At 39.9% G+C, this 72,089-nt stretch overlaps 2 protein-coding genes across 4 annotated transcripts; both read left to right on the forward strand.

The window, feature by feature from the left end:
• The first annotated feature begins 7,126 nt into the window (after positions 1 to 7,126).
• Positions 7,127 to 12,846, forward strand: LOC104115785 (endoglucanase 8-like). 2 transcript variants are annotated; one of them, XM_070179784.1, is made up of 7 exons: positions 7,127 to 7,388; positions 7,560 to 7,967; positions 8,777 to 8,869; positions 8,989 to 9,150; positions 10,506 to 10,617; positions 10,734 to 10,897; positions 12,705 to 12,846. In XM_070179784.1, exons 1-7 carry the CDS (start codon positions 7,149 to 7,151, stop codon positions 12,729 to 12,731), a joined length of 1,206 nt encoding a protein of 401 aa, XP_070035885.1. In that variant the 5' UTR covers positions 7,127 to 7,148; the 3' UTR covers positions 12,732 to 12,846. The 2 variants fall into 2 exon arrangements, with proteins under 2 accessions (XP_070035885.1, XP_009624784.1); XM_009626489.4 differs by lacking the exon at positions 12,705 to 12,846 and adding an exon at positions 11,789 to 12,338.
• Positions 12,847 to 26,749: 13,903 nt separating this feature from the next.
• Positions 26,750 to 33,419, forward strand: LOC104115784 (uncharacterized). 2 transcript variants are annotated; one of them, XM_009626488.4, is made up of 10 exons: positions 26,750 to 27,269; positions 27,590 to 27,779; positions 27,895 to 28,028; positions 29,677 to 29,789; positions 30,654 to 30,777; positions 31,793 to 31,948; positions 32,194 to 32,349; positions 32,436 to 32,515; positions 32,942 to 32,991; positions 33,094 to 33,419. In XM_009626488.4, exons 1-10 carry the CDS (start codon positions 26,883 to 26,885, stop codon positions 33,228 to 33,230), a joined length of 1,527 nt encoding a protein of 508 aa, XP_009624783.1. In that variant the 5' UTR covers positions 26,750 to 26,882; the 3' UTR covers positions 33,231 to 33,419. The 2 variants fall into 2 exon arrangements, with proteins under 2 accessions (XP_009624783.1, XP_070035886.1); XM_070179785.1 differs by lacking the exon at positions 32,942 to 32,991.
• The last annotated feature ends 38,670 nt before the right edge of the window (positions 33,420 to 72,089 follow it).

Consider the following 72,089-nt stretch of genomic DNA (forward strand, 5'->3'; position numbering starts at 1 on the left):
CAACATTTTGTACTATCCGGGGAAGGCCAAAGTGGTGGTCGATGCTTTGAGTCACCGGGCAGAGAGTTTGGGGAGTTTAGCATATCTACCAGCAGCATAGAGGCCATTGGCATTGGATGTCCAGGCCTTATCCAGCCAGTTTGTGAGATTGGATATTTCTGAGTCGAGTCGAGTATTGGCTTGTGTGGTCTCTCGGTCTTCTCTTAATGATCGTATCAGGGAACGTTAGTATGATGACCTATATCTACTTGTCCTTAAGGACACGGTCCATCACGGTGATGCTAAGGAGGTCACTATTTGGGATGATGGTGCATTGAGGAAGCATAACAGGCTATGTGTGCCCAATGTAGATGGGTTACGTGATTTGATTCTCCAGGAGGTGAGATCGCATTGCTCCATTTATCAGGGTGCTGCGAAGATGTACCAGGCCTTGAGGCAACAATACTGGTGGATAAGGATGAAGAAGGACATAGTGGAGTATGTAGCTCGGTGTCTAAATTTCCAGCAGGTGAAGTATGAGCATCAACGGCCAGGTGGGTTACTTCAGAAGTTAGAAATTCCAGAGTGGAAATGGGAGCGGATCACTATAGATTTCATTGTTGAACTCCCACGGACTCAGCGGAGGTTTGATGCAATTTGGGTGATTATGGATAGGCTGACCAAGTCAGCTCGTTTCCTTCCTGTGATGACTACCTATTCTTCTGAGCATCTGGCTCGAATTTATGTCCGCAAGATCATCAAGCTTCATGGCATACCGGTATCTATCATCTCTGACCGGGGTACAGAGTTTATATCACGGATCTGGAGGGTCGAACAACATGAGTTGGGTAATCGAGTGGAGCTGAGCACAACATTTAACCCTCAGACGGACGGACAATCCGAGCGCACTATTTAGATATTAGAGGATATGCTCCATGTGTGTGTGTGATAGATTTTGGATGTTCTTGGGATCAGTTCTCGCCACTTGCAGAGTTTTCCAACAACAACAGTTATCAGTCGAGCATCCAGATGGAACCGTATGAGGCTCTATATGTTAGGCGGTGTCGGTCTCCAGTGGTTTGGTTTGAGCCGGGCGAGGCTAGATTATTGGGTACAGACTTGGTTTAGGATGATTTGGAATAGGTTAAGCTGATTCAGGATCGACTTCGCACAGCCCAGTCCAGACAGAAGAGTTATGCAGATCAGAAGGTTCGCAATGTTGCATTCATGGTTGGGGAGCGAGTCTTGCTCCGGGTTCTCTCCTATGAAGGGCTTTATGAGGTTTGGGAAAAAGGCAAGTTGATCTGAAGGTTCATTAGCCCCTTTGAGGTGTTACTGCGTGTTGGGGAGGTTGATTATGAGCTTGCCTTACCTCCCAGTCTAGCAGGAGTTCATCCGGTATTCCATGTGTTTATGCTTCGGAAGTATCACGGTGATATGTCTCATGTGCTGGATTGCAGCTCAGTCAAGTTGGACAAGGATCTATCTTATGTTGAGGAGCCAGTGGCTATTTTTGACAAGCAGGTTCGAAAGATGAGGTCAAAGAACATTGCTTCCGTGAAGGTTCAGTGGAGGGGTCAGTCGGTCGAGGAGGCGACTTGGGAGACCGAGCAGGATATGCGTAGCCGTTATCCTCATCTTTTCACCACTTCATGCATATCTTTATACTCATTCGAGGATGAACGATTGTTTTGAGAGGGGGAGGATGTAACGACTCGGCCGGTCATTTCATCGAGTTATAACCCTGATCCCATGTTTACTTCATTCCCCGTATCTCTTTCTCCTCATGTGACTTGCCGGGAGGCTTTGGTTGTGTTTTCGGAGTGAATTGGGAAACTTATTCCCAAAATGGTAGCTTAAGTCTTAGGATTTTGATCGTAGTCGGAACTATAGGAAGACGATTCCAGAATGGAGTTTCGCCAGTTCCGTTATCTCCGTTGGGTGATTTTGGACTTGGGAGCGTGTCCGAAATGTGAATTGGAGGTCTGTAGCTGATTTAGGCTTGAAATAGCGAAAGTCAATTTCTTGGGGAAGTTTGTTCGGAAGTAAACTTTTTGATATCGGGGTCGGATTCCGATTCCGGAAGTTGGAGTAGGTCCACAGTGTCAAACATGACTTGTGTGAAAAATTTAGGTCAATCGGACGAGATTTGATAGGTTTTGGCATCGGTTGTAGAAATTTAAAGTTTCAAGTTCATTAAGTTTGAATCGGAGGGTGATTCGTGTTTTTAGTGTTGTTTGATGTGATTTGAGGGCTCTACTAAGTTCGTATGGTGTTTTAGGACTTGTTGGTATGTTTAGTTGAGGTCCAGGGGGCCTCGGGTGTGTTTCAGATTCTTAACGGATTGAATTTAGACTTATGCAAATTACTAAAGTTTTCTGGTTAGGAGCTCGCAGATGCGGACCTGGTTTAGGTAACCATTGGTCCCAAGTGCGACAAAAGGTGCGCAGAAGCGGAGCCGCTCCTCAGAGGGAGTGCTCGCAGAAGCGGGAGATGAGTGGGTGAGGACTTCGCAGAAGCGGACCATTGTCCACAGGTGCGGCCACCTCATCGGAGAAGTGGTCCCAAGCCTCTTAAGTAATTTCCGCACCTACGATAGAAATTCCACAGGTGCGGCGTCACAGGTGCGACTTGTAGTCCACAGATGCGGAATCGCTGGGCAGAAAAGTTCAATTTAGAGGGTTTCATCTCATTTTTATTTTGGGTCTTTGAGAGCTCGGATTGAGGCGATAATTCAAGGATTTTTTAGAGAGAACTTTGGGGTAATGATTCTTAACTCGTTTATGGTTATATTCCACTAATCTATAGTTGATTTCATCATTTAATTAAGGAATTTGGTTGAGAAATTTGGGGAAAATAGGAGAAGTTTTCCAACAATATTTTTGAGTTTTGATTGGGATTTTGATATTGGATTTGTATAATTTTGGTACGAATGAGCTCGTGAGTGAATGAGTGTTCATATTTTGTAAACTTTGCCCGATTTCGAGACGTGGGCCCGGGGAGGCTTTTTGGGGCGATTTTTTAATTTCTTGCTTTAGCTTTGATTTCATTAATTAGATTAGTTTCTTATAGTTGTATTTATAGTATGTAATTTATTTTGGCTAGATTTGGGCCATTCAGAGTTGGATATTCGTGGAAAAGGCATTGTTACCGATTGATTGAGCTTAGTTTGAAGTAAGTGGCTTGCCTAACCTTGTGTGAGAGAAATCTACTTAGGATCTGGTATTGTTGTGAAATGTGAGCGACGTGTATGTGAGGTGACGAGTACGTACACGGGCTATTTGTTGTAAAACCCGATTTATTTTTATGAGTAGCAACCTGCTTTTCCTTTAATTTGAGTTATACCGTTTAAATGAGTATTAGTCTATTTTAATTCTTAATTGAGCTATCCCAATATGTGTAGTTATCATGTTTAGTCTAATATCGCATGTCTACGTGCTTTAACTGCTTATTTGAACTATGTGAAGCATGCCTAGTTGAGTTCCTACTTTTCCTTTATCTTTATCAATATAACTGTAGAAATCTTGCTGTTAACTGTTGTATTTGTTGGTTTGAGCTGTGTGTTTACTTTTGAGACTATGAGGCGGTTCCTCAGGAGTTCTCCCTATATATTTACTTTTGATACTACGAGGCAGTTCCTCGGGAGTTCTCCCTGCACATTTACTTTTGAAACTACGAGGTGGTTCTTCGGGAGTTCTCCCTGCACATTTACTTTTGAGACTACGAGGTAGTACCTCGGGAGTTCTCCCTGCATATTTACTTTTGAGACTACGAGGCGGTACCTCGGGAGTTCTCCCTGTATATTTACTTTTGAGACTATGAGGCGGTATCTCGGGAGTTCTCCCTGTATATTTATTTTGGGACTGCGAGACGGTATATCGGGAGATCCCCTGATGTTTACCCCTATGTATTGTAGTGTTGCCTTGCTGTGTTTCCTTTTTGTTAAATTCTAGTCTCTTATTATACTGTATATTCTCCCACCTTATTTATTATTTACCTGTGGGCCTGACCTGACCTCGTCACTACTCGACCGAGGTTAGGCTTGGTACTTATTGGGTACCATTGTGGTGTACTCATGCTACTCTTCTGCACATATTTTTGTGTGCAGATCCAGGGACTTCTAATCAGCCCCGCTATTAGCTGAGAGTGCTTGTTGCTGTACGGAGACTTCAAGGTATATCTGTCGCGTCCGCAGGCCTAGGAGTCCCCTTCTATCCTCTCCCATGTCAATTACCTTCTGTACTTCTTTTATTAGACTATGGTGTATAGAGATACTTTGATAAAAATAATTTTGAAAAAAATACTTGTCAAAATAAACTGATTTTTGTAGTTTAAGAAAAGAAAAAACTTACGGCGTAGCATTTCACACTTACGTTACCTTTTTTCCTTCAAGGTTTTCTACGTTGATAACTCCCAAAAGTTTAGCGGCTCGACACCCTTCTTTTTATGTTTCTTGGTCCTAATCATTTGTGTGGAAAACTTACATTGTGCACGCGAATTTCTTTAGAAATAGTTAAATTGGGACGTGTTCTTTTGAAACAAGGCAGAAATTTGATAAATATGTTGGTGAAAATCAATACAAACTTTCTACTTCTCCGAAAATTTTGGTGTCAATATATTCCGTTCTATGCGCCTCTATTGTTGCTCGTCTTTAGTCTCACTTTCCAAGTCTTCATTTTTCACTGTTGGTATCATTGTCATTTGTGTTCTTGTTCTACATGACATTAGAAAGATACTAGTGACGCTAATACAATATTTTGAACACTTGCCGCATCTTCAACTTACACTAATTTCTTTTCTATAAATAGGGTTTCAAGTTTTTAAAATTTTGTCCAAATTCATGAAGCTAGCAGCTAAACACGACTGATTAACATTCAACATAGAGATTATTATTATTATTTAAAAAAAAAAAGGTTTTTCTGTTACACTAGGGGATTAGGGAGGACAACCAATATTGAAGCGACATCGATTGTGTGAGAGATTTTCAATGGTATCATCAGATTATAGTTTATTTCTTTTTGTCCTAACTTTCCTCTTTAAAAGTAGATAAACTTGGACCAATTTAAATTAAATTTCTTCAACTATTTCCATTATATTTCCCTTTATCTTTTCTTCACTTTTCTCCTTTTGAAGGCTACAATAAAGGAAGAAAGAAAGCAGTAGAGTAACCAATGAACCGGCTTTAGAAAGATCATAATCATAACTTTATATCTTCCCACCGCCACATCAATGAAATACGAAGAAACCAAGCCTCACGCAAAGGATAACGAAAGGAGAACAACCAAGAAAAAAAGGAAACAATTTTCCACTGAATTAACGGCGGAAATTATTTCGGTCAAAACGGGCCAACTAAGCAACCCATATCATAGTTCGTGAATCTGACTGGATATAATGGGACCCATTTCATCACTTTTCAGAACTTCCACGTGTTCCCCATCAACTGACGGTGAGCCACCCCAATACCCCACCCATTCATTTGTGTCTTTACACACCGTCTCAATTTTTCAGCTGCCTGCCACCGTCTCCATTTTTAACTTTGCATCACAATTCTTGCTATGTAATAAGGATCATTAGCAGTATTTTAGAAAATACAACGACGGAAAGAACGTTCTTTAATTGAGTTAAGCAGAGTTGAATTAATATATTATATAAACAGATTTTACTTAAACTATAGAGCTTGTGATTTCAAAACCTCTGCACCTCTTTGTAGACATTATATATGGATCTTGTAGGCCCCGATTTTTCCTAATAGATTTATACATAAGTTTTGTAGTGTTATAATTTAAATGTACTTTGTGATATAGTTAATTCTTGTACAAAGTTAAAATATAATTTTGGGATGGTAATTCGTATATATTCACGATTTTTCCTCTTTTTCTAACAAGCGATACAAGGTTTTAAAAGATAGTGTACCCAAACATCCAACCTAACTCTTAAACTATTGTCACAAAAACATTAAGAAACTCGTATCAAAAGTATTAAAGCATAAGATTTTAAGTTTCACAAATAATAGATGATTTATTGACATTAGTAGAAGTTTGTGAGGATCCAAAAAATTAAAAATGAAGCTACTTGTTTAGCAAAATATGAGCTTGAAAATTTTCAGTTTTTATTGGGTATGACTATTAAATATAATATGTTAATTATTTTTAATTCAACTAGCAATAGTATAAAATCAAAAGATATGCATATTGATGTTATCATATATAGCTAAGAGGTCTTATTTCTTTTCTGTCTTCAAAATTATAGAGAAAAAGAGTTTGCAACCTTGAATATACAAATTAAGATCACCAAATGATGAGAGTCTTAATATTGAATATTTTTTAAAACACAATGGTCATTGATAGCTTAAACATATTTTTCGAACTAAAAATATTAAGAAAAATAGTATAAGTAGAAGATACTACTTTAAATAATATATTCAATCAAATAAAAAAAATGATTCTTTTTCAAATGCGTATATTACTTACAAAATAATTTTAATAATTCTTGTAACAGTTCCCTTAATGGAAATAAGTTTTCAAAATTAAAATTGATAAAATCTTACCTTAGATTAATAATGGTTCAAAAGAGATTAATTAATGAATTAGTGGTAACAGATTGAAGAAGCATTTTTAATGACTCTATCTATAAAAGCTAAAATAATAGATTTCAAATAAAAAATATGATAAATAAATTAATTCCTTTCATTAAAATTTGACTTTAAACCTCTAATTTTGCAAGCCGCCCAGAAGAACCACGTCATTTAGGTGATTAAACTAGAGGCAATAGCTAATTGGGTAATACTATGATTTTCTAGCTCAATCCTAGAAATTGTGATTAAATCTTGTTTCACCAAAAAAAGCAAACAAAAGAATCTTGTTAGTTGTTTCACCTCCACAGCATTAATCTTGTGGTGCTAGCTGGAAAGCAAAAAGGATAAAGGAAAATTCCAGCCATATTTTACCCGGTCCAGCCATAAAAAGAACCGGTCAAACCGTTGGTAGAAAACGGTCAAAACTCTCCTCATCGGTTTCTCAACCCCATCCACTGACATTCCACCACGTGTAATGACCCTACAGGTGTAGCCCCAGGAATCCAATGACTACTACTTTCTAACTTTCCCCCCTATATAAAACGGTCTAATATCGTAGTCCTCTTTACTTGTGAGTAGTCTCGAGCAACTAAATATGGCGCGAAAAAATTGCGGCTTTCCGGCAGGTTTCCCGTCATTTCCCCTTAGTCTAGCTCTCATTTTCTTCCTCTCCGTCAATCCCCTCCGGCATTGCTCTGCCGGTGGCCATGACTACCGCGACGCCCTCCGAAAAAGCATCCTCTTCTTCGAAGGCCAACGCTCCGGCAAACTTCCACCCGACCAACGTATAAAGTGGCGTAAAGACTCCGCCATGCACGATGGAGCCTCCGCCGGAGTAAGTAACAATTATAATTTCTCAATCCCAAGCTAGCTGGAATGTAAATCTTTAAAATTAATTTATGTATAACTAGCTTTTTACTTTTCAACCCGCAATTAATATGAGAAAGTTTCCACATGATAGAAATGGTTAGTAATTGAGCTAAGTTACGCGTGACGTTTTGTAAAGGTGGACTTGACAGGAGGTTACTATGATGCCGGGGACAACGTCAAATTCGTCTTTCCAATGGCGTTCACTACCACATTGTTGTCGTGGAGCATAATAGACTTCAAAAGGAACATCGGAAGTGAGCTTGGAAACGCCGTGAAGGCAGTGAAGTGGGCGACGGATTTCTTGTTAAAAGCGACGGCTAAGGAAGGCGTCATATATGTGCAAGTGGGTGATGCATTTTCTGACCATAGCTGTTGGGAGAGGCCAGAAGATATGGACACTTTGAGAACTGTTTACAAGATTGACCAGAATCATCCTGGATCAGACGTCGCCGGTGAAATCGCCGCCTCTTTGGCCGCCGCGTCCATTGTTTTCCGGTCACTCGACTCTTCTTACTCTGGTCTCCTACTTGATCGTGCCGTTAAAGTAAGTCTATACTGTTTCTCTTTGGCCTTTTCTCTACTGTTTTAGCTTTTTTCTTTTCGCTTTATTCTTCCGGAATAACAATTGTTTGCGATGTATATAGAATGTACGTACTACTATACACTTTTAAGCAACTTAGGTTAATGCTGACATTTTATTTTAAAAAAGTGTCTTAATTAAGAGATAAGGAGTAATATGTGTTGTTGCATGAAACTATCCCACATTATCGGGTGTAATTAGTAAGCATGGACATAAAGTTTAAGAGTGAAATAATGTATAATTTAGCAAATCCAGGATAGGTCCATAAAGTGTGGATTCATTCTCTAAAGTCTCAAAAGCGAAATGCTTTGGGAAGTGTTGTCTTAGTGTCCTTTTCTGGATATTGGTCTGGTAGCATTAAATAAGTTTGTTGGCTCCTCCCAAGAATTTCCCCATATTGCTAATTGGCCTTTTAGTTGTAACCAATCCTCCTTTGGGAACTAGAATTTCTTCAAAACTAGAAGGGATATTACTAGCATTTTTCTTTAGTTTTTTTCCCCATTTTGTCAAGCTAAAGCTAAGTTACTAGTGTGGACATATAGTTATTTCGTGTAACCATAGTCATTTTGCATGTGAATAGATGGTGTGAACAAAGATGGGGGGAATCATTATATCAGTTGTGTTTTAAACAAGACCTTGCTTTTGGAAATAATAAGATTACATTCAGTATACCTTAGATAAAAACACTCACCATATTCCAAATATCACTATCAACCCCAGAAAAAGGAAAAGATAATATGACCGTTGTATTAAAACGGTCTCGTGTTTTGTAGGTTTTCGAGTTTGCCAACAGGCACAGAGGTGCATACAGCTCCAGTTTGCACTCTGCGGTTTGCCCTTTTTACTGTGATTTTGATGGATACCAGGTAACTTTAATTTTATTAAGAAAATTATCTTGTTCGCTGATCAAGTTAATCAGAATTAATTTTTATATTATCAGCATATATTAACTTAAATCTTTTTGGGTATCGTTGATATTAAACAGGACGAATTGCTTTGGGGTGCGGCGTGGCTACACAAAGCAACAAGGAGGCGTCAATACAGAGAGTACATAGTGAAAAACGAGGTTGTTTTAAGAGCTGGAGACACCATTAATGAATTCGGTTGGGATAATAAACACGCTGGGATTAATGTCCTCATTTCCAAGGTTAGTCTGTTCGAGACTTAATTTATAACCTGGATAAGGAGATATTACTTACATCACTTATTAACTAATCCACTAGTAGTATATACTACTCATTTCATATTCGTCTTATTCTTGGTTCCCCATAATACATTGATATTGGTTTCTTTCTTGTGTCTGTACAGTACTTATCAAATCCTTGTCTCATTTAGGACTTAGATTTATTCTTCTGGTACTGTGATTATCTATTCTTGACTTGTTCAGAAAAAATGACTGCCAATCACATGGTGTAGATATAGTTATCTGTATCAGTGTTTAGTGGATATCCATTGGTGGGGTCCTCTTGGCTACTGCTCTTTGAAAATTAGAGCAAGTGATTATTTCACATGATAGTTTACGTTATGGGCTCCATGTGTGTTTTACTTGAGAATATTGTAGTTTTTTTTAAGGTAGCGTCCTTGCGTGAAGTAACTAATTCACCGGATATTTCTAACTAATATTTAGACAAATAAAAACAATTACCTAGCATTTACTTGACAATTATCCTTACCCTTCAATTATCCTATTCTCGCCTCAATAAAAAATATCATACTAAAACATATATAAGCTCAAGAAAAAATGGTTTAAATTATTCAACCTTTTACAATGTCATGTGATTCATGGAATGGAATGAGCTATCAAAAGTATTAGTCAAATAGTGTACAATTTTATGTAAAATTGAACAGGGAACTGAATTAAGCAGTAAAAACTGTGAATTCAAGAGGAAAACAGGAAAGCCAAAAATGTTAAAATGAAAGTAGGAAAAAAGAAGACTTGAAAGGTGAAGCCTACAGAAGTGCTCCATGTGAAGTGTATATGCAAAATATAGATAAAATAAAAAATGACCCAAAAAAAGAGAGCTTGGGAGTAGTCTTTGAAGTAATGTGTATGTGGTAAGAGAGGGGTCCAACTTGGATCAGTGACTTTACTGGTGTAAGCATGTGCTAAAAGTTGTGGGAGGTCAGTTGCTTATCTTACCTATACAGTATACATACACAGATATATGATACAAGTGGCAACTATCTGCTTTATATTTTCGAAAACAGTGTGATTATGACTTACCATTATAAGGGGAAGGGGTTTCCTCCTTCAGTTTTGACAGTACTCATTTTGGCATAATATTTTATTCTCCTATTGGTCCCTTTTTAACTAAAATTTTGCCCACAGAATATATATCTGACAAGTTGGCTTGTAAACTGTGCTTAGATTCTTCGTAGCTATTCTTTCAACCAACAACTAGCTAGATTTAGGATTTATTTTACTAATCTTATTATTAGCTTTTATTTAGCACTCCAATATTACTTAGCACCTTAATTTTAATTTGGTTAACATTTCAACAGGAGGTGTTGATGGGAAGAGCACCAGATCTAAAATCCTTTCAAGTAAATGCAGATGCCTTCATCTGCTCAGTATTACCTGGAATTTCTCATCCCCAAGTGCAATATTCTCCAGGTAACAAAAGGCATTATCTGACTACTACTTTCGAAATAATATGAAAGAACTGCGAGTGAATTACAATATAGTATAATACTAATAATGTTTGTCATTTTGTTGTTGTGGGTGAGAAGGTGGACTCATTGTCAAACCTGGCGTTTGTAACATGCAGCATGTGACATCCTTGTCCTTCCTACTGCTCGCTTACTCTAATTATCTAAGCCACGCCAATCATGCCGTGCCATGTGGCTCCATCTCAGCCACCCCTGCTCTCCTCAAACATATTGCCAAACGTCAGGTAATTTTGCACCCACCCAATGTAATATTTCTTCAAAAATTGAGTATAATTTTTATATCAAATTTTGTTTTACACTATCAATAACATAAATGATAACAATAAATAATAATTCATAAGAAATGAGATTCGAAACCTAAAACATTTGACATATTACATGTTGCAATAAGTAAGTATGCTTATAGTGTAAAGTATTTTTAAGCATATAAGTTAATTCCTTAAAAAATTAGGATAAAAATTGGAACCAATGAAATCAGAACCCCTACTACTACGTTTAATATCTTGGAATGAAACAGGTTTAGATTTCCGTCGACTATATTCTAGATTAGAGTCGCACTTCAATAGTGATCATTTCGTCTGCACCTAATATTGTTTTGAAGTAAAAATTACGATACAAGCTCTTTCAGTCACTTCACTCTCCCTATACAACCAAAATTAAAAGGACCCCGTGTTCTTTAAATTTCCTCAAATTGCGGTGAATGAACTTGAAAAAACTTGTGGGCCCATCTGCCCATTTCAAAGTCTTAAATCTTAATTACCTTTTGTTGCAAGAAATCAATAATATTGATATGAGATCTCACGGATCATTGTTCCACATATCCATCCTTCCAAGTCGTTGTGTTGTTACTATTTCTTGCTCATTATTGTATTTCTTTTTAAGAATGTTTTCACTATGCTTTTACCGAGTCTGTTGTCTATCGGAACAACCTTTTTACTTTTACAAGGTAGGGATAAAGTGTGCGTATCCTTATCCGACTTCACTTATAAGATTATACTAAATTTGTTGTTGTTAATGCATCCATCCTTCAATGTCATTATTTATGCCTTTTGAAATTAATTTTTATGTATATAATATCATAAATCTTCAATAAAACTATACATTGGGCCTTACAGGTGGATTACATTCTTGGAGATAATCCGCAAAGAATGTCATACATGGTGGGGTATGGTCCACGTTACCCATTAAGGATTCACCACAGAGGCAGCTCTTTACCATCTGTGGCGGCCCACCCAGCCCGTATTGGGTGCAAAGGAGGGTCCAATTATTTCTTCTCACCAAATCCAAATCCAAATCGCTTGATTGGTGCTGTTGTTGGTGGGCCCAATATAACTGATTCCTTCCCAGACGCAAGGCCATTCTTTCAGGAGTCGGAGCCCACTACTTACGTTAATGCGCCATTGGTGGGCCTTTTGGCTTACTTTTCAGCCCATACTTGATCTCTTCCAATGTAAAGAGAGAATAGAGTGGTGTGCAAAGGCCACCCTCTCTATACCATATATTATTATTGTTCAACATCCTAATTGTTCCTTATTCAATCAATGAAGAAACTACTACGACTAGTCTTTTTATTTCACTGTACCATATGCCAACTATTAATACAACAATGTCTTGTTCCCTATTCAATCGATGAACAAAGTACTACAAGTAATCATTTTTTCACTATATATGCCAACTATTAAAACAGCAATGTCTTCTTTGACTTCTCCATGTGCCTTCAAATTAAAAATATAGATAGGTTAGTGAGGAAAATAAATTTTGCCCATAAAGAGAAGTATTATCATGAAAAACGACTTTTTAATACGAAAGATGCTTACCTTGTAATTATGATCAAAATGAGGAGTACTTTTTGTAGATGTTGAGTTGAGTAAGAGAGGTAGGCCTAGGGGAGGAAATTTCATACTATCGGTCATATTGCCCTGCTTTTCTTTGACATTCTGTATATGGATACTGTTCTCATCTTTTTCTCCTGTCTCAAGAGTTCTGCAATGAATATTAACTCTAATTTAATCAGTAAGTTGTTGATAGTAGGAGCAATTGATGTATGCTGGAACATAATGTGGATTTCTTTTACTAGTCCTATCAATGGGCAAAAATAACACCACAAGTTCAAAAGAAGGGATCAGCAGCCTTGTATTTTAATAAATAAGGTGGCAACATTTTCTATGCACAACCCAAACCACATTTTCATTTTGTGGGACTAGTAGCAGCAGCGCTAAATTCACCAAGTCTCATTCTCAATTTTGGCTTAGTAGATGACATATAGCTGAATATGCTTATTCTAAATGCTAATAAAAAAAGCCAGGAGTTGTCTATAAAAAATGGTACGTACCATCATCGTTACCCCGTCGTTTCTTGTGTCTATTCTCAAGGGTAAGAACTCTAATAGTTCTTAAAAGATTTGTAAAATTTACATTTTCGAAAGCATCATGGACGTACTACTATCTCTATACACGTTATTTAAACTCAAGTAATTGGGTCCTAAAGATCTGTATGTAGATGCAGTTGTAGGCTACTATTATGTATGCATTCTGCCAGAGAGTAGTTCATATGCTCTGTTTGTCTATCCTTTAGCAAAAAGAGGCAACAACAACAATAACAACAACATACCCAGTAATATCCTACACCGTGGGGTCTGGAGAGGATAGTGTGTACGCAGACCTTACTCCTACCTTGTGAGGATAGAGATGTTTCCAATAGATCCTCGGCATCCTTCCCTCCAAGAACTCCCCACCTTGCTCTTGGGGTGACTCGAACTCACAACCTCTTGGTTGGAAGTGGAGGGTACTTACCATCAGAGCAACAATAAAGTGTTGCTTAGGGGTACCCAGTAAAGTGATCAACAATGAAAGAAAATAATGGTTAGTTATAAAATTCTACTACCAACAGAAAGCGAGAGTATCTGCCATTAAGCAAAAAGAGGGAGAAAAAAAATACTAATTTCCTTGTAATAAAATTTTAAAGCTAACTGGAAAGTGTTGCTCAGGGGAACTCGGTCCCATTCAAAAAAATAAGGGGAGTGTTGTTTCCCAAACACTAAGTTTAAGGGGTCTAGTGAATTTACTCTAAATAAAATGATATAAATTATAGGCATATCATTATATATCTATTTGTCTCAATTTATCTGACACTTTTATTTTTCTTTTATCCATAAAAAAGATGTTTATATATTTAAAATAATATAACTTTTAAAATTTTCATTTGAGATTATTTATAGACGGTCCGAAGAGATTCTCTATCATATATCGATAAAAAGAGTTGATAATTCATTTATTTCTTTTTTCATGTAAAGTTGATAATTTTGATGTAGAATATCCTTAACAAGGCAACAAGAAAACTTGATTTTACATATGAGACTCATAAACAGGCACACCGTATGTGGAAAAAAAGGATCAAGAGCCGCAGATTAATTTTCTTCTCTTCTCCTCTATTTTTTTTTGTTATGTTTTTCTGTTCTCTCTTTTGCCAAAATCGTACCAAGATTCCCATCTTCTTCTTCTTCCTATATATATTCGACAGGAAGATCAGTACTACACGCCTTAACCTCTAAAAGCAAAAAGCTTAATTACGAGACAAAGTACTTCATTCACATTCTTGACCATTTCTAACTTGTATACGGTCAAAATCGAGCTTGCCCTTCGTATGATTAATCCAAACTGGAAAATGATAAATCAAGGTTTAACCTCGTGTAATATCGAGTCATGATGCGAAGTTAGGATGTCGAGCTCGTGACCCAGAGACCGATCAAGATCGAGATCGAGCAAAATAGAGATTGGCCAAGATCGAGACCAATCAAGATCGAGATTTGCCAAAATCGAGACCTAACAAAATAGAGATCGAGCGAGACTGAGGAAATCTTATCGAGCCAAAAAATAAAAAAGCCAGAATATCCGCAATTGGGCGAGAATCTCGGCGAAAATTCTAGCGCATATCAAGGAGATGCCAATTAATTAATCTATCATGTGATTCTTTACTGTATTTAGGATTATATTGAGAGTAGAACTTCCCTACTATATAAAGGGGATCTGATTATTTGTAGGGGACACATCATTTTATGCAAAAAAAAAAAGCAATACAATGCCTTCTTTCAACATCATTATTTTGTTATAAGGGTGACAAGTGGGCCGGTCTAGGCCCGGGACCGGCCCGGGACTGCGGGCCAAACAGGCTAAACGGGCCAGGACCGTTTGGCCCGATTTTAGTGGGCCTGGGCCGATCTCGTGGACCGGTCCTATGATTTGGGCCCGCCATGTCCGAGACCATTTAGCCCGCCAGCGACCTGGACCGGCCCGGGACCGGATCAGTCCCTTAGCGGGCCAAACGGTCCCAACGACTATTTTTTTTAAAAAAATAGAGCCGTTGGGCTGTCAAAAATAGCCGTTGGCTATTTATAAAATAGTCATTTAACCCCCCAAGCTTTGTTTTAATCTCAAACTTTTTATAATTACACTTTTTTCCTATTTTCAACTATAAATACCCCATTATTCTTTCATTTTTTCTTACAAAATCATCAATCTATCACAATCTCTCTCTAATTTTCTTCTATAATTGCTACTATTGTTTACTTTATTGTTACTAAGTGTATAATATATAAGCTATATTCGATATATATATATATATATATATATATATATATATAGTATAGTATATATACTAAATGAGATGTATATATAGTATATATATAAGCTATATTCGATAAGCTATATATATATATATATATATATCTTATATACTATATATAAGATGTATAAATAGTATAGTATAGTATATATACTAAATGAGATGTATGTATAGTATAGTATAGTATAGTATAGTATAGTATAGTATAGTATAGTATAGTGATATCACGTATCCTTAGAGCCGCGTATAGATTCAATTATTTTCCGTTTTTCGGGTAAATAGTTTGGCGCCCACCGTGGAGCTAAGAATAATAGTGGTTATTTTATACAAATCTCTATAAAACACACAATGTTACACTTGCTCTTTGAAGTGTCTTTGATTTCAGGCTAAATATGACGAACTTTCAATTACTGCCCCCGCATATCGACAACGGATCTGGCCATCAAGGTGAGAATAATAACGTGATGCCCAGTGATGTAAGGTCACCCGCTAACCCCGTTGGGACTCGAGCGATGGATCCGATTGACGTTAATTCACATGTGGCCATCGACGCGAACCAGCATACTGGTACCGAAAACTGAGTCCATGGTGGAACCCGATCTGCAGCTCGAAATACCCAAAATATCGGAGAAGACGGGATCAGCCTACGAATGATCTTCGAAATATTGCAAGCTCAACAGGTGGCGATAGCCTCAGTTGCAGAGCCAAACCCAGGCACCAAGCATGACTAAGCCTAGTCTAGCCCAAGAAGTTACCCACAGAACGGGGTCAGCCGTGGTAAGGTCAAATGAACAAGAATCGGGGACTAACCCCGAAATTATAAAAATGCTCGAGGAACTTACAAAGCGGATAGAGTCATGGAAAAAGAAGATCGAAGCAAACGACAAGAAGGTAGAAACCTATAACTCCAGGGTTGATCAGATCCTAGGGGCACCACCAATATTGAAGGGTTTGGATTCCAAAAAGTTCGAACAAAAGCCCTTCCCCCCGATCGCAGCTCCCAAACTGATCCCCAAGAAGTTCCGCATGCCCGAGATTCTTAAGTATACTAGAACGATCGACCCCAACGAGCATGTCAGCTCTTAAACGTGTTCCATTAAAGAGAATGATTTAGAGGACGACAAGATCGAATCCGTATTACTAAAGAAATTCGGGGAAACCCTATCAAAGGGGGAAATGATATGGTACCATAATTTACCACCTAACTCTATCGATTCTTTTGCCATGCTTACAGATTATTTTGTAAAAGCACACGCCGGAGCCATAAAGGCCAATATTAGAAAGTCGTACCTTTTTAAGGTAAAGCTGAAAGACAACGAGATGCTTAGAGAGTTTGTGTCTCGGTTCCAAATGGAACAAATGGATCTACCACCGGTCGCCGATGATTGGGCCTTTCAAGCTTTCACTCAAGGACTAAATGAACGAAGCTCAGTGGCTTCACAACAGTTGAAGCAGAACTTGATTGAGTACCTGGATGTTACCTGGGTCGATGTACATAATCGATATCAATCGAAGATTAGAGTCGAAGACGACTAGATGGGGCTCCTTCCGGGTCTGTTACCAAAAGGTATGCTGATCGAGAACCAAGATCGAATAAGGATCGATACCATCCGTATAATAGAGATCGTATGGGCAACGGTCCAGGGAACAACTCTGCATGAGGTGTGAGGAGAAATGATCAAGGTCAGAGATCTCGAGGGCTCATTAGCAAGAATGGTTCGATAGGCATACCGGACCTAAGAGAGCACTGCGATTATCAGAATATAACTTCAATGTTGATGCATCTGCCATCATATCGACTATCGGACGCATCAAAGATACTAAATGTCCCTGACCTCTATAGACCGATCCAGCCCAGAGGAATCCCAATCAAGTATGCAAGTATCATGGCACCCATGGCCACAGAACGGAAGATTGAAGACAATTGAGAGAAGAAGTGGCCCAACTATTCAATGAAGGGAACCTTTAGGAGTTTCTAAGTGATCGGGCCAAGAATCATTTCAAAAACAGGAAGTTCAATAGAAAAAATGAGCAAGAAGAACCTCAACACGTTATTCATATGATTGTCGGAGGGATCGATGCTCCCCAAGGGCCAGTGTTAAAAAGAAACAAGGTGTCGATCACAAGGGAGAAGCAATCTCGGGCTCAGAATTACATACCAAAAGGAACCTTGTCCTTCAACGACGAAGATGCAGAAGGAATCATACAGCCCCATAATGATGTACTGGTAATATCTGTACTCATGGATACGACTCAAGTTAAACGTTTGTTGATTGATCCAGGTAGTTCGGCCAACATCATTCGATCGAGGGTTGTAGAACAACTCGGTCTACAAGACCAAGTCGTGTACGCGGATCGAATACTAAGCAGATTCAACATGGCATGTGAAACCACTAAGGACGAGATAACTTTGCTAGCAAACATGGTCGGGACCGTCCAAGAGACGAAGTTCCATGTGATCAAGGGCGACATGATGTATAACGTCCTGTTCAGGAGACCATGTATCCACAACATGAGAGCAGTGCCCTCGACCCTTCACCAGGTTCTAAAATTCCCAAAACCAGAGGGAATCAAAACAGTCTACGGGGAGCAACCCGCTGCAAAGGAAATGTTTGTCGTTGATGAAGTAATTCCGATATCAACACTCTCATCGATGAAGGGGTCATATTCGAAGGGAAAATAAGAGGCCAAATAGCAATCACAAATGCCTGCCTCGACCCAACTAGAGAAGCAGGGGACTAACGAAGATGAGGATTATAGAATCCCTCTATCCTTCGTAGTCCCCAATGACTCCGACGCTACCAAATCAACGGTTGAAGAGCTGGAGCAAATCATACTAATCGAACATCTGCCTGAACGAAAGGTATACCTGGGCACGAGTTTAAATCCTGAGCTCAGGACAAAGCTTATTGAATTTCTTATAGCTAACATGGACTATTTCGCTTGGTCCCATCTCGACATGACATGTATCCCACTAGAAATCACCACCAATACACTAACCTTGGACCCGAAATTCCGTCCGGTGAAGAAAAAAAGAAGACCCCAGTGCGAGGTCAAACATGCTTTCATCAAAGACGAGGTAACCAAGCTTCTTAAAATAGGGTCCATCCGTGAAGTAAAATACCCCAAATGGTTAGCAAACGTAGTAATAGTCCCTAAGAAAGGAAACAAACTTAGAATGTGTGCAAATTACAAATATTTAAATAAAGCATGCCCAAAGGATTCTTTCACTTTGCCTAATATCGATCGCATGATCGACGCCACGGCCGGCCACGAGATCCTCAGTTTTCTCGATGCCTTTTACGGGTACAACCAAATACGGATGAACCCGAGTGATCAGGAAAAGGCTTCGTTCATCACTAAATATAGTACCTACTGCTATAATGTAATGCCATTTGGATTAAAAAATACTGGTGCCACTTATCAATGCCTAGTAAACCGGATGGTCGAAGAACAAATAGGAAAATCTATGAAAGTTTACATTGACGACATGCTAGTTAAGTCCCTATGAGCAGAGGGCCATTTGAAGCATATGCAGGAAATTCTCAGTATATTGAAGAAATACAACATGAAACTGAACCCGGCAAAATGCGCATTCGGGGTTGGGTTAGGAAAATTTCTCGGATTCATGGTATCTAACCGAGGAATTGAGATTAATCCCGACAAGATCGAAGTTATTGATGACATCATGGTAGTAGACAACGTAAAGGCCGTACAGAGGTTAACCGGGCACATGGCGGCCCTAGGGCGATTCATCTCGAGGTCCTCCGATAAGGGCCACTAATGTTTCTCGTTGCTAAAGAAGAAAAATAACTTCATATAGACCTCGGAATGCCAGCAGGCCTTGGAAGAGCTTAAACAGTACTTATCCCCACCTAGAAATATTGGCGCTCGCTTTGATAAGCGCCACTAGGAAACTAAGACTATACTTTCAATATCACACCCATATGTGTTGTAACAACTTATCCACTTCAAAATATTTTGCATAAACTTGAGCTTTCGGGACGGTTGGCCAAATGGGACGTAGAAATCAGCGAGTATGATACTGAATACCGACCCCAGACAACAATTAAGTCTCAAATTTTGGCAGACTTCATAACTAACTTCACGTCGGCACTAATACCCGAGGTCTAAAGAGAGTTGTTGATAAACTCGGGTACATCTTCGGGAATCTGGACCCTCTTCACGGACGGTGCCTCGAATGTAAAAGGGTCAAGACTCGACATCGTACTAAAACCGCCCACATGCAACGTGGTTAGACAATCTATTAGAATTGTGAAATTGACTAACAATAAGGCCGAGTATGAGGCCATGATTGTAGGTCTCAAACTAGCCAAAGGCTTGGGAGCAGAGGAGATCGAAGCCAAATGCGACTCCCTCCTTATGGTGAATCAGGTTAACAGAATCTTCGAAGTTAGGGAAGAACGAATGCAAATTTGCACCGATTTAAGGAGTGGACTTTGCAACATGTGCCTCGAGATCATAATAGTGAGGTCGATGCCCTCGCAAACTTAGGTTCATCGGTAGAGGACAACGAGCTCAATTCGGGGGCTGTCGTGCAACTCATGAGGTTAGTAGTCGAAGAAGGCCACACCGAGATAAATTCCACAAGCTTGACCTGGGATAAGAGAAATAAATACATATAGTATTTGAAAACTGGAAACTTCCTTCAGATCCGAAAGAATCAAGGGCCCTGCGCACGAAGGTAGCACGATTCACCTTGTCCGAAGATGGAACCTTGTTCAGAAGGATGTTCGACGGTCCATTAGCAATATGTCTGGGACCAGGAGACACCAAGTATGTTCTGAGGGAAGTTCATGAGGGCATTTGCGGAAATCACTCCGGTGCCAAATCATTGGTTCAAAAGGTAATCAGAGCCGGTTATTACTGGATCGACAAGGAAAAATATGCAAAAGAGTTTGTTCGAAAATGTGACAAATGCCAAAGGCATGCACCAATGATTCGCCAACCCCGGGGAACCGCTCCATTCAGTCTTGTCACTATGGCCATTCATGAAGTGGATAATGGACATCGTTGGCCCTCTTCCATGGGCACTAGGTAAAGCCCAATTTATTTTATTTATGACTGATTATTTTTATAAGTGGGTTTAAGAATAGGTATTTGAGAAAATTAGGGAGAAGGAAGTCGTCAACTTCATTTGGGATCTCATCTTATGTCGATTCAGGATGCCATCCGAAATTGTGTGTGATAACGGAAAACAGTTCGTCGGCAACAAATTAACCAAATTTCTCGAGGATCACAAGATCAAAAGAATACTATTAGCACCTTATCATCCCAACGGGAACGGGCAAGCCGAATCGACCAACAAAACCATCATCCAAAATCTTAAGAAGATGCTAACCGATGCTAAAGGAAAGTGGAAGGAAATTCTACTCGAAGTTATTTGGGAATACCACACTACTTCGAAGTCTAGTACCGGGGCTACCCTATTCTCATTAGTTTATGGCTCCAAAACTCTAATACCGGTCGAAGTCGGAGAGCCAAGTATCCGGTCCCGATATATAACAAAGGAATCAAATGACGAGGCCATGAATACGAGCCTAAAACTATTGGATGAAAGGCGCAAAACAATCCTCATCCGACTGGCCGCCCAAAAGCAACAGATCGAGAGATACTACAATCGAAGAGCCAATCTTTGATATTTTAACGTCGGGGACTTAGTGCTAAGAAAAGTCACCCTCAATACCCGAATTCCCAATCAAGGGAAATTAAGCCTGAATTGGGTAGGACCGTACAAATTCGAGGTCACCGGAAAAGGGTCCTACAAGCTCGGAACGATGAATGGGGACTACCGAGCAATTAGAACATATCTTACCTAAAACGGTACTACTGCTAAGGTACGCCCCTTTTCCATTCCTTTTCCATTTCAAATTAACACTTGCAGGTGGTTGACAAGAAACGACGATGGAGTTTTCAGCAAAAGGCACGAAGTCTTTAGGTCTGAAAGCACGTGTTGCACTCTTTTTTTCTCAGACCGATTTTGTCCCAAATGGTTTTTTTCGGAGAGGTTTTTGAAGAATCGGCATCGAAGACCCATTCAACAATATCCGAGGTTCCTTTGCAATCAACCTTGAATACTGGGGGGTTGCCCTCGGATATGTGTTATCTTCGAATATTAACTCTAGCGAGGAAACTACTTCATAAATGAGGGTCTCGATAGATAGGATTTATTGTAAGGGTCGAACGGTCAAAACGAACCATGCCCACGTAGATTGCTTGAGCCCTGTTTTGATCGAGAATACAGAGAAGTATCTTCCTTACAAACATCTTATGCTTTAAATTTTTTTATCTTCTCTCTTTACATCCCTTAAAGAGCTTCGTACTTCCGAAAATAACGAGCCCTAGGGCAATACTTAACCGGAATACGAACGATCTCTCCTTCACTCGGGGACTGCTGTCCCACTCAAACACCCCAAGTCATCGAGTTTCGGGAGCGAAAGACCTAATAGGCAACACCCGATTTCTAAAGGTCACAGTCACCCTACTCAGGAACTATTATCTCAGAAAAGCCTAGATAAAACGTGAAAACAAGCCCAATGGGTAGCTCCCGAACTAAAAGGCTACGACCAGTTTAACACAGCTCGGAGAAGTCCGAGATTCGTGGCAAAAATAGGCCTTCAAAAAAGAGAAATCTTTCACAACCGGTTCTAAAGGCTACCCTCGGCAAAGTCTCAAAATATTTTCGAAGAAAAACTTTGGTAACATCGAACCCCAATAACGCCTTAATCCAGAAAAGGCAGTAAAGGAAAGGTTTATTCGAACCCTCGAACACAACCTTATTGCTTCATTTTAAGGCATTTCAATCTTTGTAAATACAAATAACAAAGCAAAGGAAAAATATGAGAGCCGAAAGGGAAAGAAAAGCCTTATATTCATATACAATAGTTTGTTACAAATACCAAATCGGCCGAACACAAAAATGTACAACTGCCAAAAACGGCCTCAGAAAAAATGCAAAAGATAAACAAAAATTTCTAAGTGGCTTGGCATTCATCAGAGGTTGCATCTCCATCCTCGGGATTTTCTCCATCTTCGGATTCACTCGAGCTGGCTTCCTCTTCTTTGGAATTTTCGATCTCAGCCATAATATCGAAACCCTGGGCATAAACTCCCTCGAGGGCTTCCCTTCGAGCTTGCCATTTTGCATGATCCACCATGCCCTTGGCCCTGGCCTAGATGGCCTCATCGTCGACCCTAAACTGGACCACTTTAGTATCAGCTTTTGTATTGGCCACGGTCACCTCAGATCTGGCCATGACCACCTCACATCTGGCCACGACCACCTCACATCTGGCCACTTTGAGTTCGTTGGCCAAGCTTGCTTTATCAGAAAACGGCCAAATCCAAGTGAGACTGAAGCTCCTTGACCTTCTCGACCAGTGCCGAGGCCTTCTCTTTTGCAGCTTGGATCTAGGTCTCAGCCGACTCCAATTGCACTTGAACGGTTTCCTTTTTCGAGGCTAGGATGTCCATGTTCTTTTTGAATTCTTCCGCCTCGGCCTGTATCGCATCTACCTGCGTCTGGAGCTGTCCGATTTGTTCGAGCCTCTGTCGGACCTGTAGAATCAGATCATTAGTAGTTATCTCCAATTTATCTTCACTATCGTGAATAACTCGGAATACTTTCTCGGCCATCTCGGTATGCTCATCTCAAGCCGTCACTAAATCGGCCAGAAGATTCTCACTAAGAAGCTTGTAAGTATCATTTTTCTCTGTGAGGTCCTGAACCTCATCCTTTTGCTTTTCCTGGATTCGAAGGAAAACCTCATGATGCAACACCGAAGCCTGCAAACAAGGAAAATAATGTTAGAATTATCTACAACTCCGAGTTTAAAAATAATAGAGAGACCCTCGAAGTTACCCGATTCAGAGCATGTTGGGTCTCATTAAAAAGGCAAGCGCCCCCACCACGTTCATCACGGCTTAGTCTTCCTCGGTCTCCAAGGATCTAAGGTAGCTAACAATCCCCACGGGGGGGGGGGGAGAGAAAATTCGGGCATCCTCCGGGATAGAAAGCACTATATTCCGCCTGCGGTCGGGGTTAACACTTGGGGACGGTAATCGGTCCACCAGTTTTGGGCTCAATGAAGAACCGATGGCACCCGATGAAGGTACATTTTTCGGTACCGATAAACCACCAAACCCGGTGTAATCCTCTGAGGCAGTGGACTCAAACCCATCCAAGAAGCCATGTATATCGGTCACTCCCTAAATACCTTCGTAAGAGCGACCTTCCAACGTATTGGCCTCGCGGATCATAGCGTCCGAAATCTGAGGGAATCCAGAAATATCGATCAGCCCGAGATCGTCCCTCAGGATATCTTCCACTGCCCGGGAAGCCTCGACCCCGGTCTCTCTCTCGACCATCTCAGCTTGGGACAGAGTGGCCTTAAATCTTTCTTCTTCAGGAACTATGGACAATGCTCCCTCATCAACCTCCGCCAATTCAGAGGACTTTTGTATCGAAACACCAGCCCGCACACAGACTACTAGTTTGGAATTATCTTCCTCTTCAGACTCATCCTTTAATCGGCGGATTAAGTTCGAAGGCATAGCACCAGTGTCCCCCTTGGGCTTGCGAGACTTCCTCATCATTTTTTTCTTTTCCGAGCCCGGGGAACTCTTAGCCCCTTTTCTCTTCTTTTCTTTGGCCTGCTTCAAAGCGGATGGAAGGACTTCTTCGTCACCAGATGGGGGCCTCATCGCAACATCCTTCCTGAGGCCTACAAAGGAAAAAGGGAGTAAGCAAGAGAAGAAGCTCGAACGATAACCGTTCCAAAAGAAAAGCTTACCATGATTGCGGGCCTCCCATCGACCCTTTGATAACTCCACCCAAGCATGCTCGGAGTATGTTTTCTGCGACACCAGGCCCTCGACCCATTGCTTGATTTCCATAATCGGTTCTGGCATCTGGGCCACAGTTGCAACACCAAAAACATAGATGAGGAAAGAGGATAAGAAGTAAAACAGCAAAATGAACGTTCAAAGGGAAATACTATTCATTATTTATGTTCCATTTCTCAAGAAACGACATGTCTTTAGCAGGGATCAGGTCCGAAGTCCTTATTCGGACAAATCAGCCCATCCAACCTAGGTCACGAGTCTTGTCTATGCTCGAGAATGGGGCTTTGTTGGCTCGACAAAAAAGCTTGATCAGCCCTCCTCGATAGAGCCAGGGACTGTAAAGGCGCATAAGGTGATCGAGGGTGAAAAGAAACCCCTCGATTTTGCTTGTGAAGAATCAGAGGAGAATCACTATTCTTCAAAAAGAATGAAGGATCTAGCCGAGGGTCACGTCGTATCTCTTGCAGAAGGCGACGATGATAGGGTCTAAGGGACCCAACGTGAAGGGGTAAGTATAAACACTTAGGAACTCCTCCACGTGGGTAGTAATCGATTCCTCAAGCGATGAGACTACTACACGATTTTTGCCCAGTTGCATTCCTTTTTCACTTTGTCGAGGATTTTCTCGGTGATTGAATACATGTACCTCGAGATGGGCTCACATCGGCCCGGTACCGAAGAGGCTTTTTCGACCTTAAAGTTGATGACGATTGGGCACATACCGGAACGAATTCCTCAGGGTGGGACACCGCCGCAGCCTCACCACCGGCAGGTCATGATGAAGAAGCAGTCTCTTTTTGCGGAACAGTTTTGGAGGCTTTCACCATTGATGAATAAGGGAAAAGAGAATTAGGACGGTATGCGGTTTAATTAGAGTTCTAGAAATTTGGGTGTGAAAATTATGAAGCAAAGTGTTTTTCTCAAGAAGAAGCAAGAGTAGAAAGAGCTTTGAGTGTAAAGTTTGAATGAGAAATGATAAGGTTCTTATAGGTTGCTGGCGATGGTTCGGAACCGGTAATGGCCGACTAGCAACTGACATGAATTTAATGCCTTGGTAACTGGACCGATGTGACGTTTCATCGCATACATCATAATCGAGCTCGTCGCTGACGTCATTACCCATCGAGTCGGAGTTCAGAAATTCATATCGTTTCTCGCCATCTTTATTTCCGAGAAACGAGGGGACTATCTGTATACGATCAAAACTGAGCTTGCCCTTAGTATGACTAATCGAGACTGGAACATGATAGACCAAGGTTCAACCTCGTGTAATATCGAGCCATGATGCGAAGTTAGGTTGCCGATCTCGTGACCCAGAGACCGATCAAGATCGAGATTGGCCAAGATCGAGATCAAGCAAAATAGAGACCGATCAAGATCGAGATCGAGCAAAATAGAGACCGATCAAGATCGAGATCAACCAAGATCGAGACCGAGCAAAATAGAGACCGATCAAGATCGAGATAGGCCAAGATCGAGACCGAGTAAAATAGAGATCGAGCGTGACCGAGGAAAGCTTATCGAGCAAAAAAACAAAAAGTCGGAATATTCGCATTTGGGCCAGAATCTCAGCGGAAATCCCGGCACATATCAAGGAGAAGCCAATTAATTAACCTATCATGGGATTCTTTACTGTATTTAGGATTATATTGAGAGTAGGAGTTCCCTACTATATAAATGGGGTATGATCATTTGTAGGGGACACAACATTTTATGCAAAAAGAAGAAGAAGCAATACACTGCCTTCTTTCAGCGTCATTATTTTGTTACTCTGTTCATATACCAGCGGAATCCACCTGGTTCGAGGGGGATCGAACTTGAGGGCCAAGGCTAATTGATTTATTTGGTTTGCATTTATTTCTTTTACAGTTAATTTCAGCACTAATATACTTATTTTCTCAATTTGTTTCAAGTGATATCATGTATCCTTAGAATCGCGTATAGATTCAATTGTTTTCCGTTTTTAGGGTAAACACAACTATAATCCACAAAGTTATCAGACATTTCAACAAAGGTATTTGTTCAATGACAAGCACTGGGGTGACGCCAAGAGCAATGCTCCTATATTTGTATTGAATTTATTATCATGTTTGATACAGCTCCCAATTTTAAAGCCCTCCTGCTCTTCATTGAGGTATTCCATCAGTTTCTTGAGGTTCTAATATAAAGTTGAAATGGCAAATATAATGTAAAATGCATATTACAGTGACGATGTAAAGCTTTTTTTATTCTATAGGCTATAGCAAATTATTATTTTATTTTCTAGGTTACCTTTGCTATAAAGAATTATTTTATTGTTGCATGCCAACTTAATCTAATACTATAAAAAATATCAGTATATGTATCATCAGTGCACAAAATCTGAACTTGTTCGTTTATAAGGTCGAGAATGAGGTCTCAACTTATGTATATAAAAGATTATAAATACATTAAGAAAGTAAAATAAACACAGAAGCCAAAGCCTACATTATCTCCATACAGATAAGACGATAATTTTGATGTGGAATTTCTTGATATTTTTCTAAAGTTTTCATGGCCTACCATCGTATAAACTATAAAGTCCAACAAGGCAACTGAAAACTTGAGCCATCTAAACACTTTTATTCTATATAAACTATTGAGAGAATCCCTTCTAATTGTTTGGCCCCATAACCACCCCCGGCCTCACTGCCCCTCACTGTTTTCTTTGCTTTGCCAACTGCAAAACACTGAAAGAAAGGGATCATGAAAATCAGATTACTGCTCCTCCAATTTTCTCTCTTCCTTGTGTGTTTTTCTTCTCTTTCCTTTGCCAAAATCCCACCAAGATTCCCTTCTTCTTCCTTTGTTCAACCAGAAGATGTCTACTTTTCTCTGGCATTTAAAGGCAACAAGCTTTATAAGACAAACTACTTCACTCAAATTCTTGACCACTTCAATTATAATCCAGATAGTTATCAGACCTTTCAGCAGAGGTATTTGTTTAATGACAAACATTGGGGTGGTGCCAAGAATAATGCTCCTATCTTTGTATACACTGGTAATGAAGGAGACATTGAATGGTTTACTCAAAACACTGGTTTCATGTTTGAAATTGCTCCCCATTTTAAAGCCCTCCTAGTCTTCATTGAGGTATATATTACCTCTCTTCTTTCAATTCTAAATAGTACTCACTATTTCTCATTTATAAGTGGTTTTGCCTTTTATTTACTTCACAATATTTTTTCCATAATCATCATTTGCTTTACTATTGACACAATCTAAACTTTTAAATAAAATGATACTCCCTCCTATCCATATTACTTGTCTTTTAAGATTTTTGTACACCTTTTAAAAGTACATTTAATAATCTTAATCATATATAAGAGTATTTGTCTGAACATACATGCCCATTTTTAAACATTTCACTTAATTAACAATTTATTTCTGGTAATTGGTATGTTGTATTACAGCATAGGTTTTACGGGAAGTCAATACCATATGGAGGAGACAAGGTGATAGCCTATTCAAACACAAGCACATTAGGGTATTTGAGTTCGACTCAGGCATTAGCTGATTATGCAACTCTTATAATTGATCTGAAAAAGAACTTGACTGCCACTGACTCACCTGTAGTTGTTTTTGGGGGTTCCTATGGTGGAAGTATGTACTGGCTGCTCTTTCGGCATTTAATACTAATATTACCTTTGCAGCTTTTGCTTATTAATTACTAAATGTTTTTGGATACTTACAACCATTTAATATATTTTTGTGACAGTGTTGGCAGCATGGTTTAGGCTAAAATACCCACATGTGACCATTGGAGCCTTGGCTTCTTCTGCACCCATCCTCAACTTTGAGAATATTACTTCTCCTTACAGCTTCAATAATATCATCACCCAAGACTTTCGGGTAAGCTTTTCTTTTTTGAGAAATGTTGGTCAAGTTAAAAAGATATTAAGTGATTCTCTTTCTTTCTATCTGAACTTCGGTGAATAATTAGCAACAAAAAATAACTTCAGTGAATAGAGTTATCCAATATTTATCATGGTGAAAGATAGTGAAATAGTTGAGATGCATAATTTGAAAACAATAGTTATTAAGAAAAATGGTTGCCATGCTTCATATCATCAAATTAACCCGATAATGATGTACATCCGTTGGTGGTTCACCATTTCAAATCGAACTAGTATATTTATAGAAATAGAAATGGTAATAGTTTATTGTTCCTTTTTAATTTTTGGTTGTATACGGGTAAAACCGAGCTCGATGCTCGGTCGAGTATGTGGAACAATAGATCGGGTTCGACACATCTGCGATAGATCGAAGTTACAAATGAAACCGAGCTCGATATCGAGGTTCGAAGTTCGACAAAATCATCAGACTTGCCCTCGAGTTTACCGAGGGCACGGCCGATCCTGGTTCTAACGACCTCGAGGAAAAGTTTCGCCAGCTCATCCGACAAGGATCCGTGATTCTCGCCGCATTAATCAATCATTATGGCAGAAATTACAGAATTAAATAAAAAAAAGGAGCCAACAGTCTATCTTGTTTCTTATAAAATAATGTCTTAAAAGCTCTATCTCCCTCAATATATATATATGGGGAACTTAGTAATTCACGACACATTGTAACAGACTTCAAAGAATAGCATACTATCTTTTCCAGCTTTATTCATATTATTTTGGCTTCAATAACATCCTGCTCCCAATACTATCATTCATAAATTGAAAGCAAGCTAACTTGGCAAGGTTTAAGTTATTTGATTTGCGTGATTCACACTTATTTTTCTATTTATTTTTTCATATTAAATCTGATTTCTTACTTTGTATCAAATTATATCACGTATTCTTAGAACTACGTATCAATTCAATTGTTATCCAATTTTCGGGGAAAACATTAGTAAGTATGAAAGTTGTGAGATAAGCAACTGATTACTTTCCTCAAAAGCTATAAGAATACTACTCTTAAAACTTCAATTTGAAGAAAAAAGATGCTTGCAAGAAAAGAATCCTTTCTTTCGTTTTTTTTTAATAAATGTTTTACTTAACTTTAATTTTCTCAAGAATTACATTTCTTATATAACAACTCTTTTCACATATAAGCGATCCGAAGGAAAGCTCATCCACATTCTTGTAACCAACTTTTACACCAACTTATTAATAAATAGGACTACATAACATATGTTTTATGTAGCTATTATCAATTACTATAGCTAGCTCATCCACAATTTTCTAACCAGAGTGGGAGTGAATACAGTCGAAAGATAAAAGGCAATGAAGATGAGATTCAGGATAAGATGACATGATGTATGTCGTAATGTAAAAGGCATCAATTGATTAAATATTGGAGAAATTGGAAAAGTCTTGGACAACTATATATTTTGGAAGTTTCTCATGATTGAATAGTATATTCAGAATAAACCAAAGGTATCATTATTATCAAATAACAAACAAACACCTCTGTAACAAATGAAAAGGTTTGGTGCATTCTCTGTATTTTTCTCTCTTCTGCCACTTATTTTTGTTTTTTGCGTATATGTGCACAAAAAAAAATATAGGGTGAAAGTGAGAATTGTTACAACGTGATTAAGGGATCATGGAAAAAAATTGAAGATACGGCTAAAACAACCGGTGGATTGAAGAAACTCAGAAAGTCATTCAGAATATGCAAGTAAGAATCATTTTTAATATTGTTTAATTATGGCGGGGATACATTAATTACTTAAAATACTAATTAACAGAGGCGGACCTAGGATTTGAGCTCGATGAGGGCATCACTAACCTTAAATATGCCAAAAATTAACGACAAAATTCTTTGTACAGTTCTTTAAAAAATTAATAAGTATGACGTACAACTTATCCGCAATATATAAACAACTAGAAATTTTAAAAGAAAGAAAAAGCATTAAGCAAAGAGTGAAAGATTACTTTGCAAAATAGGTGCTACATGAACCAATGTTGATAGAAGCGGTGTCGCCCAACACTGCTTCGTTAATTTTTCTTATTATATATATATATATAGAGGTAAGTAATATGCAAAAATAAATATTGTTATCAATGCTTTGATATAAAATATTTTGACAAAACTGATTTTCAAAATGTAAAAGAAAATAAAAGAAGAAAGAACAAAATACTAATTTTGCTGGAACTAGGCCTCGGACACAAGACCAAATGGTGAGGAAAGCTGGGAAGGTGGTGAAACTAGCAGCTCAACCACTGCTGCCGTCCAGCTTTTGTTTTCCTGGGGCCCAAGTAAATTATTTAAGGGATCCTATCTGGATATACATTACACATAAGATCTATATATACATGGTTTTTACCGAGCCTAACGGGTTCCGGTGACTCCACACACTCCACTGTAGGTCCGCCTCGGTAGTTAATGATATTAAATGACATATTGGTGGTGTTTATTTAGAAAACTGGAGTAAGGTTAATATTGAAATGCTGGGGTTGGGTTTATCAATAATCAATATTCAATACCGGAACCAATAGATTCTCTAAATAATTAATATGATTGTTTTAATTTTTTTTATAGGAACTATATTAGTCCAGATTTTCTTGTAAATTGGCTCTCTACGGCATTTACATACACAGCCATGACTGATTATCCAACTCCTTCCAATTTCCTTAATCCATTGCCAGCGTATCCAGTAAAAGAGGTACAATTTTTTTTATTACAGAAACCTCTTTATTTTAAACATGTTGAGATGTTTTATCTTTATATTGTTTCTGGTTCACAGTTCCTCGGGGAAAATAATATTACTAAAAGGATTTTTTTAGAGGTAAACTTTGAAAATATCTGTTTGTGATTTTCAACTTTTTTGTTTCTTCTTAATTTCTTATGGAAACCAATGCTTTGCTCCTTGACTCCTTCATATTTGAATAATAAAAACAAGAAAACAGAATATTCCAACCTCACATTTTAAGATATTTGAAATGGATCTCTTTCAACAATTTGATTGACAATTCAATAGTGGTGTGTAACTTTTCGAAAAATCCAAGCATGCTTAGAAAAGAGCTCAAAATTTTACAAATGAAACAAAATGCGGGCTCCAATATTTAAGCTATGTTGCTTTCATCCTTTAAAAATACCATTGAGTGTTGTATATTAGATCCTCCAAAAATTATTGTGAAGAATCCAACCCAAGTACAACAAGATTTTTTGAGAATCCGAACAAGAGATTTTGAGTGAGAAAATTATAATTACTGTAAAAGTAAAACATCTATAGCAAGGGTAAATATTAATCACTCCTTTTTTCGTAATTTTTCATAGCATTAATTAATTTACAGAAATTGTTTTGCAGCGTATAATTTGCCTTTCTTTTATATAAAGAAGAGCAAAACTATATCTAATTTCAATTACCTATAATACTCCCGTTGTTCGTTTTTACTTGTCCATTTTAATTAGCAAATCAAAATAAAGAAAAATATGTTTTTCTTATTTTATCATTATCCTTAACTACTCATTCCCTAAATCATTTCTCAAGATTTTTGTAATATTATCATCATAATAGGTAAAACTGTAAAACACATATTTTGTTTATTTTTTCTTAAAAGCAGTACAAAATCTAAAGTAAACAACTAAAACTGAAGAGAGGAAGTATATGATTTGACATTGGAAATCAAAATTATTCTTTGACCAATTGGGAATAATAATTTTGTACATAAATGAAGATGTGCAAGGCAATTGATGATCCAAAGACTGGAAACGACACGTTCGAAAAGCTTTATGGTGCTGCTAACATGTATTACAACTACAGTGGGAAAGCCACTTGTTTTGATCTAAACGATAATTCGGATCCTCATGGCCTAGGTGGATGGACTTGGCAGGTAATAATTACTCTCTCAGATTCATATTATTTGTTTTTTTTTTCCCAATTTGAGTTTAAAAAATATTTGACGTTTTTAGAAAAATAAAAAGTACTTCTCCCGTTTCAGTCCCATTTATTTTTGTGGAATATGACTTTTATTATTTGTTATAAAATATTTAATGTTTAAAAATAATTTAACTAGTATTAACATCAGTTAGATGATGATAAGATATTAATTTTATTTTATTTTATTGTGTGATACAGGCATGTACAGAGATGGTAATGCCTACAGATGGGAACAACAAGGAGAGCATATTTCCACCCTCTGAATGGGATTACAATGAAAGAGTCCGATTTTGCCAATTAATTTTGGATGTTAAGCCCAGATCAGATTGGATTACTACAGAATTTGGTGGCTATGTGAGAATAGGCCCAGAGTGTGAACTTTTCAGCCCATGCCCATCTTATAGTAATACTAATATAAAATTCTGGGTTTTGTTTTGCAGAATATTGAAAGGGTTCTAAAAAGGTTTGGGAGCAACATCATCTTCTTCAATGGGCTAAGAGATCCATGGAGTGGTGGAGGGTTAGTAACTTCTTTCTCTATGTACACATAACATATATATAGTCAGAGCTGGAGCCAGGATTTGAACCTTATGATTATAATCCTTTTAAATTACTGGATTCTAAATTAATATATAATTTGTACATATTCAATGAATTTCTGAAGACAAATATATATTGTTTAAACAAAAGCTACTGGGTTCGACCGAACTCGTATCTCACACACTCTGGCTCCGCCCTGAGAATAGTGCATCAATTTCCTCCTAATATTTCCTTACACTTATATATACCCGATATGTGTATAATATCACCATGGATCAATCACCTCCCCCCTCCCACATCCTCTCACACCCCACCCAATGCAAATTTGCATATAGATTTACATAAATCCACAAGGTTTACTTTTATTTATTTATTTATTTATTTATGTATTTATATTTTTTGATAGGGTCCTTAAGGATATATCTAAGAGCATAGTTGCTATTATCGCAAAAGAAGGTTATAGCTGATCTCATTCTTTATTTCCTCTTTTTCTAATTCTATTAAAATACCGGATACTTTGATTTTTTCGTTTTTTTTTTCTTTACACTTTGATTATAGGAGCACATCATGTGGACCTTAGATGGTCAAGCAAAGAAGATCCAGAATGGCTCCGAGAAGTGAGGGGAAGAGAGGTCAACATCATATCCAATTGGATCTCTCAATACTATCAAACTTTAACTGATCTTTCTCATTAGGAGTTTATAACATCTCTACAAAGAAAAATAATGCAAGGAAACAAAACTAAAGTAAAACAGAGAGAATGATTTAGAAAGGCAAAAAAGGAACAAATTAAGTGATCCTAATTCTTAGTGTTCAATATGATTTTCTTAAAATACATTTGTAATTTTCTTGCCTTTGGTTTATGAAGTATATCTTATCTCGAACATTTCTGGTTTGGCTGAAAAATATCTTTACAGAATAAAGGGTCAAGTCACAAGTACTTATTATATAAACTAGAGGGTGTGTATCCGTGCTATGCACGGGCATATGCTTAGAATTTGCTACCGCGGTACCGCCGTACATGACGTGCAAGTGCTTACGGTAATACATAAAAGTTAATTTTCAGCACAATAATATCAAAACATAAATTCAAGCCACAAAAGATTCAACTCGTCATCACATTGCTTCAGCCACCAATGCATCGATACAAGACTCTTACATGTAGGGGTGGATGTAGGTTCAACTGAACCCATAATTTTCGATGCGGAGTAAAAGTTTATATGTGAAAATTCATTAAAATTACAAAAATAATAGATATGAACCCATAACTTTAAAATATAATGAGTTCAGTGCTAAAAACCTTAAAAGTTGAACCCATAGAATTTGAATACTGAATCCGCCTCTACTTACATGGCGTGTTCGCAATAAAATATATAAATGCACAAAATAGAACATTAGGATAAAAAGTTGAGTGCACAGTCTTATATATTCTACAGTTTCTACAAGGGAAAAAGATAATGTTAGATGACAATAAATGAAAAAAGTGGAAAGTTATAATTTGAGCCGCCCTTGTTCCACGAGCATGGTGTTCATCACAAGATGTATGTACACGTTGCAAACTCAAAAGCTAGCTGCAGTATAAGCTTCTTCCAGCTGAAACTTTTCAAACTGATTCACACAATCAAAGAGGAGAAGCAAAATGTATCCAATTCAGCAGAGAAAATAGCTGCTCAAACAGGGGAAGAGAAATGTATCACATTAGCAGAGATAATAGTTGCTCAAACATCAACTTTAACCCAAAAAGAATGTCATTTCTTCTCCACTAATCAAGCAAGTAACTAAACAAAATTACATTAGCAGAGATAACAGCTGCTCAAATAGGAGAGCGAAATGTATCACATTAGCAGAGAAAATATAACTGCTCAAACATCAACTTCAAAAAGAACGAAGTTTCTTCTCCACTAATCAAGCAAGTAGTTAAACAAAATTAAGCAGAAGCAATAAATATATCACATTAGCAGAGATAATAGCTGCTCAAATAGGAGAGCGAAGAAATGTATCAGAAAATATAGCTGCTAACATTAGCAGAGATTATAGATGTTCCAACACGAGAGCTGTATACGGTCGAAATAGTTTCCGGTCTTCGTATGATTGATCGAGTTCGAAACATAATCGATTGAAGTAAGATTTCGAGATGGGTTCCGAAGATGGTACAAACAAGTTTCGAGTCCGAGGGGCCGATCAATATCGAGCTCGATATTATAATCAAGCTCGAACCCAAATTGAACTATGATGTAAAGTAAAGTTGTCGAGCTTATGATCCAGGGACCGACCAATATTGACCCCGAATCGGTTCAAGGGTCCGAATCAGACTCGAGTTTAAGTCAAGATCGAGAGCTCGAGTCAAGACCGAAAACTCGAGTCAATATCAGGCTTATAGACAAGAGCCGTTACAATCCCACTAGAGGAGAGAATCTTGGCAGAAATTTGGAAAAACTAATTTATCATGGGTCTCCCACTACGTGTTTTTAATTATATCTAAAGTAAGATCCCTCTACTATAAAGGAGATGATTATCATTTCTGTAGAGGGCAAGTTTTTGCTAACATTGTAATTCAAACATCATATTCTCCTATAGTGAAAAGTCTTTCTTTCAAGCTTCTTAATCTGGTTCCACTTGTTTAGTTCAAAAATTTCATCTTCTTTACAACCTTGTCTATTTTGCATTCTTCGCAATCTATACTTGATATTTCTATTTATCCTTACGATTTGTATTAAACTAAACCACATATCCTTAGAACTACGAACAAATTTAACTCTATCCGTTTTTCGGGTAAACAGTTTGGCGCCACCATGGGGCTAAGAATAACAGTGGTTATTTGATACGAATCTGCAAAAACACACTTGTAGATTGTTTCGCGCTTGTTTTCGAAAATATCTTGGATTTCGGATTAGCAACGACTAGCTACCAGTCAAATGGCCACACCAATCGACAACGAAGTCTCTCTTCAAGATGAGAACAATAACTTGACACCCAGTACCGAAAGACCACTTGTCAACGCCGTTGGAGCTCGAATTGGAGCACCGATAGATACCAATTCGCATGTGGCCATTGAGGCGAACCTACATTCTGGACCCGAAAATAGCATTCATGGTGGCACTCGGTCTGCAGCTCGAGATACCCATAACATCGAGGAAAACGACGTCAGCTTGCGTATGATTTTCGAAATATTTCAAGCTCAACGGGAAGCAATAGCTTAGTTACAGAGCCAAACCCAGCAATAAAGCAGGCCGGAGCCCAATCCACCTCAAGAAATCACCCACAGAACGGAGCCATCCATAGTGAAGTCAAATGAGCAAGAATCGGGGACTACTCCCGAAATTGCTAAATTGCTCGAGGAACTCACAAAGCGAGTCGAAGCCAACAATAAAAAAGTAGAAACATATAACTCCAGGGTCGATCAGATCCCGGGAGCTCCACCAATGATAAAAGGGTTGGATTCAAAACAATTCGTGCAAAAACCTTTCCCCTCGAGCGCAGCTCCAAAACCAATCCCTAAAAAATTTCGTATGCCCGAAATTCCCAAATATAACGGAACGACCGATCCCAACGAGCACGTCACCTCTTACACATGTTCCATCAAGGGAAATGATTTAGAAAACGATGAAATCGAATTTGTGTTGTTAAACAAATTCGGAGAGACCTTCTCGAAGGGAGAAATGATTTGGTATCACAACCTACTACCAAATTCCATCGACTCGTTCGCCATGTTAGCAGATTCTTTTGTGAAAGCACATGTCGGCGCCATAAAAGTCGCAACAAGGAAATCAGACCTCTTCAAGGTAAGACAAAAGGATAACGAGATGCTGAGGGAGTTCATATCTCGTTTTCAAATAGAACGAATGGATCTGCGAGCAGTCACAGACGATCGGGATGTTTAGGCTTTCACTCAAGGTTTGAACGAATGAAGTTCGACGGCTTCACGACGGTTAAAGCATAACCTGATCGAATACCCAGCCATCACGTGGGCCGACGAGCACAATCGGTACCAATGAAAAATTAGGGTCGAAGATGATCAATTGGGGTATGAACCGGCTTTTAGAAGGGATATTAATCGAGAACAAGGTCCGATCAGGGACCGATACCGACCGTACAATGGAAACCGCAGAGTCAGTGAATCGAGACATAACCCCGGGCAAAATAACAAAAGAAGTGATCAAGGTCAAGGGTCCCGGGGGCTGATGAACATAAGTAGGTTCGATAGGCCTACCAGATCTAAGGAAGCGCCTCGGTTATCGGAATATAACTTCAGCATTGATGTATCCGCCATTGTGTCGACTATCGAATGCATCAAAGACACTAAATGGCCTCGACCCATGCAGACCGATCCTTACCAGAGGAATCCCTATCAAATGTGCGAATATCATGGCACCCATGGCCACAGAACGGAAGATTGCAGGCAACTAAGAGAGGAAGTAGCTCGGTTATTCAACAAAGGGCACCTTCGAGAATTTTTAAGCAATAGGGCGAAGAACCATTTTAAAAATAGGGATTTCGGCAAGAAAAACGTACACGAAGAACCACAACACGTCATTCATATGATCATCGACGACGCCGATACCCCTCAGGGACCGGTGCTTAAATGCACTAAGACATCGATTGTGAGAGAAAAACGATCTCGAACTCAAGATTACACACCCATATGAACTTTGTCCTTCGATGATGAAGATGCAAAAAGAGTCATACAACCTCATAACGATGCACTGGTAATATCCGTACTCATGAATAAAACTGAAGTTAAGCATGTGTTTCTTGATCCAGGTAACTCGGCCATTATCATCAGATTGAAGGTCGTAGAACAGCTCGACATGTAGGACCAGATCGTACCCGCAACTCTGGCTCTAAACGGATTCAATATGGCATGTGAAACCACCAAAGGCGAGATAATTCTACCAATAAACGTGGCCGGAACCATCTAGTAAATGAAGTTCCACGTGATCGAAGGCGACATGAGATACAACGCCCTTTTCGGAAGGCCATGGATCCACAACATAAGAGCTGTACCTTCGACCCTACACCAGGTCCTTAAATTCCCAACATCGAGAGGAGTCGAAACAATGTACGGAGAACAACCAGTCGCAAGAGAAATGTTCACCGTCGAGGAAGCGAAACCAATATCCTCGCCTTCGCCAATTAAGGGATCGGGCTCAGAAGGGGAACAAGATACCAAATAGCAATCACAGACATCGGCTTTGACCCAACCAGATAACCAGAAGATTGAAGAAGATGATGATAAGAGGATCCCTCAATCCTTCGTGATTCCCGATGACTCCGATGCCACTAAATCAACGATTGAGGAACTGGAGCAAGTCACACTAATCGAGCACTGGCCCGAACGGAAGGTATAACTGGGAACGTGGTTGAGCCCCGAATTCAGGAAGAAACTTATTCAATTTCTTATCGATAACATTGATTGCTTTTCCTGGTCCCATTTAGATATAACAGGGATCCCACCGGACATAACGATGCATCGGCCAACATCGATTGCATGATCGATGCCACGGCCGGCCACGAGATCCTCACTTTTCTTGATGCCTATTTCGGGTATAATGAAATCCATATGAACCTGGAGAACCAGGAAAAGACTTCATTTGTTACCAAATATGGAAATATTGTTATAATGTGATACCCTTCGTGCTAAAAAATGCAGGAGCTACATACCAACGCCTAGTAAATAAAATGTTCAAAGAACAAATAGGTAAATCAATGGAAGTATATATTGATGACGTGCTGGTTAAGTCCCTGCGCGTAGAGGACCATTTGACCCATTTTCAGGAAACATTCAAGATTTTGAGGAATTACAACATGATGCTCAACCCCGAAAAATGTACTTTTAGGGTCGGTTCGGGCAAGTTCCTCGGCTTCATGGTGTCAAATCGGGGAATCGATATTAACCCCGATAAAATCAAGGCCATCAAAGACATCACTATCGTGGACAACGTGAAAGCTATACAGAGGCTAACGGGATGGATTGCAGCCTTAGGCCGATTCATTTCGAGATCATTAGATCGAAGTCACAAATTTTTCTCTCTACTCAAAAAGAAGAAAGATTTCGCTTGGACCCCGGAATGCCAACATGCATTAGAGGAACTAAAACTATATCTATCAATCCTACCACTACTTCATACTCCAAAAACAGATGAAAAACTTTGCTTGTATTTGGCAGTATCGAAAATCGCAGTAAGCGGTGTCCTAGTTCGAGAAGAGCAAGGTACGCAATTTCCTGTTTATTATATAAGTCGGACCTTAGGAGAAGCAGAAACTAGATATCCGCACCTAGAAAAATTGGCACTTTCATTTGATTTCACGCCAACCCTCGTACCCGAAGTCGAAAAAGAACTCCTTTTGAAATCGGGTACGTTATCGGGGGTATGGGCCCTTTTTACGGATGGGGCTTCAAACGTGAAGGGGTCCGGGCTAGGCATAGTTTTAAAGCCACCCACGGGTAACACTATTAGGAAATCTATCAAAACTACCAGGTTGACTAACCATGAGGCTGAGTATGAGGCCATGATTGCAGGTCTCGAGATAGCTAACAACTTGGGAACAAAAATCATTGAAGCCAAGTGTGACTCTTTGCTGGTGGTAAATTAAGTAAACAAAACCTTCGAAGTTCGATAAGATAGAATTCAAAGGTAATTGGACAAATTACATGTCACTTTGCACCATTTCAAACCATGGACTTTACAACACGTTCCACGAGAGCAAAATAATGAGGCTGATGCACTTGCGAACTTGGGATCATCGGTCGAGGAATGTGAGTTTAGCTCGGGGACTGTAGTTTAACTTTCGAGATCCGTGATCGAAGAAGGTCATGCCGAGATAAATTCTACAAGCTTAACCTGGGATTGGAGAAATAAGTATATTGAATACTTAAAGAATGGAAAGCTCCCATCGGACCCTAAAGATTCAATGGCCTTACGAACCAAAGCTACTTGATTCACGTTAGCTTCAGATGGAACGCTATACCGAAGGACATTTGATGGACCATTAACATTATGCTTAGGCCCAGGAGATACCGATTACATCCTACGTGAGGTGTACAAGGGCACTTGTGGGAATCACTCCGGTGCCGATTCATTAGTCCGAAAAATAATCAGGGCAGGGTATTATTGGATCGATATGGGCAAAGACGCAAAGAAGTTTGTTCGAATATGTGACAAATGTCAAAGGTTTGCACCAATGATCCATCAACCCGGAGAGCAACTTTATTTAGTCCTATCCCCATGGCCATTCATGAAATAGGGAATGGATATCGTCGGCCCTCTACCATCGACCCTAGGTAAAGCTAAATTTATTTTTTTATGACTGACTATTTCTCTAAATGGTTTGAAGCATAGGCATTCGAGAAAGTAAGAGAGAAAGAGGTTATAGACTTTATCTGGGATCATATCGTATGTCGATTCGGGATACCCGCCGAAATAGTGTGTGACAATAGGAAACAATTTGTCGGCAGCAAAGTGACGAAATTCTTCAAAGACCACAAAATAAGAAGGATATTATCAACACCGTATCACCCTAGTGGGAATGGACAGGCTGAATCAACGAACAAAACTATCATTCAAAACCTAAAGAAGAGGCTGAACGACGCTAAAGGAAAATGGAGAGAAATCCTGCCCGAAGTCCTTTGGGCATATTGAACAACATCAAAATCTAGTACGAGGGTAACCCTGTTCTCCTTAGTATATGTCTCCGAAGCCCTGATACCAGTCGAACGAGGCTATGAACACTAGCCTCGAATTATCGGACGAAAAACGAGAAGCTGCTCTCGTCCAATTGGCCGCCCAAAAGCAATGAATCAAAAGATACTATAATCGAGGAACCAAGCTCTGCCATTTTAAGCCCGGGGACTTAGTGCTAAGGAAAGTCACCCTCAATACCCGAAATCCAAACGAAGGAAAAGTAGGACCGAACAGGGAAAGACAATATCAAGTCCTCGAAAACGTCGGAAAAGGATCATACAAGCTCGGCATTATAAACAACAAGCAACTATCAAACAATTGGAATGTGTCGCATCTAAAACGATACTACTGCTAAGGTACGACCCTCCCATATTCGTTTACATTTCAAAACTAACCCCTGCAGAAGTCCGATCAGGAGCTAAGATGGATCCTTCATACGAAGCCTTAGATCTGAAAGCACGCGTTGTACTCTTTTTTCCTTAGACCGGTTTTTATCCCAAATGGGTTTTTCGGCAAGGTTTTTAACGAGGCAACCAATGATCGTGCCGTACTTGGAAACAATACGACAGTATCCAAGGTCTCTTTAAAATCAACCTCGAATACTGGGGGGACATTAGCCTTCAAATATATCAACTTACGATGCAAGAAAGTTATTTCGCAACAACAGGGTTCTAATAGGAATAGTTGTAAGAGCCAAATGGTCAAAACGAACCATGCTCATGTAGTTGTCCCGAGCCCTGACGCAAAACATGAATGCATGTATAATGACTTGCAAAGAAAGTTCTCTGATATCTTATATCCAGGAAAAATTCCTCTATTTTGAGATTTATTATGCAAACAGAATTAAGATAAATCTCCGATTTCGAGTTCAAATCATTCACTCGACTACTAAGACTACGTGCTACTTTTTCGAGTTTGAGAAAGCACTCGCTCGACCATTATGCCTATGGGCTACATTATTTTGAGTTCAAATCATTCACTCGACTACTAAGCCTACGAGTTACTTTTATTTCGAGTTCGAGAAAGCACTCACTCGACCATTACGCCTATGGGCTACATTATTTCGAGTTCGAATCATTCATTTGACTATTAAGCTTACGGGCTACTTTTATTTCGAGTTCGAGCAAGCACTCACTCGACCATTACGCTTACGGGCTATATTATTTCGAGTTCAAATCATTCACTGGACTACTAAGCCTACGAGCTACTTTTATTTTGAGTTCGAGCAAGAACTCACTCGACCATTACACCTACGGGCTATATTACTTCGAGTTCGAATCATTCACTCGACTACTAAGCCTACGGGCTACTTTTATTTCAAGTTCGAGCAAGTACTCACTCGACCATTATGACTATGGGCTATATTACTTCGAGTTCGAATCATTCACTCGACTACTAAGCCTACAAGCTACTTTTATTTCGAGTTCGAGCAAGCACTCACTCGAACATTACGCCTACGGGCTACATTACTTCGAGTTCGAATCATTCACTTGACTACTAAGCCTACATGCTACTTTTATTTCACGTTCGAGCAAGCACTCACTCGACCATTATGCCAACGGGCTATATTTCTTCAAGCTCGAATCACTGACTCAACTAATAAGCCTAAGGGCTACATCACTTCAAGTTTGAGTAAGCCTATGTTCAGACAATCACTCAACTCGACCACTAAGCAAACGAGCTACCTTTTTTCAAGTTTGAATAAGCGCTCGCTCGGTTATAAAGGCTACGAAGTCCAAATTTGATTAGGTTATTTAAATCCTTGTGAAAATATTCATAAGGCGTGAATAAGGTCTTCACAATACAGGAAACAAAACAGAAGCAAGCCGGCAAATAAGGAGATATTTTTATATACAAAATTGGTTACATGATTGATTACAACGTAAATATTAAGGACTAAGCTTCCTGATCATCCCCATGAGTGGTATCTTCTCTATCGGGATCCCCCCGTTCTCGGATCCACTCTTACTCCCATCGTCATCATCATTGTCATCATTATCATCATAAAAAACCAAGCCTTCAGCATCGGCTTCTAGTTCTTTGGCCCTTTTTATCTCTTCAGCGAGGTCGAAACCTCGAGCATGGATCTCCTCGAGGATCTCCCTCCGAGATCGGCACTTAGCAAGTTTAATGACCCAATGTGCTCGAGTATCGGTGGTCTCGGCTGCCTCTCTTGCTTGGAGCTGGGCAGCTTCAGCTTCGACTCGATAGACAGCCACGAGTGCATCCGCATCAGCCTTTGCTTTTTTGGAATCAGATTCGGCCTTGGCAAGTACAAAGGTCAACCGAGCCTCGAGATCCTCTATTCTTCTTGCTTGGACCGAGCTTTTCTTGTTCATTATTTGAAGTTGGTTTTAGGCCGATGACAATTGGGTTCGAGCAGTTTTATTCTCTGTAGCAAAGCGGTCCATTCCTTCTTTTCGTTTTCCGATCGGAAGACTCTACTCTTATCACATCGACTTCTTCACAAAGTTTTCCGATCATCTCGATTTTCTGCTGCAGCTATGAGACCGAAAGATTAGCCATCATTCCGGTATCAAGCCCATAAGCTTTTAAAACCATTATTACCTGCTCGGATAGATCTATCTAATCTTGGTGAGCCTTGGCCAACTCATCTTGGAGGTCTTTTATATCCTCTCCCCTTTGGCCCAAAAGAAGCTTTATGGAGTTCCTCTCCTCCGTAACCCGTTGAAGCTCGGCCTCGTATCGATGCAACTTGGTTCAGGACCGAGAACATGATTCTCGATGAACTGCCACGGCCTACAAAGAAAGAATAAACAAATTCAGAAAAAGAAAAGCAAACTTAAAGGTAACGCTATATGATTTAAGGCCTACCTGGTTCAAAGCATGCTGCACCCCGTGAAAAGGATCTGATGCGTCACTTGTACCGGCAGTGTCTTCGATGCCGATGAACAGGTCACGAAAAGGATCCTATCCATCATGAGGCCTACCTAATTCGAGGGCCCCCAAAGCTTGGGCTTCCCGAATCGCCCCTACGGAAAAAGCAGGGAAGGTGGGCGAGCCTTCGATTGCTACTGCCCCAAATGAGTCATCTAGGGCATTCTCTTCGGTTCGAAAAGCTTCAGGAAGAGCCCCTTTAGACATATCCCCCATCTGTCGACTTCGATGGGAAACACCTTCGATCTTCGGCAAATTGGGGACTCTGCCTGAATCTCTCTCCGATATATCCTCAGTTCGAGGCAAATCCTTATGAACCACCATCGATCCAGCTGCCTGTGGAACGTCGGTGGTCTTCTTTGTTTGGGCCGCCAGAGCAGACCCATTGTTCTCTTATTCTTCTTATTCTTCTTCTTCTTCTTCTGCCGCCCGTCACCGCCGCCCACCGCCCGCCGCCACCGCGTGAAGGTTTATGCAAAGAGACACATGTTAAAGCCAAAAATTGATGAACTAAGATGAACATTCTAGGGAACAACTTGACACGTGGAGGTTTATGCAAAGAGACACGTGTGAAAGTCTAAAGGTTGTATTTACTAATTTACCCTTCATCGTACAAATAGAGTTTCACTTATTATATAGTTTAATATCGAAAAATAAAGAGAGAGAGAGAGAGAGAGAGAGAGAGAGTAACGAAGAAAACTATACGCACTGCAAAATTGAAAATTCATTCAACTTATTGCTAGAAAATGTAGAATGACCAAGTGAATAAGTCTGTGCCTTTAAAATGTTCGAGCTAGCTGGAGCGATTTTTATCCAAAATTAATATTGTTTATCCTTAAAATCGGATAACAATTAAATTTGTAAGTTATTTTAAGGATATGTGATTTCACTTGGCACAAACTGAGAAATATAAGAATTGAAGTTAGAAATTAACTGTAAAATGAAGTAAACCAATGTAGCACGCAACTTTGGCCCTCGAGCTAGGTCGCCCTCGAACCAGCTGAGTATATTATTGAAAAGCAAGAACTGAACAACTGAATAAGAGAGCTTAAGAGAGAAAACGTAATATATTGCTTTGTTATGCGTGAATGCCCTTACAAAATGATTGAAACCCCCTTTATATAGTAGATGAGTTCTACATATGGTACAATTCTAAATACAGAAGGAAGTCTTCTGATTGGCTAATCAACCGGTCTTGACTTGATATATGCCGAGATCTCCTCCACAATCCTCGCCCGGTCACGGATTCCTCGACTTTCTGTCATTCGACTTAGCAGGCTTCCTTGGATCTCTCTAGATCCCTATCCTTCTCGGTCTCGACCTTAGCTTGTCTCGATCTTGATCAATCCCTGAATCATGAGCTAGCCAATATTTATTCATGTAACGATCCAATATAACTTAGAATTGAACCTCGGTTAGCCACCCCGGTCTAGATTGACCATACAAAATCGGGTATGCACGATTTTGACCGTATAGAGATAGTCCCCTCGTTGTTTGTAGAGTAATGACAAGAAACGATTTGAGCCTTCGATCATGACATTATCGTCGTGACATAAGCAGTAGACGTGAAAGAAACGTCTCGTCGGTACAGTTTCCCAGGTATTTAATATACGTCAGTCGACGGTCGGCCACTACCAGTTTTGAACCGTCGTTGTGAAAATGATAAATAGCCCCCTTTTTCATTATTTAAAACTTTACTTTAAAATCTTTTGCATTCCAATCTCCATAGTTCTTTCCCTTCTTCAAAGCTTCCTATCTTCAAATCTTTGAGTTTCTTTGCTTGTTCTTCCTAAAACACCAAATACTTCAGTCTCCATTCTTCTTTTCCCACAAAAACTAAATGGCTAAAAAATCTAAAATTGATTAGCAGAAAAGGCTACTTCCTCATCTCGGCCGGCCGGCGAAAAACCAGTGGTGGAGCAACGCCTTGAAGAACTTATTCTCGGGGGATGTGTCATAGATTCCGACTTTAAGGTCGAAAAAACCTCATCGGTTCCTGGTCGATGCGAGTCGATATCAAGATATATATGTACGATACCTAAAAGCCTCCTCGACCAGGTGAAGAAAGATTGTAACTGGGAAAACAAAGAGGTTGTGATACCGGCACCAGAAGAAGCGATCACCATCTACGTGGAAGGGTTCCTGAGTGTTTACACTTATCCTTTCATACTGGGTCCCCTAGATCCGATCATCGTAGACTTATGCAAGCAATACCAGGTGACCCTTGGCCAAATTCACCCCTCTTTCTGGAGGATCGTGATATTGCTCCATTTCTTCGTGAGCAAAATTGACGGGCTTCCCTTCAACCTTGACCACCTCCTAAGATTATATAGCCCTCGACTATATCAAGGTGGGCTGATAAAGCTTCAACACCGGGCCACCAAGGCATTCATCTCGAGTATAGATGAAGACAGAGATCGGGGCCGGATGGGCCGGTTCGTTCGGGTGAAGACCGCAGACATAATCCCGGCTGAGAGCATGCGATTTCCTGAGAAATGGAATATGAAGCGTAAGTATAATTCCATCTTTAATTTCTATTTGTTGTTTTTACTTCGTCACCCTTTCTTATCAGTGTTTTTCTCTAGGCAACCGTTGCTTGGATGCCGGGTACGGTTCCCCAATTCGGGAACTGGGTTAGGAGCCTGGTTTCGACGTCAACATGTGGATTTGTCAAAGGGCCGGTGGGAGGCTTGTACTCATGGTAAGCCTTTTTCTTGACTTACCAATTTGCCTATCATTTAAGCATCTTTTCAAACATGAGTTTACTTACTTTATCCTTTTGTGGGTCTCAGAAAGGATGCGACTATGAGACTCCCGCCCGGTGATGAATAAGTTTCACCACCTATCTCGAAACCGGTGAAGGAGAATAAGAGGAAAAGGGCCTCGAACTCCGAGGGTCAAAAACCAAGAAGAGAACAGCTCGTAAACCCAAGGGGAACACAATCCCACGGACTATGGAGTCAGTCCAAATATTAAGGAAAGTAGAAGAAGAAGAAGAAGAAGAGGAAGAAGAAGAGAAAGAAGATGATTCCAGGCCGGTGGCCCGTGCGCAAGCTAGAACCGAGATTCATCGAAACCGGTGGGAGTTGATACTGCTCTATCTAGGTTTGATGAGGTCGAGGAGGAGACTTCGGCCCAAGTCCCCGAGGCGATAAGAACCGAAGATGGTTTATCTCGGGGTGAAGAGACCGTTGAATATGCGGTGGATGCCGCTGCAGAAACCGGGCTTGAGGCTCCCCAAGACAGAGGCACCATCCCAAAAGACCCACTTGGTCCAATAGAGATCGGGGATTCCCCCTCGTTTCCTCTATTTTCCGAGTTGATGATATGCGACACTCAGGCCGTGGAGACTTGTCAAGGGGAGGTAGCCCACGGAGAGGAAGAACCTTTCCGTGGTTATTTTTTTGGGGTAGAAGACGTCACCGGTCTGAGTGACTTGGGGGCTCCGAAGAAGATCTCGGCCGAGGTGGGCGTGCCTTGTCTTTTCAACGAAGCCCAACAGGCCCTGAATCGGGCAAGTTCATATTTTCTTTGTCAATTATCATACTTGTACTTTTCTCCCCTTATATAATTCCTTCTTTCTATTTTTGTAGGCTTCTGTGCTTCATCACGAGGCTTTCTTTCGATCCCGAGGGGAGCTAAGCCGGTACGAAGCTGAAAATTGAGGACTTACTGAGGAGAGAGATGCCTTCAAGCTTCTCAGTGAGCAGAGATAAGGGGGAGCAAAAGGACTTTGGGTTGAACTAGAAGCATCTCCCAAAGAACAAGCTGATCTGAAAGAATCTTTGAAGTTAATAGCACTTACTCGGGCGTGGTGGCTAATAGATCGGTCCCACAGGTCCATCGAAAGATCGATGTGATCAGGCAGCTTCGTGAGGAAGTGGATGCAGTGAAAGCGGAGGTCGAGGCATGGAAGAAGAACATGGACCGCCTTGCCTCAGAAAAGGAAGCTGCCCGAGATCAACTGGCCTCGGCTGTGACCCAACTCCGAAGCTTGAAAGAGAAGGCCTTGGTGCAAGCCAAGAAAATCGAGGAGTTCCAATCTTGGTTAGGTTTAGCAACTTCCGATCGAGAGAGGCTGGAAATAGAACTTGCAGCGGCCAAAACAGAGGTCAAAACGACCACGCCTAATGCTGATGCAATGGTGGCCGTCTACCGGTCCGACGCTGAAGCTGCTCAGGTTCCAGCAAAGGAGGTTGCCGAAGCTGCTTAGGCTCGAGCAAACTGGGTTGTCGAGCATGCTAAATGCCAGTCTCGAAGGGAGACTCTTGAGTAGATCCATACTCGCGGCTTCGATCTTACCGCCGAGATTGAGAATGCTAAGGAGCTCAAAGCTGAAGCCAGAGTGTTGGCCTTTCCTGATGATGATGATTTTGGGAGTATGAGCGGATCTGAAAGCGGAGAAGGCCTCGAGAGAGAAGATGCTGCTCCCGGAGAAGACTAAGTCCTTTAGTGTTTTTTGAATTTCTTTTAAGACCGTTTTGGTCTTTTGTAGAGAAATTTGATCGGACCTTGTTGAATTTGTAAATGATTTTTGACGTGTATATATATAAAAACTTTCCTCCTTTCTGCCTTATAAAATTATTAAGTTGTATTCTAAGACAATTTGATTGAAACCGAACTAGTATAGCCCTTAGGCTTTACGATCGAGTGAGTGCCTGCTCGAACTCGAAGTAAGGTAACCCTTAAGTTTTATATTTGAGCGAGGATGGTCTCTCGAACTCAAAGCAAAAACACCCTTTAGGCTTTTGTATTAGGCCGATATAGCCTTTGTAAAAAGATTGTTTATGGCTTTCTCCCCTTTTTGGCTTGAAAAAGTTTTTTGTCATTTGTATTTGCAAAACTTGTAGTGCCTTAGCATGCAATAAGGAACTGTTCGGGAGTTCGAACAATTTTGTACTCATTAGAGTTTTCGAGGCTTGATATTATCGAATCCTTTTATGATTTTGCTGGGGGTAGCCATTTAAACCGGTTTATGAGGGAATTCGAAGGCCTGTTTTGTTACGGAATTTGGACGTCTCCGAACCGTGTTCATTCGGCCGTAGCCTTTTTAGTTCAGGATTTTCCCATTGGGCTTATTTTCCCGTTTTACTTCGAGCTTGCCCGAAGTGTCAGTCCCCGAGTGGAGTGGCCGTGGCCAATAAATATCGAGGGTTGCCTAAAAGGTCTTATGATCTCTGAGTTTAATGATTCAATCTTGTTTATTTTTTGGATGGCTGTTACTCCGAACCGCAAGAGATAGTTGCCCATCATACGGCTCTATCGCTCTGATGAACCTCTTTCCGATTATTCTACTAAACCAGCAACAACGGAGTAAGCTCCTATATCCGTGAAGGACTGCTTTCCAGCAGAGGAAAACTTCTAATAATAGATCGAGAGTATGAAATTATAAAGTAGAAAACATTTTCTAAGGCATGCGATATCGGCAAAGAAAAATACTTCTCTTTATAAATGATTATACATGCGTATATGTTCTGTGCCAGGGCTCGAGAAAACTACGCGGGCATGGTTCGTTTTACTGTTTGGCCCTTACAAATTTTTCCTAACGAGACCCTGCTTCCATGAAATAATTTCTTCGCATCAAAGTTGACATTCGAGGGAAATGCCCCCCAGTATTCGAGGTTGATTATAAAGAAACCTCATATACTATTGAATTGTTCTAAGTTAGTACGATCAATAGTTGCCTCATTAAAAACCTCACCAGAAAACCCATTTGGGATAAAGCCGGTCTAAGGGAAAAAGAGTGCAACGCGTGCTTTCAGACCTATAGGCTTCGTGTCGAAGAATCCATCGTTGTTTCTGGTCGAACACCTGCAAGGATTAGTTTAAAATATAAATGAATATGGAAGGGGTCGTACCTTAGCAGTAGTATCATTTTAGGTGCGATACTTTCCAATTGCTCGGCAGTTGTTCGCCATTCATCGTGCCAAGCTTGTAGGATCTCTTTTGATGATTTCAAGAACTTGGTACGATCCTTCCCAGTTCGGACCCAGTTTCCCTTCATTTGGATTTCGGGTATTGAGGGTTACTTTTCTTAGCACCAAGTCCCTGATGTTAAAATGTCAAAGATTGGATCTTTGATTGTAGTACCTTTCGATCCACTGTTTTTGAGCGGACAATCGGACGAGAGCGGTTTCGCGTCTTTCGTCCAACAATTCTAAGCTCGTATTCATGATCTCGTTATTCGACTCCTCTGTTGCATATCGAAACCTGATGCTAGGTTCTCCAACCTCGATCGGGATCAGAGCTTCGACGCCATAAACTAATGAGAACGGTTGCTTCGGTGCTGGATTTCGATGTTGTGCGGTATGCCCATAGAACCTCGGGTAGTATTTCCCTCTATTTACTTTAGCGTCAGTCAATCTCTTCTTAAGATTTTGGATGATGGTTTTGTTGGTCGATTCTGCTTGTCTGTTCCCGCTGGGATGATAAGGTGTTGATAGGATTATTTTGATCTTGTGATCCTCGAGAAATTTAGTTACTTTGCTGCTGATGAATTATTTTCCATTATCACATACAATTTCGGAGGGTATCCCGAATCGACATATGATGTGGTCCCAAATGAAGTCTATGACTTCCTTTTCTCTGACTTTCTCGAAAGCCTGTGCTTTAACCCATTTAGAGAAATAATCAGTCATAAACAAAATAAATTAAACTTTACCTGGGGCAGACGGGAGAGGGACAACGATGTCCATTCCCCATTTCATAAAGGGCCATGGGGACATGACCGAGTGGAGTAGTTCCACGGGTTGATGAATCATGGGCGCGTGCCTTTGGCATTTGTCGCATTTTCGAACAAACTCCCTTGCATCCTTCCCCATATCGGTCTAATAGTACCTTGCTCTGATTACTTTGTGGACCAGCGATTCGGCACCAGAATAATTTCCACAAGTGCCCTCGTGAACTTCCCATAGGATGTAGTCGGTATCTCCCGGTCCCAAACATATTGCCAATGGTCCATCGAACGTCTTTCTAAACAGCATTCTGTCTTCGGACAAAGTGAACTGTGCTGCCTTTGTGTGCAGGGCTCTCGACTCCTTTGGATCCGATGGAAGCTTCTCGTTCTTTAAGTACTCTATGTACTTGTTTCTCCAATCCCAGGTTAAACTTGTGGAGTTTATCTCGGCGTGACCTTCTTCGATTACCGATCTCATGAGTCGTACGACAGTCCTCGAGTTGAGTTCTTCATCTTCGACCGATGAACCTAAGTCGGCAAGAGCATCGACCTCGCTGTTCTGTTCTCGAGGTACATGTTGCAAGGTCCATTCCCTAAATCGATGCAGAGTCACCTGTAGTTTATCCAAGTACCTCTGCATTCGGTCTTCTCGGACTTCAAAAGTCCCGTTAACTTGGTTTACCACGAGGAGGGAATCACACTTAGCCTCTATGACCTCCGCCCCCAAGCTTTTGGCTAGTTCGAGACCTGCAATCATGGTCTCATACTCGGCCTCATTGTTAGTCAGTTTTATAGTTCTGATAGTGTCTAACTACATTACCTATGGGTGATTTTAGTACGATGCCTAATCCGGAGACCTTCGCATTCAAAGCACAGTTGTTGATACCTAATTTTGCCCTCATATATTTTTCAAATAATATATATACTTTCAAAATATTATTTTGCATTATTATTTAATTTACAAAATTTATGCAAATATTTTCCCATAATGTTTCATAATTTTAAGACTTCAAAATCAATTTTTCTTGCATTTAAATCATTCAATATTTATAAATTATCCTTTAAATTATTGTTATAATGACTCAATCATCCAGTTTATTATTCTACATCTATATATATGCCTCATAATATTTTACTTTGTTTTATATAATTATATTTCATATTTTTAGGCTATTTACATAATTTTGCAAAGAATAGCCTATATTCTATGCATAATTACATTTTATTGTATTATTTGTGTAAAAAGTATTTTTTATATTTTTTATAATGTCAAACTAGTATTCTAAATTATTTTACTGTATAAATAATATTTTATTATTTATTAATCTCTTTTATGAATTAATTTTAAAATAATTTTGCATATTTATTTTATAGCCCAATACAAGGCTATTTCTGGACCAAATTAGGCTCAAACCTTTGGCCCACTCCACTTCACTCATCAGAAGCCCAAACCAAACACCCCTTTAATAAACCCAGTCGGTACCCGTTTAATTAACCCGCCCCAACCCCTTTTTAAAATCTTGACCGTTGTCCGTTTGTGGTGTTGCCTAAGTGCTTGCCTAAATATGTCAAGCAATAATCTCTGAAATCGAACAAAAAAGGGTTCAAATCTTTGATTTTGAGCACTATTGTGTCTACATACGTTCAACACTGTATTATGTGAGTCCGATTTCGTTTGAATTTCTGTGATTTACACTTTCCCTAAAAAAACTAGGGTTTACCGGATTTCTCTCCTAAATTTATTTTGAACTGATTTTGCATGCCTTCTTTCCTTATTCTATGATTGATTTATTTTGTTTCCTTGTTTGTTCGTTCATTTTTTACTGCTATATAAACCCCTCCCCATTCCCCTTTAGGAGAGACTGAAATCGACATTTTTTCACTAAAACATTGAGGTTTTGTTATGATATTTTCTTGTTCTGTATTCTGTTTTTGTTCGGCTGAAAGACAAGTCCACTAAGACTCTGTTATTCAACCTTCTCTTGGTGCGAGCATTTCTTAGGTTCTTTCGAAGCTCCTGAGAACTTTGACGCATTGAGATTATGGGTTCTTATGGAATTTTTGCTCTTTACTGTTATTCATTTAACTGGTAAGTTACTAGACTTCTGCAATTTCATTCTTATGTGTCTATGATTGGTATACGTTCTCACTTCTGAAATTCATAACCTAATATGTTTCTGGACTGCCCTTGTGTGCAATTCTGCTAGCTTTACCTCAGTTTTAGGTCTCTTTAACATTTAATTTCACATGATGTGGCTACTTTGAAACATGCTTTTGCCTAATTTGAGCAATTTAGATTCTCTTAAATCCGTTTAGCCAATGTGTTTTGAACTGCTGCTGTGTGTGACCTTTGCACTCGTTAACATCTCTTTAATGTTTAGTTCTGCTTAAAATGTCAATTCTGTTATTTGAATATGCTTCATCTGCATAATTTGTACTTTCTTTAGTTAATTAGTCTATTATGTTCAAAACCTGAATGTTTACATTTACTATCTGACATGAGCTTGTTTTCCCATTATGTTCTGAATCTCTGTAATGGTAATCTTGCCATGTAGTATGTTTTAAGTCTGTGTTAAGATCCTTCTCTACCAACCATGACTAGTTCCTTGTTAATATGTCCCTCGGCATGTTTTTGGCTCACTTGATCCACCAGTAATTGTCATAATCTGTGCTGCCCCATCATGTCTAATGCAGTTCTGCTGTCTGATGTGAAATTAACATGACTATTTTATGACACTAGGATATATACTTAGCACAATTTGGACCTTTAGGTTTTCACCTGTTTGGTATTGGGCATTTGTGCATGATAATCTTTGTCAATCCTGCAAACTTGTTCTTGGCCTTAACTCTGCCAATATATGGCTGCCTATGTGCTAAGTGTCGAACTTGCTTCTAAATCTTTACTAAACTTGCTTTTAAATCCTGTGACCTATTCGATTATTTGCTCTATATGCTCAACTTGGTCATGTCTGTTTTAAGTTATACTTGTATCCCTCAATTCCTGTCTCTCAACCTTGGTCCACTCTCCTTCACTTGTTACCAATGCTCTCTTAAATTTCTCATTCTTAGCCGGCTAAAAGCCAAGGCTACGTAGGATTTACTGCTGACCTCCCTAGTGTGAGCACTGCTCGGGGTCCATTTGAGGCCCTTGTGAACTCTGACATACTAGGATTTGGGTCCTTAGTCATTCCCTGAAACTTAAACTACCCCCATTCAACCCCTTTCTTCCTATTATCTACTGTACATCTAAGTCGGTTGGTTTAAATGATGCAATGCTTAGCAATACGGTTATATGAATTGACTTTGGGATCCTCTATGGATTATGGGGTTGTGTTGATGAATACGACTCCTTGTTAGAAGTCTGGGTATGCTGTGTGAGAATTGCTGAAGGCCCAGATAGTGTTGAGTATTTCATTTGGGCCGGTTGTGGGCCTATTGTCATTATTTGTATAACATTTGTATCTTACTCATTAATGGGCATGTAGTAACTTTGTATAAACGATTGGGGTGTTAGTAAAATGGAGAATGGGTAGATTTCTAATATGTGCATACCAAATGGGTAGATAATATGCCTATAAGACTCAGTGATTGACTTTCTATATATGTGTTATTCCATCACTATGTGCACTATAGAAATCATGCTATTTGGGGAAACACACACACACACACACAGTCTTCTAGCAAACATGAATTCAAAGTGCTGCAAATTATGCTTACTGCTACGTGCTACTAGAAAACCTGCCTATAGGAATAAATGTCATTGATTTCAATTCTCATCAGCATTCACTAGAAATCATGCCTACAGTATTCTGACTATTCCGTTTACCACTGTCACCAAGAAAATATGCCTATAGGATTAAGGTATGATGATAAAATCAGCTCTAAGTGCTGAACGTTAGAGATACTGCCTATAGGATATAATTACTCGCCATAATTTGTTAATGTTAAATCACTCAAACTCTGTTTCATGTATGCTATTGTTAGAAAGCATGAATAATTCTAGGCTTTCCCCCAGTATATTTCATTGTCACTTAGTGATTCACACCTGGACACATCATCTATAGGTTAAATAACTGGAAATCTACAACCTCAAATCAGTATGCAACAATCGTATAATTATTTGGAGATAAGCAGCGCCTAGCCTTTGAAACCACTTGTATGTTTTAATGCATAGTCACATAGAAATCATGCCTATATGGCTTAAGGTTCTTAATTCTGAAATGGCCTAACATGAAAACTTGTTTCGCGTGCATTTGTTTCTTAAGTATGGAGGATAACTTGATCCCTTAACTGCCATATTTGAAATCCATTATGTATTTTGTTTGTCGCCTAGTCTTGTATTTTTGAGCAGCCTAGATAAGGTCTAGAACCATCCAAATAGAGGTCCAAAACCTCCTGGACCATAGGTATAGGATGGGTAGTGCACGCATAGGGGACAACTTAGAATTGAATTAGAACGCTCTTAGGTAAATAACTTTAATATAGTAATCGGGTAGCAGGAGATGATAGTCTGTGCTCGCTGGATAATATGAGTAACACCCTATCTCAAAGGAGTTATGAAATATTATTTATGTTGCACGGGTTAATCCTTTAGGCTAAAAAACTTAGGACCCCCTATTTTTCTTTCTTTTCTATTAGAATGAAAAAATAGCTGCACCTCCCTATTCAAGATCTCTTTGTAATAAATTTCTTAGATTTTGTACTCTCTTTGCTTACTTGATCACATAGATTAATCCATATAATTTAAGTTTGGTCGGGACCCATAATTGTGGACCTCGAGGAGTGTCTAACACCTTCTATTTGAGGTAAATTGAGTCCTTCCCAGATCTTTGGTGGCGTTGACTAGTTAAAATAGAGTTATTTACAAATAGGTGCCCTAACGCACCTTAAAAATTGTTAGGTGTGACTCTCCTCTTTTAATACCTCATTTAAAAGAGTTTCCACACGTCGAGGCCCGATTTTATGAGAAAAAAGGGGCGCGGCAACCGTATGTAAAGAGGGTCCAGACTCCCGAAGATGTACCCGATTTTATCAGTAGTTCTTTTTCAACCTCGGGTACGAGGGCCGACGTAAAGTCAGCCATGAAGTCCGCCAAGATTTGTGACTTGATGGTGGTTCGGGGTCGATACTAAATATCGTACCCACTGATTTCTACGACCCACTTGGCCAATCGACCCAAAAACTCGGGTTTGTGCAAAATATTTCGAAGAGGATAAATTGTTACAACACATATTGGATGACATTGGAAATATGGTTTTAGTTTCCTTGAGGCGCTTATTAAAGCGAGCGCTAATTTTTTTAAGTGTGGATATCTAGTTTCGGCCTCACCTAAGGTCCGACTAATATAATTGACAGGGAATTGCGTACCTTGTTCTTCTCGGACTAGGACTCCACTTACCGCTATCTTCGAGACTGCTAAGTACAGGTAAAGTTGTTCGTCCACTTTTGGGATGTGACGCAGCGACGGGCTCGATAAATACTGATTTAGTTCCTTTAAGGCCTGCTGGCATTCCGGAGTCCATGCAAAATTGCTCTTATTCTTAAGTAGCAAGAAGAATCGGTGGCTCCTATTTGAGGATCTCGAAATGAATCGTCCTAGGGCAGCTATCAGCCCCGTTAGCCTCTGCACAACCTTTACATTATCCACTGCCGTGATATCTTCAATAGCTTTGATTTTATCGGGGTCGATCTTGATTCCCCGATTGGACCCCATGTAACCAAGAAACTTGCCCGAGCCAACCCCGAATGCACACTTTTTTGGGTTGAGCTTCATATTGTACTTCCTCAGTATATCGAAAGTCTCCAGCAAATATTTTAAATGGTCCTCTACTCGCAGGGACTTAACTAACTTGTCATCAATATAAACTTCTATTTATTTTCCTATTTGTTCTTCGAACATTCGGTTTACTAGGCACGGATAAGTTGCACCAGCATTTTTTAGACCGAATGACATTATATTATAACAGTAGGTACCGTACTTAGTGATAAACGAGTTCTTTTCTTGATCCTCCGGGTTCATCTGTATCTGGTTGTACCTAGAGTAGGCATCGAGAAAACTGAGAGTCTCGTGGCCGGCCGTGGCATCGATCATACGATCGATATTAGGCAAAGGAAAAGAATCCTTGGGGCATGCTTTATTCAGGTCTTTATAATCTATACACATTCTAATTTTGTTTCCCTTCTTAGGGACTACCACTACGTTTGCCAACCATTCAGATACTTTACTTTCCGAATGGATCCTATTTTGAGAAGTTTGGTTACCTCATCCTTGATGAAGGCATGCATGACCTCGGACTGGGGCCTTCTTTTTTGCTTCACCGGGCAGAATTTAGGGGCCAGGCTCAGTTTGTGAGTGGTAATTTCTGGTGGGATCCCTGTCATATCAAGATGGGACCAAGCAAAGAAATCCATGTTAGCTTTATGGAAATGAATAAGTTTTTCCTGAGCTCGGGGGTTAGCCCCGTACCCAGGTGTACCTTTCGTTCGGGCTGATGCTTGGCTAGTGTGACTTGTTCCAGCTCTTCGACCGTCGATTTGGTGGCGTCAGAGTCATCGGGAATTATGAAGGATCGAGGGATCTAGTAGTCGTCATCCTCGTCAATCCCTTACTTCTGTAATTGGGTCGAGGCCGGTATCTGTGGTTGCTATTTGGCCTTCTACTTTCCCTTCGAATCTGATCCCTTCATTGATGAGAGCGCCTATATCGGTATCACTTCATCGACTACAAATATCTCCTTGGCGGCGGGTTGTTCCCCGTACACTATTTTGACTCCCTTCGATGGGAACTTCAGAACTTGGCGAATGGTCGAGGGTACTGCCCTCATGTTATAGATCCACGGCCTTCCGAGCAAGGCGTTGTACCTCATGTCACCCTCGATCACATGGAGCTTTGTTTCTTGGATTGTCCCAGCCACATTCAGTGGTAAAGTAATCTCACCTTTGGTGGTTTCGCTTGCCATGTTGAAGCCGTTAAGTACTCGGTCTATGGGAATAATTTGGTCTTTTAGGCCAAGCTATTCTACGACCCTCGATTGATAATGTTGGCCGAGCAACCTGGATCAATCAAAACACGTTTAACTTGAATTTTATTCATAAGGACAAATATTACTAGTGCATCATTGTGGGGTTGTAAGATCCCCTCCGCATCCTCGTCATTAAAATATAAGGTCCCTTCTGGTACATAGTCTCGAGTCTGCTTTTCCCTCATGATCGAAACCTTGGTGTGTTTGAATACGGGCCCCTGAGGAATATCGACCCCTCAGACAATCATGTGGAGCACGTGCTACGACTCTTCTTCTCATTCTGTCTGTTTGAATCTCTGTTCTGGAAGTGGTTTTTAGGCCGATCGCTTAAGAATTCTCGAAGATGCCCTTTGTTGGACAAACAGGCTACCTCCCCCCTCAGCTGTCTGCAATCTTCTGTTCTATGACCATGGGTGCCATGATATTTGCACATTTGATTAGGAGTTCTCTGGGCCGGATCAGTCTGCAGAGGTCGGGGCCACCTGGTGTCTTTGATGCGCCCAAAGGCCTATACAATAGCTGATGCGTCAATTTTGAAGTTGTATTCCGATAGTCGTGGTGCTTTTTTGGGTTCAACATTTCTGTCCAAACCGCTTTTATTCATGAGCCCTCAAGAGCTCTGTCCTCGATCATTTCTTTTATTAATTTGAACGGGGTTGCGTCTAGGACCGTTGTTTCTCCGATCTCCACCGTATAGTTGATATCGATCTCTGTTTGACTGTGGTTCCCGGTCAATTTCCTTTTTAACTCTGTCGATAGTCCTGTTTGGATAAAAAGACCCGGAAGGAACCCCAACTGGTCATCCTCGACCCTAATCTTTGACTGGTACCAATTGTGCACATCGACCCAGGTTACATCTGGATATTCGATCAAGTTATGCTTTAACTGTTGTGAGGATACCGAACTTCGTACATTTAGGCCTTGAGTGAAAGCTTGAACGGCCCAATCATCGGCGACCGGGGGTAGATCCATACGCTCCATTTGGAACCGAGATACGAACTCTCTGAGTATCTCGTTGTCTTTCTGTTTTACTTTGAAGAGGTCCGACTTTCTAGTCTCGACCTTTATCGCTCCGGTATGTGCTTTGATGAAGGAATTAGCGAGCATGGCAAAATAGTCAATGGAGTTAGGTGGCAAATTATGGTACCATATCATCTCCCCATTTGATAAAGTTTCTCCAAATTTCTTCATCAGTACGGATTCAATCTCATCGTCCTCTAGATCGTTCCCCTTTATTGCGCATGTGTAAGAAGTGACATGCTCGTTGGGGTCGGTAGTTCCACTATACTTGGGAATTTCTGGCATGCGAAATTTCTTCAGAATGGGCTTAGGAGTTGTGCTCGGAGGGAAGGTCTTTTGTACGAACTTCTTTGAATCCAAACCCTTCAAAATCGGTGGTGCCCCCAAAATTTTATCAACTCGGGAGTTATATGTTTCCATTTTTTTGTCATTTGCTTCAATCTTCTTCTCCCCAATTTAATTCGCTTTGTCAGCTCCTCGAGCATTTTCAAGATAGCGGGGTCGGTCTCTAACTCATTCACATTTGACCTCCCTGACACTGGTCCGACCCTTGAACAACTTCCTGTGATGGCTCGGGTTCGACCCTACTCAGTGCGTGATTCTGATTTTGAAGTTGTGCTATTGCAACTTGTTGAGCATGAAGCATTTCGAATATTATTCGAAGGCTGATTATGCCTTCTTTGCCGCCCTGTGTGTTCTGACCGGTTGATCGAACGTCTCTTACATTCAGGGCAACATGGGAACTGACGTCGATGGGGTCTGCAACTGGTACTCCCTCGAGATCAACTGGAGGCACTTCGTTTCCTGGGGAAGCTACATTGTTATTTTTGCCATGAAAACCAAGACCATTGTCGATGTGTGTGGGTACTTATTGAGGAGCAGAACTCATCGACGCATATAACCTCTTTAACCTAGGTATAAGAAGTAAATAATGCATCGTCTTTACAACGACCATATTCCCGCTGGAAAGCCTCTTGAAACAAGGCTTTTCGCAAAATTTTTAACTTTCTAAAGTTGCATCATCTTTATAATATAACATGTAACCATCTTCACAACAATCAATTCCCATTGACCAAAATCCTAACTTAGAAACCAATCTCTTTGCCTTATAGAAATCAACAGGTAAGTTTATATTTGGGTCAACTAGTTCACTCATAAGGTCAATGAAAGAGTCAATGGCTGCTTGAGAAATATTCCAATCAAATTTGATACTTAGTAATCTAACTGCAATAGACAGCTCAGAGTGCAGACTTCCTTCACATAGTGGATGGATAGCTTCCTCTAACTGTTCATAAAAACGTTTTGCATCATCATTAGGAGTTTGTTCAACATTTTTATTGGGCTCACCCCCGAAGTGCATCCCAAAATCATCCGCAACCATATCCTAAATTCTAGAATCATGATTTGTATTCTCCACCGACCTATTACTTTCACCGACAACCATGTTATGAAATATTCCACGGCTACCATCGATCTCTCCATGATTAATCCATGCAAGGTAATTCTCTATAAACTCCTTCCTATAAAGATGAAGCTTAACTTCCTCTGTTTTTTTAAACTTCATACAATCGCACATGACACAAGGGCACCTAATTACTCCTTCACTTTGGTATGGTGAAAGTGACATTGCATGTCTAATAAAGTCATCAACCCCTTCTACAAAATCCTTTCGCAATCCCCGCTGATTAGGATAATTCCTATTGTACATCCAAGTACGATGTTCCATCTATACAAATAAAACAAGAACAAATTAATTTATTCTACAGTTATAAATTAATTAAATCTTTTTTTGTTAATTAAAGATAGTTATTTTTTCTTAATTACACCAAAAATTAAATTATAGTAAATATAATTAATTATAAACTATAAGTTCAATTCATATCCTAAGAGTTTAAACATAAACTAAAAGTTCAATTCATATCCTAAGATTTTAACATAAACTAAAAGTTTAATTTATATCCTAAAAGTTTAATTCATATCCAAAAAGTTCAATTCATATCCTAAAATTTTAACACATACCCTAAAAGTTCAATTCACAAGAACAAATCCTAAAAACTCAATTCAATTCATATCCTAAGAGTTTAAACATAAACTAAAAGTTCAATTCATATCCTAAGAGTTTAAACATAAACTAAAAGTTTAATTTATATCCTAAAAGTTCAATTCACATGAACAAATCCTAAAAACTCAACTCAATTCATATCCTAAGAGTTTAAACATCAACTAAAAGTTCAATTTATATCCTAAAAGTTCAATTCATATCCTAAAAGTTCAACCCATACCCTAAAAGTTCGATTCACAAGAACAAATCCTAAAAACTAAATTCAATTCAAAGTTAATAATTTAATTCTAACTAAACTATTCAAAACAATACAAACTTAAACATTGAATTTATACCATATGTAATCAATTCAATTAAAACAAGACCTAAGCCCTAGATTTTATAAAATGCAAAATTAAATAATCAATTGAAACACTAAATAACTAATTCATAACTAATTAACAAAAAATTAAATTTATATACAAAATAAATAAGTTGTAATTCAAACCTAGAATTTTTACGAGGTGGAGAAGGAGGGGCGGCAACTGGGCAGTGGCTAGCAGCGGCGACGGCGATGGCGGCAGCTGGGCAGTGGCGACGCAGGGTGGGGAATGAGATTTGTGTTAGAGAAATAGAGAAGGAGAGGGGAAGGTATTGAGTGAGGAGTATGAAAATTTGGAGAAGAGAGGTAAGAGAAATGGGGGGAATCCCATATATTTCAGATCTAATTTTAGAATTACCGACCAAAGTTGGTCGGTAATTTTGGTCGGTACATTAAGTGTTGACCGTTTGACTATAAACCGACCAACATTGGTCGGTTATTTTAAAAGAAAACTAAATTATTATTTTTTTGTGTTTTTATTTCTTAAAATATTATAAACTATAAAAAACTTTATTATAAACTATAAGCATTTATTTTATTCAACTATACAATTATTATAAATAATTATAAACTATAAGCATAATCTTTATAAATAATTATATTAACTAATTACTTTTAATAAATTATAATAGCATCTATCTAAGTAAATTTTCTAAGTTATAATTAAGTATATGAGTAATTCTACACACACACACACACACACACACACACACATACACACACTATTGTAATTGATGATCAATCGCATACATTACTATTGTAATGATCCAACCAGTCATTTTTACTTTTAGAACCGTGCGTAGCTACTATTAATACTTTTAGAACCCCGTCATGAGAGTGGAACTCGCACCTGCGAGGCTTTTCCGTAGGTGCGAAGCCGCATGTGCGTTCCCACCTCCGCAGGTGCGAAAGGCCTGTTTGGCAGAAAACTTAAAAGAACAGGAATCAACCATTTTTGCGCATTTTTCCTCTATTTTCAGGCGATTTCAGAGCTTTTGAGAGGGGAGTTCAACTAACAACTTGGAGGTAAGTTAATTCTACATACCTTGAGTTAAATACATAGATTATGGGTAGATTATAACTAGTAAATCTTGGAAATCAAACCTAGATTTTTATGAAAACGGGATTTTAACCGCGAAAATAATTATGGAATTGGGTAGAAATTATATATTTGAGTTCTTGAGATTATGGGTAATGTTTTCATCCGAAAATTTTCAGAATCCAGACACGTGGGCCCGGGGTAAATTTTAGGAGTTTTATTGTTTTGGTTTAGGTAATTTAATTAATAGCCTAAATTCGAATTATTGAAAATATATTCATTATTTTGTATAATATTTAGATAGCTTCGGAGTTTTCGGCATCGAATTGAGAAATTAACGCGACGTGGTAATCGGAAAGTGGACTTTGAGACAAGGTAAGTCTCTTGTCTAATCTTGTGAGGGGGAAATTACTCCATAGGTAATTAAAGTAATAATTGTTGCTAATTGTGGGGCTACGTACGCACGAGGTGATGAGAGTCCGTGCGTAGCTACTATTAATGCTAAAGTCTGGGTAGTTTAGGACTCAAAAACATGAATTACTTGTGCAAGTTGTGTATATATATATATATATATATATATATATATTGTGAATTTTAGATAAAAATATTAAAAGATAAAAATCTCATATGCTTAATTTTTCTGTTTAAATTAAATAATTATTAAAAGAATTGTTCATCCTCCCGAATTTATCTTATAATAAATATACTCTCCTTTTGGAGGTACATAAAAAAATGTCTTACTTTCTTGTGGAGCGGGCCGAACTCCTCGGTAGGATAGATGCATCAATGGATCGCGCCGCATGTCCCTCGACAGTGTATACAACACTCTGGATCGGGCCGTACGACCTCGACAGAAATCGGGCCTAATAATAATAATTACACAATACTTTAATAGTTTATTGCAACTTATGAAGCTAATTGATATATTGAAAATATTTGGAATTTAAAGAATTAATTATCTCTGCTTGTTAAGGAATTGTTGTTATCCCTGTAAATGAGGCTAATTAATATATTGAGAATTATTGCATTTGAAGAAATTTAATTATTTCTACTGGTTAAAGAAAATTATTGTAAATTCTATAAATCATGTTGATCTAGATATTGCTATTTTTATTTTATTTATTATTATTGACTCTTAGTGAGTGTCAAAGTTAGACATCTCGTCTCTACCACTTCGAGATTAGGCTTGATACTTATTGGGTATACGTTGTTTACGTACTCATGCTACACTTACTGCCCTTTTTGTGCAGGATCTGATGCAGGTACTATTGGAAGATCTATCATCGTACATCCACGTTATCCAGAAGCGTGGTGGTGAGCTGCTTTCTGGGCCGTTCTACAGCAACCAGTGCCTCTTCCTAAGAACGTATTTTTGTCTAATTTTTTTCAGACAATATTTATAATTTTTGTATAATCTACTAGATTCTCATATACTTATGACACCAGGTCTTGGCACACACATTGGTGGAATTTGGAATTGTATTATTTTCTTGGATTTAATTTAATCAGTTTTCTTTTTATTTCTTTGATATTGCTAGAAAAATAATAAAATTACTTAGAAAATTATTCTGAAAATAATTGATATATGTTTAATTTATTTGTTGGCTTGCCTAGCTATAATGTTGGGCGCCATCACGACCTATAGCTGAAATTGGGTCGTGACAGCATGGTATCAGAGCACTAGGTTCATGTAGGTCTCACAAGTTATTAGCAAACCTAATAGAGTCTTGCGGATCGGTACGGAGACGTTTGTACTTATGTTCGAGAGGCTATAGGGTGTTAGGAAACTATCTTTCTTCATATTCCATCGTGCATTAATGTAGTACTAAATATCTTTCTCTTATTTTCTCACAGATGGTGAGAACGCGCTCTAATGAGGTTCCAGACCAGGGAAGAGCTACTCCCGCGGCCGCGTAAGTTTAAATGCGGACCGCGTAAGAATCATCGCGTCCGCGAACATGCAACCATATTCAGCTGTAGCAAATTAAAGAACGCGGACCGCGTAAAATGGACCGCGGTCCATGGAATTCAAACAAAAACTGGCCCTCGCACATTTGAAACCTAGGGTTTTCACTAAGTGTAAAAATTAGTGCAATTAACATGCATAGTTAATAACCCTATCCCCCATTAGGAAAGTAAAGAAATTACCCACATGAATTTAAGCATGATTTTTAGATTGTGGCATGTATTAAACCCTAAAAAAGAAAAATTAAAACTAGAAGAAAAGAAAATACAAAGATAAAATTAATGTAAAGATTTGAGCATACTAGATGTGGATTTGTAGTAGGAAATTACTTCTTGATTAATGAGATATGAAATTGAAAGTGTAAGAAGGGGAAGATGAACAGTGGTCTATTTCGGTGAGAGTGTGAGGTTCGAAAAGTGTAAAAGTCCTAATCAAAATAAAGCCTGATCTAAGAAGAAAATCAAAAAAAGAAAAAGAAAAACACATGGGTTGCCTCCCAAGAAGCGCCTGATTTAACATCGCGGCACAACGCATGTTACCAACATCATTGGAAATTGATCAATGCTACCATATGGCTGTCATCAAACTTGCCGAGGTAATGCTTCACTCGGTGCCCATTAACTCTGAAGATTTCACCATTTCTTTTTCAAGTCAAGAGCGCCAAATGAAGTCACGTGCACCACCTCAAAAGGGCCACTCCATTTTGACTTGAGCTTTCCAGGAAACAGTCGTAACCGAGAGTTGAATAAAAGAACCAAGTCACCCTCCTTGAATTCTTTGTTTCGGGCTTATTTGTCATGTAAGTACTTCATCTTGTCCTTATACAAGGACGAGCTGGAATAGGCATGAAACCGAAATTCATCAAGTTCATTGAGTTGCTCCACCCGGAGATTGGCTGCTACATCCCATTCGAGGTTAAACTTCTTGAGCGCCCACATGGCCTTGTGCTCTAACTCAACTGGAAGATGGCATGCTTTCCCAAATACTAACCGGTACGGAGACATACCAATTGGAGTTTTGTACGTAGTTCTATAAGCCCACAACACATCGTCAAGTTTCCTTGACCAATCAGTCCGGATTGCATTGACAGTTTTTGATAATATGCTCTTTATCTCCCTGTTGGAGATCTCAACTTGTCCACTAGTCTGGGGATGATAAGGGGTTGGCACCTTATGATTGACACCATACTTGGAAAGTAAAGTGTCGAAGGCCTTGTTGCATAAATGAGAACCCCCATCAGTGATGATCGCCCTAGGAATGACAAACCTTGTGAAGATATTTTTCTTTAAGAAAGACACCACACTCTGTGCCTCATTGTTGGGCAAAGCTACAACTTCAACCTACTTGGAAACATAATCAACAACAACCAGAATGTAAGTGTTACCAGACGAACTCACAAAAGGCCCCATGAAGTCTATGCCCCACACGTCAAAAATATCGATCTCCAGAATAGTGGTGAGAGGCATTTCATCCTTCTTGGAAATTCCACCAGCTCTTTGGCATTTATCACACCTCTTAACAAGCTCACTTATATCTTTATATAGTGTAGGCCAATAAAATCCACAGCTAAGAACCTTTGAAGCAGTTCTCGCCCCACCATGATGACCACCCTAGGGCGAGGAATGGAAAGCATCAAGAATATTCATTTTCTCCTCTTCCGGGGCACATCTCCGGATCACACCATCATTGTAAATCTTTAAAAGATAGGTCTCGTCCCAATAATAATCCAAGTTGTCCCGTTTGAGTTTCTTCCTTTGGTTTGAAGAGAGCTCACTTGGGACAATGCCAGTCACAAGAAAGTTAGCCACATCGGCGAACCAAGGCATACCATTCAAACACACGGAGAAGAGTTATTCATCCGGGAACAAATCATTAATTTCGAGGTCATCGTGGGGCCTCCCCCATCTTCTAAGTGGGACAAGTGGTCCGCCACTTGATTATAACTTCCTTTTATATCAATGATTTCATGGTCAAACTCTTGAAGCAGAAGAACCCATCTCATCAACCTAGCCTTCGTGTCCTTTTTGGTCATCAAATAATGGAGTGCCGCGTGATCGGTGTGCACAATCACTTTGGCGCCCATGAGATATGGCCTGAACTTTTCCATGGCAAAGACAATGGCAAGTAACTCTTTCTCGGTCACCGTATAATTGACTTGGGAGTCATTCATCATTTTGCTTGCATAATAGACCGGATGAAATATCTTATTGACCCTTCACCCCAAAACTGCTCTTACCGCAACGGCACTAGCATCGCACATGAGCTCAAATGGTAAGCTCCAATTGGGTGCGGTTATGACGGGAGTGGTTGTCAATTTATACTTGAGAAGCTCAAAAGCTTTCATGCAATCTTCATTGAACACAAACTTTGCATTCTTTTCTAGCAGCTTACACAAGGGGTTTACCACTTTTGAGAAATCCTTGATGAACCTTCGGTAGAACCCTGCGTGCCCAAGAAAGCTCCTAACTCTCTTGACGGAAGTAGGAGGAGGGAGATTTGAAATAACTTCAATTTTTGCTTTGTCCACTTCGATACCGTTCTTTGAGATCTTATGGCCGAGGACAATGCCCTCATCAACCATAAAGTGGCATTTTTCCCAATTAAGCACTAGGTTGGTCTCTTCACATCGGGCCAACACTTTGTCAAGATTATCCAAACATTCTTCAAATGAGTCCCCCATAACACTAAAATCATCCATGAACACTTCGAGGAAGTCGTCCACCATATCCATAAATATTGCCATCATATACCGCTGAAAGGTAGCCGGGGCATTACACAAACCAAATGGCATCCGTGAGAATGTAAATGTGCCATACAGACATGTGAATGTGGTTTTATCTTGGTCTTCCGGTGCAATGAGAATCTGGTTGCACCCTGAGTACCCATCCAAAAAGCAATAGTAGGCACGCCCGGCAAGTCTGTCCAACATTCGATCAAGAAAGGGCAATGGAAAGTGGTCTTTGCGAGTCACTTTGTTCAGTTTTCTGTAGTCCATACATACCCTCCATCCGGTGACAGTACGAGTGGGGATCAACTCATTTTTTTCATTTGTGACCACAGTCATACCCCCTTCTTCGGCACACATTGTACCGGTGAAATCCATGAACTATCCGAGATAGGGTACATAACCACTGCATCAAGCCACTTGATAATTTCCTTCTTGACGACCTTTTGCATAGCCTCGTTCAACCTCCTTTGATGTTCCACGGAGGGTTTGGCATCATCCTCTAGCATAATTTTGTACATGCAAAAGGTGGGGCTTATACCCTGAATATCAGCCAAAGTCCATTCAATTGCCTTTTTTCTTCTTTGAAGTACCGCAAGGGTGGAGTTTATCTGCACGTTAGTTAGGCAAGTAGAAAGAATAACAGGTAATGTGGAAGAAGGGCCTAAGAATTCATACATGAGGTGTGAAGGCAAAGGCTTCAACTCTAATGTCGGTGGCTCCTCGATTGAGGGCTTTGTTGGTGGAGTCTTCCGGTTTTCCAAGTCCAAGGAAAGTTTGCGGGGCCCATATGAATAGGATCTCATTCCTTGCAATGCATTTGCACATTCAACCAAGCCTTCCTTGTCATCATCCTCATGGTTTAACAACACAGCTTCCAAAGGGTCTTCCACATTGATCGTGGCACTCGTGTCATCAACTATCACTTCCATCACAAGATCCACAAAAGAGGAAACTTCATTTCTATTTGGTTGCCTCATTGATTTGCACACGTGGAATACAACTTTTTCATCGCCCACTCAGAAGGTGAGCTCCCCTGCTTCCACATCAACCAATGCCATCCTTGTTTCTAGGAAAGGTCTCCCCAATATTATAGGCACCTCATAGTCGACTTCGCAGTCGAGAATCACAAAATCGGCATGCAAAATAAACTTGTCGACCCGAACTAGAACATCATCAATAATACCAAGCGAACTTTTCATTGTCCGATCCGCCATATGTAATCTCATGGAAGTAGCTCTTGGTCGCCCAATACCTAGTGTCTTGAACACGGAATATGGTATCAAATTAATACTTGCTCCCAAATCACACAAGGCTTTTGGAAAATCGGTGCTACCAATGGTGCATGGAATTGTAAAGGCACCGGGATCTTTAAGCTTTGGAGTCATCGAGTGCACAATGGCACTCACTTGATGAGTCATTTTGATGGTCTCACAATTCATAGACCTCTTCTTAGTTACCAAGTCCTTCATGAACTTGGCATATCCCGACATTTGTTCGAGAGCTTCCACCAAGGGCACATTGATTGACAAACTTTTCATCATCTCAATAAATTTCTTGAATTGGTTTTCATTATTTTGCTTTGCAAGCCTTTGAGGATACGGTGGAGGAGGCATTGGAAAAGGGGCCTTGGCAAAGGGTCCTTGTCTTTAGGCACTACCGTTTCTGGTATGTCTATCACGTGTTCCCTAAATGGGTTCACATCGTTTTAAGTCTCCTCCATGTTGTCATCAATATCGATCCTCACTTCATTATTCATATTCTCATCATTGGCTTGAATCTTATCATCTTCTTGCAACGCAACATCATCACTCACAATCTTCTTTGGATTAGAGGTACTTGCATCTCCACCTCTACCACTACTTGTGGTCACCACCATAGCATGGCCTGTATTGTTCCCACCCTTCGGGTTTACTACCGTATCACTTGGTAGTGCCCTTTTAGGATGAGTATTCAATGCTTGAGAAATTTGTCCCATTTTTACTTCCAATTTGCGAATAGAGGTAGTATGGGAGGCTATTTGGGCATTGGAGTCAGCATTCCTTTCCATCATTTATTTAAACATACTCTCTATTAGCCCCATCTCATTGTTTGAGGAACTTTTCCCTTGAGATGAATATGGAGGCGGATTGTTGAGTTGTTGATACATCGAGGGCCTTTGAAAGCCCGGCTCCCGGTTGCCTTGATTATTATTATTCCAACCCCCTTGGTTTCCATTGCCGCCCCAATTGTTATTGTTGTTCCCCCAATTGTTCGAGTAGTTGTTGTTTCCATTGTTCCAACTCCCTTGGCCTTGGTTGCCCCAATTCTGATTGTTCCCTTGCGATCTCCATTATTCAGTTGGATCATTGCTCCGTTAACCTTGGTAGTTATTGGCATATAACGCTTCCTCACTTTGATCATCATAAGAATCGTCTTAATTGTAACCACTACCACTTTTCTCATATTGATCTTGATTGTTTTGCACTTGTTGACCATGACATTTACCCCTTCCATGGCATTTACTTGCTTTGTCCCTTGAACTTGCTGAAGTTGGGCCTTCACTAACTGATTCATAGTAGTTGTCAACTCGGCTATGGCTTATCCATTATCATGAAGTTCCTTGTGAAGATGAATGACATTAGGGTAACCCTGAGGAACATTTACCCGACTCTGCCAAGCTGAGGATGTGTCAGCCATCTCATCAAGTATTTCACAAGCATCGGCATAAGGCATTTTCATAACATTTCCCCCAGCTAGCTGATTTACCACACACTGGTTGGTCGTGTTGATGCCCCTATAGAATGTCTGTTGAATCATTGCTTCAGTTATATCATTGTTTGGGCATTCTTTGACTATTGTCCGGTATTGATCCCGGATTTCATGTAGGGGTTCATTAGGTTCTTGTTTAAAGGCTAAGATCTCATCTCTCAATGCTGCCATATGACTCGGTGAGACAGATATGGCTATAAACTTTTCTGCCAACTCATCCACGTGTGTATGGAGTGGTTGGGTAGCCTCTCGAGCCAGTCCAAAGCTTTCCCTCTAAGTGAAAATGGGAAAAGTCTCAATCTCAGAGCGTCCTCCGACACGTTCGTCTGCTTGCTCCTCCAGCATGTGTCTACAAAACCCTTTAGATGCTTGTATGCATACTGATGAGGAGCTCCAGTGAAGAATCCCTTTTGCTCCCATAGGGCCAGCATGACATTTGTAATTTGAAAATTGCCTGCCCGAATCCGGGGCGGGACAATTGCACTTGCGTATCCTTCATTGGGTAGCACCCGGTGTGCTACCCGTGGACGAGGCGGGGGAGGGTTTGGAATGTTGTCATTAGCCTGGCGGCCTCTTCTTTAGATTTGAGGTTCTAGATTAACCTCATCCCCACCATTTTCATCTACCTCCTCCCCCGGAAGAACATGTCCAAGAGCATCATTATGAGCCATTTGGTACCTAAAGTGATTGATATACAAAAGTTAGAAAAACAGATGGAAAGAAAGACAAGACACACAAATAGTTAGATAGATAGCCAACACCGTCTAACTCCCCAGAAACGGCACAAAAAAGTGATCATGCCCAAACCTACACCACTATAGAGTAGCGAGGATAGTCGATGCAGTTTTACCCAACGAGGTCGGGATCGATTTCCACAGGGAGTTAATTTGGTTTGGAGTTGGGTATCTAACTAATCTAGATGTGCGTGTTGTTCCTAATTCCACTTCCAAACATTGTTGCGATTAATTCTATTCTAATTTTATACTATAGTATGCTGAGTGTAAGCTAAGTACAATATTTTTGGTGAAAGTTTTCAAGTGTTAAAAGGCACTAGGGAAGTGACTTCCGCCTAGGTGAGTATCTAATGGGTATCAAGAATCTAGGACAAACTTTTTATGATTGGGGTCGTGATATAACCATCACACATAAATTCTCACTCTATACCTCTCGGTAGTTTGAGTGACTTTGCCCGATTTGGCTTTCTCAAGCCCAAATGGGTGGTCATACAATACAAGTGAAATTTGCTCAAGTCGGGTATTACTATCTCTAGGTTTAATCCTTTAATTGGGGCTATCAATCCATTGAGTTCACCCCAATTTCTTGTTAGCCTAATTTTCCTAGACTTTGTCCCTCTTTCTCAAGAAGAGCCTAAGTCATAAAGGCATTAATCAGTATTTGCAACCACTAATTCTACAAGTTTAGCATAAATTAGGCTAAATATCACTAACCCATAAATAATTAAGCCGTAAAATTCAAGACCCATTAAATATCTATACTAGGGTTGGGTCACAACCCTAGCTATGGGGTCTAGCTACTCATAATAGCAGTAGAAATCAAAGATAAAAATGAAATATAAGCCATAATATTAAAGTACAAGATGAAAATCTAAAGTTTGAAGGTAAATCTACTCTAAAATTGCCCCAAAGGGGAAAAACCAGTTGTTCACATGCTCTCCTCAATAAAACTTAACCTAAAATTGATAAAAGGATCTATTTATACTAGGCTAAAATTTTCGGACAAAAATGCCCTTGTAGAGGATTCGCGGATGCGTCATTCTAACCGCGTCCGCGCTTGAGCTTTCGCGGCCGCGTAATAATGAGCGCGGTCCGCGTTTCTTCAATACTGGGCTTGGATTGGGCTTAATTTTGCGGACCGCATAATTTCAACCTCGTCCGCGTGTGCTTCCATCGCGGCCGCATAATTTGGACGCGGACCGTGTTCTTCAGTTAAGCCTGACTAGCAGGGTCTCTAAACCTCAAGATGCGCTCTCAGCGGAATTCCCTTCGCGGTCGCGCCAAAGATTTTGCGGTCACGTCTTTCCAACGCGGTCAGCGGTGATTTTAGTATTCAAAGTATCTTCTCTGAATGTACTTTCACGGACCGTGTAATAGTGGCCGCCTTAGCAGTGGTCCTTACGCGGCCACACTTTTATGCCGCTCTCAGCGCTCCAGTCTCAGCCTTGGATTCGTGCTGGTTTGACTCCTTCATGAGTTGTTTATGGATTCTTTGCCTCATTTTGACCAAACCCTGCAAGCAAGACTACATCCTTAGAAACTATTGGACATATGGACTAGACTACATCCTCCTGTCTTTGGGGGTGAACGACATGAGGATCCCCAGGATTTCATTGATTGATGCAAGGATAGACTCTATAACATGAGGATATTGGAGTCTCATGGGGTAGACTATGCTACTTTTTAACTAGAGGGCAGAGCCCGTAGGTGGTGGCAGTCTTATGTTCTTGGCAGACCAGCAGATTCTCCTCCCATGACTTGGGACAGGTTTACCCGTATCTTCCTGGACAGGTATATTCCACCCTCCCAGAGGGAAGAGTTGAGGTTTCAATTTGAGTAGCTCCAGCAGGGTTAGATGTCAGTGACTGATTTCGAGATGAGGTTTTCTGAGTTATCTCGCCATGCACTTATGATACTCCCTACTGAGGGGGAGAGAATGCATAGGTTTGTTGCGGGTTTACATACTGTCATTCAGGCCACTATGGCTCGAGAGGTTGAGATGGGTACTTCTTATGAGCTAGTCGTGGAGATAGCCTGCAGGATTGGGGGTGTACGTCAGCAGAGCCGAGAGCATGTTATGAGAGATAAGTGGTTCAGGTATTCTGGAGAGTTCAGAGGTGCTCCGTCTGGGAGCAGAGGTCAGTTCGTGAGATGGCAGTCCAACAGGCCCCCATATCCATCACCACCGCCTCCTCGAGATGCTCCAGTGCGACCCTATCTTAGTGCTATACCAAAGAGTTCTTATCGCCCACCAGCTATTCAGGGTCCTCCCAATGGGTATTCAGTTCCCCAGGGCCCGACCCTTAGTCAGCAGCCCATCGCACCGAAGAGTTGTTACGAGTGTGGGGATCCCAGTCACATACGGAGATTCTGCCCAGGCTTCGGGGTAAACTAGTGCAACAGGGTCAACAGCCTATGATTACTGGACCAGTTGCTCCACTAGTTGTTCAACCGCCAAGAGGTGGAGGACAGGTGGGTAGGGGCCATCCTAAAAGTGGAGGTCATCTAGGTGGAGGCCATCCAGTTGGCGCTCCAGCTCGGTTCTATGCTTTTCCGGCCAGACCAGATGCATAGGCCTCAGATGCTGTGATTACAAGTATTATTTTTGTTTGCGGCAA

The sequence above is a fragment of the Nicotiana tomentosiformis genome, chromosome 7 (genome assembly GCF_000390325.3).
Source record: "Nicotiana tomentosiformis chromosome 7, ASM39032v3, whole genome shotgun sequence".
NCBI lineage: Eukaryota > Viridiplantae > Streptophyta > Magnoliopsida > Solanales > Solanaceae > Nicotiana > Nicotiana tomentosiformis.

Excerpts from the sequence above, each read along its gene's own strand:
- LOC104115784 (XM_009626488.4), top strand. The coding sequence starts at position 26,883 with ATGAAAATCAGATTACTGCTCCTCCAATTTTCTCTCTTCCTTGTGTGT. Across the intron at positions 28,029-29,676 it reads TCATCACCCAAGACTTTCGG|GGTGAAAGTGAGAATTGTTA; the intron begins GTAAGCTTTTCT and ends AAAAAAATATAG. Across the intron at positions 31,949-32,193 it reads TAGGTGGATGGACTTGGCAG|GCATGTACAGAGATGGTAAT; the intron begins GTAATAATTACT and ends TGTGTGATACAG.
- LOC104115785 (XM_009626489.4), top strand. The coding sequence starts at position 7,149 with ATGGCGCGAAAAAATTGCGGCTTTCCGGCAGGTTTCCCGTCATTTCCC. Across the intron at positions 7,389-7,559 it reads ACGATGGAGCCTCCGCCGGA|GTGGACTTGACAGGAGGTTA; the intron begins GTAAGTAACAAT and ends CGTTTTGTAAAG. Across the intron at positions 7,968-8,776 it reads TACTTGATCGTGCCGTTAAA|GTTTTCGAGTTTGCCAACAG; the intron begins GTAAGTCTATAC and ends CGTGTTTTGTAG.